Source organism: Ostrinia furnacalis, unplaced genomic scaffold, assembly GCF_004193835.3.
Source record: "Ostrinia furnacalis isolate ACB-3 unplaced genomic scaffold, ASM419383v2 OfSCF2357, whole genome shotgun sequence".
NCBI lineage: Eukaryota > Metazoa > Arthropoda > Insecta > Lepidoptera > Crambidae > Ostrinia > Ostrinia furnacalis.
Window position 1 is genome coordinate 609,967 of NW_021132596.1, and position 66,863 is coordinate 676,829.

Consider the following 66,863-nt stretch of genomic DNA (forward strand, 5'->3'; position numbering starts at 1 on the left):
CCTTATCTTGCATTCTTTTGCCCAATAAAAACTATAACTGTCAAACACTTTCCCGCGCAAATACCAACTTTACCGCTAAAACAATAGAGACTCGGCGCCAACTTGACAGATGAAAAAACAATGTTGCCAGCCTGCCTTTGTCAAATAAGCAGCCTGTGTATTCCACAACTTAAGGCCGTGAGACAGTTTTGTAATTAAAATAAAGAACTATCTGCTGATTGAAATTTACGAGTGATTCAAACTGTTTTTGCCCGTATTAACACATTTTACTTGTCGAATCGATATTGATACAGTTAGCAGAGAAAGTAGCGGCTAGTTTTGATCCTTTTTACAGCACACTAAAGGCGTTATTACAACTATTCGTACATTGTATCACCAACGTACGCAATGCTATTCGAAAGAACCATTCGCGGGATAAACAGTTCGCATTTATCGAGATAAATGTGTCTTTTACATATTTAACTACAATGTTGTTAACTTTGCTCTGAAAAAAGATCTGAATGATGATTATTTAAGAGCGTTGCGTACCATAATTTAGGCCATGGTTCTGAAATAGCCTGGCAATAACATTAATTTAGAAACAATGCTCGTTAACACTGTAAACGCACATCATTGCATTAACATGCACATTTTCAATTAGTTACACAAGTTATAATCAATTGGTATTTGTCTAGTGTAAAAAACCTTCTTCTTTTTCAGTCTTAACAAATGCTATAAATCCGTTAGTCATTTAATCAGTCATTCAATGAAGCTAGAAATCATTGGGGGATGCCTTAGTTCAGCAGTGGAAGTCCTGTAGCTGAAATGATGGTGATGATGGATGAACGTGTTTAAACGTAAATAACTATAGAGATAAGTATGTAGTAGAGATTTATACTCGTTCCTACCAATTAATTTCATTGCATTTATATTGTACTTAGCGCCAGGTGGTTTGACATACAATCAAATTCCAAAAAATGGCAAGATTAAGTAGACTCTTGGAAGTTTTTGTTTAAACATTGTTCAATTTGTCCATCAGAATATATGTTTAAGTTATAAACTTGGCCTCCTGAACAATCTCTTTGTCATTCCAAACCGTATTGCGAACAAATTAATTCAGAGTTTATTCCGAACTACAATTGTTTTACACGATTACACATACCAATGACTATATCTGGAAATAGTATTGCAACATGCCTATTATAAAGCGGAATTGTAAAGTTAAAAAATTGCTCTCTTCATGTCTCGAATAGCATTTAAGAATTATTTTTCTTGATCTCTTCTTAACCATTACTACCCTGAAAAAGCAATGCCCACTAACAAACTTAGTATCCATATTCTCCAATAAAAAAACAAGATTCAGAAAACTGTTTACATATTATGGAGCTAAAATTAGACCAAAAAGAATATGCAAAATTCTAGATGCATTCATTAATTAGTGACTACAATTACACGGTGTCACATTTCAACATATCAACAATTTTTCAGCCTTATCACATAGAAGAGCTCGAGTTATTTATTTCGTCCTTAATTCCACGTTAATGTAACAAAAAGTTTCGTTTTTGCTCGTCTGATGAACGGTTGAGTGACAAATAGGCAGTTTAAACGCGCGCCAAATTAAATTAGGCCCGGTGTGCGCGCACCTTTACGCAGGCGAATGCGCACGCGTCCAGTTTTTTGAGATAAAATGCCGCGGAAGTGACCGTGCCGGTATCGCACGTTTTTTAACGTAATTGGCCGATGATCTACTTGTAGAAGCAACAATGTTGTGAATACCTAAGCTCCAAAATAACTTTTAATTACTTTTAAAAATAGTCAACGTAAAAAATAGAGGCTTGCAGTAGAGGATCTGTACGAGCTCCTTCTCCTTTCTTAGGATTAATATAATTCCGGTTCAAATGATAGTTCAACTTTTTCCGTTCCGGTTCCTTTTAACCTTGACTGGTTAGGTTTGACGGTTAAACTACGTAAGAGTTAGGGCGGAAGAAAGGTAAAAAAAAGCTGCGTTGCAGTAGAAAAAAACTCGTTTTATGCAATTATTGTCTAAGTTTTATTAAGAGTTAACGGATACTTCGCACAAAACTTCTTTGGACTGGAGACCCTCGCCTTGTAGGTATCTTCCTTAAATTCTCGTGCTGTAACTTCCGATTATACAATTTACTGCAGCCTTCGTTTTTTGCTCGACCGGTTGGTTAAAAAGCGGTTAAAAATGTTATTAACTTCTCCTTCCGAACCTATCAGCAAACGAAGGACATTTCAAATTACGGATGTCTCAAATTAGTTATTATTTAACCCAGCTGTCTTTTCGCCTGACCAAAGTCGTCGGGGGCACCTGCACTGATTTTTTAGGCGGGCCATCTTAGCTTTTTTACTTTTTTCGTGAAACACCGCACTGACACCTGGTCATTTTGCCTAGCACACCTTTGAAGCACGCAGCCGGCAAAGTGATGCGATTCCTTTGTGCACGGTAATTAAAAAAACATCTTGAATATTGATATGAGAGTTGATATGTTGTAATAATGTAATTTATTTCTCTCTTTACGACATGGCGTCTCAAACGGCCATTCGCTTTATTCGCCCGAGTTAATTTAGCGAGGTATTTAGACGTGTTGTAACGTATCCAATCTATTAAAAGTGGGGTAATTTATCGGCAGTTGAAATGATCTGCAGATGCCTCGTAAGCTAGACCTTATTCTGAAAATAGCACAGGATTTATTACAGTAATTACGTTCATCAAATTATCAATGCCTTTGGCGCTTTCTTCGTGTCTTTAAAAAAGGAAAAGAATTACGCTCTCAAGTAAGTACATACAATGATTAAATCGACTGACCATCAAAACTTTATACTCTTCTTAGGGTTCCGTGGCTTAATAGGAAGCCAATAAGGAATGCACGTAGAATTAGTAAAAAATTCGTCCAATAATCATAAGACGTGTCGGGACTTCGGCGGGGAGGTGAGACTTTTAACTAAGTAAATAATATTATGTTCTAATCGGGCTTTATAATACGAGTGTCTTCGTCACAGCATTGTTCGTTCATCAACTCTAGGTAAAAGGTTTAAAAAGGATAAATGAAAGAGGTGTAGAGTCAGGCTACAGGCCCTCAGCGTCGACCAATTTGCAATTCACCGTATTTTATTGTTGGTACATTTTAATTCCAATTGTACAAAGCCTATAAACCAATGATAAAACCAATTATTTTGGAATCAATTAAAAATACAATAATGGCACTTTAACGTTTTGATTTCTAAGAAGATCTGACCTGCAACGAAGTGGTGCCAGTTGTGAGTCGCAGGGATTGTGAATGATAGGTCTTTTTAAAAATTACTGAAAGCGTGTCCTACTCAACTCAAGAATATTTTAAAGTACTCGTAGGTATATTACACAACGTACTTCACTCTGAAGTGTGATAGAGCGAATGCTGTTTTTTTTTATTCTGCTGAATTATTTATTACGTAAGTATAAGAGCATGCTCATGTCGTAGAGTAATTTAAGTTTCAACTCTCAGGATCTACGTTCTGTTTCAATTGCCGTACACATAAGTTCTTCTTAGCCTACCTATATCTCTTTTACCTTCCTCTTTATCTTCCAGAAATTCCGAAATCACTTCACTTTGTGTTACTACTTCGAAATAGAATCTATCACGAATGTCACTTTGTTTAGGGAGCCTGGATAAAGGTAGACATTCAATATTCGCGCAAACGTTATCCTAAAAAGGTTTTTTGCAGGCATTTCTCTCATCTACCGACTCGCGAAGTGCCTACAACGTGCACAGATTGCAGCGCAAACACACACGACGCATTCTGCGCGGCGCCACTGCGGCGCCCATTCGCATTGCTGCACTCGTGCTGACCAGGATTGGCCGTTGATTCGTCTATCAAGTCTGTCATCTTCATCATTCGATTTCCCTTTTTCTGGGGTGTCATGTTTCAGGGCGGTGTTATCATGTTTTCCGACAAAACATTCAGAAGGAATTATAGACGTTGGATGGAAGCTTTTAAGAAGAGCGCCTGAAGTTGAACTTGTATGTGTCAATTTATGAAAAATATTGATTAAGCAAGTCAAGTTTATACTCGTAGTAGCCATATTTAACAAGACGAGAGTCAGTAAACAAGTAAACGGCCCATTAATATTTACATTGGCAACTCAGCTATTAGGTAGCTATAAGAAAATAATATATGTACATGAATGATATGCTACTCATATTAATCATAGTACGAGTACGACTCATTAACGTCTCATCATAACAACTGAAGAAAAATCTAGAATGCCTTCCAAAAGCCAATCCACAGCAAGCGGACGAGCCGACGCGTGCTAATCGGTGACGAATCTGTGAAATTGGCTCGTCGCGGACGCGCGCCACTCGCGCCGCTCGCTGCCTCTCGCCCTGCACTCGCCATAAGCGAATAGCGTTTAGCAACCCAATCGCTATAAGCGGAATGCGATTTGCGGACAATCCGCGAGCAGTAGGTCCACTGAGGTCCACTAAAAGCCAAGGAATCAAGCGCAGCTAGCCATTTTGTAAAGTACCAAGCTGTATCGGTCGCTGCCTCTAGCCTCACGCTCGCTATAAGCGAATAGAATTTAGCGACCACATCGCCATAAGCGAAGACAAGCTTAGAACGTAGCTGAATGGGTATCACCTCACCACCCACATAGAAAAAACGGATCCTCGATACGAGCAATATACAAATATCAATCTTGATCACAAGCGGAAAGCGATTCGCGAGATACTTGCTTGCTACAAGTACTTCTTAGCCACAGAAAGAGTTTCATAGCTCATGAGTTAGTACTATCAACTACTTCGAATCGGTAGCCCAACATCCTGGGGCCACCATTCTGCCTCCCCGCTATACAGGGTGTTAGGTAAATGGGTATATGAGCCGACACTAGCCCATGTTAACATGGGCATATAAATGGTATGGTGAAGTCAGAAATTTGATATCATCATTTTATTTTTTTAAATTTTCATACAAAATAAATTTTATAAAATCTGATTTGTATGAAAATTAAAATGATTAAAATGAAGATATAAATTTTCNATGGTATGGTGAAGTCAGAAATTTGATATCATCATTTTATTTTTTTAAATTTTCATACAAAATAAATTTTATAAAATCTGATTTGTATGAAAATTAAAATGATTAAAATGAAGATATAAATTTTCTGACTTCACCATACCATTTATATGCCCATGTTAACATGGGCTAGTGTCGGCTCATATACCCATTTACCTAACACCCTGTATACGCGCATAAGCCTACCAGTAAAAGCCAAATTTGGCCATTATAGGCAAGTGAAACTTGACTACGAAAATGAGCCTACTTCGTCAGCTCATAACTTGGACTACCCTCAGGGCGCAGACGTGTCTCCACAGAATTAGCTCGCGACCAAAGTGCGGCCACAGACAGGCAATGTGATCTATTTGGCTGATGAAACCTAGTAATCGAAAATATTTTATTATCAACGTCAAATAACTTCTGAAATCACAGTGAAAAAATCAGTTCACTTGATTGTTGTTTAAAAGTTACAAATAAAGAGTTCTGGTACTTCTAATTAACACTGACAATCATTATCTTTGTTTTAGTATTGGACCTCGTAAAAACATTATTTCGTGAATCAAACCACAGATCAAACCTTGCTCTTCTTATGCAGAAATGTAAAGAAGTTATTAATTTACTCGTACTCGTATGTAGTAAATAAGATAGCTAATTGGTTACTGTGTTAACTGTATCGGGCAATATTTATGTACATACTTTTTTCATTGCAAGGTTTGCTTCGTTCATGACAGGAATTCCATTGTGCTTAAAAGCTGAACTACATAACGTAAAGACGCGATAATTAATTTTAACATTTCCCGGCCATTTTACCTTATGATAATTTATTACACTGAGCATCTGTTTCGAAATGTTGACACATATTTTTGTCTGCAGAGCAGTCGATCATAAAAAATGCTAACGACACAACACATTGCACATGTGTGTTCCCTGCCTCGACATGAACAATAAAAAAAAGTTCCAAGCAATTGACAGCAGAGTTGCCAAACCATAGAGCTGAAAATTCTAAATTTGAATTTTGAGTTTTTTCTCTGTCTCATGCCAGTTGTTAACTGTAAATTTTGTGTAAATATTTCTTGTCATTAGGATTCTGTTTTATTTTCTTTTGACTTTATCCATATTTTCTACATTTTATGCTCTATCTCTATGAACTTATGGCATATCCTCAGATGCCGCGAAAAATTATAAAGTTCTGCTGCGATCCCTCTAACCTTTGGCCTCTGAGCTATTTGTCTGTAGTTTATTTGGTGAAATGCCACCTTTTTTTTTAAGTGAAACGATTTAGTTGACTTGTCAACTGTTCCTGATGCTGAAACTAATTTTCTGAACAGATGTGTTGACTTAATGAATAGCCTTTAAATGTTTACTCTAATTAAATTACATTATGTAGGTAATTTCGTAATTTGGACAAAATGCAACGAGGATTTAAGACAAAAAGTGTACCTAATTAAATCATCTAAATATAGGTACCTATTTAGGTAGTATAATTTTATTGATTGATTGAATTGATTTCGTTAAGATGAAATTTTTAATTAAATAGATGAAAATATTAAACAATAGCACATGTCATTAAGAAGATAAACTCAACATGGCTTTTTATTTGTCTGATGTGCTGTGAACAGAAGATTAGTGAACAATTACAAAACATGAAGATCTTTTATTAAGTAAAGGGAATTTCAATCAGTATACTTAACCTTCATTAAAACGTGATATTTCCTAGGTTTGTGTGTGGCCTGCTTGCTCCATCATCTCTACATTTAAGACTATAGACCACACGAGGCGAAGCACTTAAAATGGCGGCCATCAAAAACGACACGATATCGTAAATGGTTTTATTGATGCATACAAATGATAATTGAACGAATTGACGAGGCAGTTTGGCGGTACAGCCACCTGTAACAGGTGTCGACAATAAGGCTTAAATTTTCGAAAGGACAAAGGGTTAGGTAAATATTCAGTTAGCACGTTTTCCGCGGGACCGAATTATTCCACTCATTAGCCTAAGCCTGATTTTTATGATAAGTTTTATTAACCGAAGTCTGGCTTCAACACAGAAAATAAGCGGCTTTTTAACAGACTTCAACAATAAGTGGAAGTTCTCATGTACAGTCAGCGTCAAATAGTTCGTGACACCCAAAGTTGCCAAAAAGTTGATAAACAACACCTTATTCCAATCATTGTAACGAAGACGTTTTGCGCACTTTTTGGCTAATTGTCTCACCTATATTTTTTTTCTTTGACGCTGACTATCGTTTATTGGCTCTATGTAGGTACAATCGACAGCACATTGGACTAAATGTTGCAAAATAGACCCATTTATGACTCATTACATGCCACAGAGTCTAATCCTTTGTTCTACGTCTAAAGTATGGACGACAGCACATCAAACTACACACGGTAGAGTCATAATCTCGTTGTAATACACCTTAAATAAGTAGCTCCTTTATTAAATACTCCATTATTTTTCCATGTCCCAACATAAGAACTCATAAGACAGTGTCTTGGTGTCTTAAAGTCACCATAGTGCTTAGCTAATCATCTGTTCTTACGTAGGTATAAAGCAAAAGGAAAGCTAAAGGCTAAGGTGAACTTGCGAATAGCTCCATTTCTCAATACTCCATCATTTATTGCATTTCCTTATCAGCTCATAAGACACCATGGTGCTTAGCTAATGATCCTTAGGTAAGCTCAAGCAAAAGGAAAGCCGAACATCTGGTGAGCTTTCGGATAGCTCGTTAAAGTTGGCAACACTGGCATCGCTGGCGCCCCTTCCCAGAAGTGACCTATTGAGTCGCCGGCGTGGTTCACGCGGCTGGAGACTCCACTCCATGACATGTAGGGATGGGATAAGGGAGGTGTATTAGCAAGAATGCATTATTGGGATGTTGAGCTTTTGGTAAGTTGCGGTGGATTTGTTACCGTCCCCTTAATCTTTGAGTTATAAAAATGAACCGTTTTGGCTGATTAAATTGCGCTATCTGAGAGAAGTCCTTAGAAACACGGATATCTAGGTAAATAAGTTAAGAAATTTTTAAGAAAAGAGTGAAACTATTCATTATTATATCAAGCTGACGAGCTAGGTGCATTTAGGTATCACGTCACCCAGCTTTAGATACTTGCTTGTTAGTCCAGGTGTTACAGTTATGATACAGATATTGGTTACAATTTCCCAACAAACTAATGATATTACTATCCCCTAGGACTTACGAGTACATCTTCACTGGCAGTTTAGGATTTTCTTCTTCTTCTTATTCGTTTCGCTCTTGGCAGAGCGGTCGTGGTTACGTTGAGGCGTTGTTCACATCGGTTATAGAGGCGGATACAACTCTCCGCACGATCTCCCGCCATCTTTCTCTGTTAGCAGACTGTCTGGTGCAGTCATATACGCCGTCTCCCACTGCCGTTTTCACTTGTCAGTCCAGCGCATAGGTGACCTGCCACGTGGTTTAGGATTTTACAGGTGGTCAAACTTCAGTTGTGACTATCGATACGTCCACTCAGTCCATTATCGACATCCCCGCCCTATCCAGTGAGGGTAGCCAGTAGTTCGGTATCGACCGCGGCGGGCGCCGCGCTGGCGGCAGGCGAGGGTAGCCGCGCACAGATGTGCCTGTTTGCTGCGCCGCAATAAACGGGATGTTACGCGTTATGGGGACAAGAAGGAAAACTTGTCAAGTGGAAAGCTTTTTGTTATGGCGTTTATGATTTGTTGGCTTTGGGAAGCTGGGAATTCGATAAGGATTCAAGCTCACATCGTAAATTGTTTCAATGTAGATCCCACAAAATTAGATGGCATTATGCATAGGTTCTTATTGCAGAGTACTTTTACTTTAGTATTGATGTTCTTAAAGGGTACTTAAAATAGTAAAACATGTAAGCTTAAATATTGTTAAAGTTCTTTGACGATCACCTTTTCTACTTAAATTAATATTCCTCTGCCGTTTTGCTAAGAACTGCTCGTACCTATACAAGTTCATTGACAGTTGCAGACAGTCTGTTGTGTTCACCTGATAATAATTTAGGTCTAGCCCTATTAACCTTTGAGTGGAAATTGGACAGTCATTCTTTAATTCTGGCTATTATGATTAGCTTCTCGTTTTTGGTCTGTCACCTGATCCCCATTTCATCACATTAACGTTATTTTTTGAAGTAACCTATGATGAGTTTTTTATGAGTTTTATCTCCTAGCCTAGATAAACCAATATTTATCAAAAATAATTCAGGACTTTAGGTGTTAAAAAGGAACAAACATAGCGGAACATAAATTGCCCTATGAAACTGAAAAAGCCGCCTATGGACTGGTACGGCAGCAGGACCTCTAAACTACTTACCACTGGAAGCCTTACAAAATTAGTAAAGATTTGGCTTTGCACCTCCAGTATTAACACTAAAATATCCATTATTTCATTGCCCCACTAATTAATTCGTGGCACCGACCTCTCAACAATTAACGTAGCCTGCGACATTGACAGATGCGTCCATTGTAGTGGTATTCAGGCACGTGCCTCCCTACTTTACAACCACCTGTAACGATTCGGCCGAACCAAAGCGTGCAGCCTGCGTGCGCGAGGGCGGTGGAGATTGAGGCCTCGACTGCGGTATAAAATTTTCAGTCGCGTTGACTGGACGACGAACGAAAATGTTCTTTAAACCTAAAATCAGTTGTTTAACAAATCCGTAACGCGGTGTCGTTTAGTTTTGACAGCTAGTCCAAGGCGCCGTTACCTGTAAACCTGACAAAAAGCAACTAATAGGTACTTATTATCTCAAACGCTTCACAAACCTTTGCTGCGTTTAGGAATAATAATGTGTAAATTATTTATTCAATTATTTCCCTATTAAAGGGACTTAACGGTTTAACCTCGATACTGAATTTCACATTGGCTGGAATGAAATTGACATTATAAATTAGCGCAATCGGGGCGTGACGTGCATGAATTTTTACGATGAGTTCTCAAAACGTCCTGTCATTGGTCGCGGCGATCTATGCACGCGCAGTGATCGCCATCGCCATTACCGACGCGAGCTGCACGCGTTGGTTTGGCCGAAGCTTAACGGGCATCAGATGGCGTCGGCTGCAGACTGACATTCAGGGGGCAATAGTGTAATGAAGTACATTTGAATTTGCTGCCGTTATCTACCTACAGTAATTATAGCTTTTTTACGATTCTAAAAGTGTCCAATATTCATTGTTGTTGGGAATAATTGAACGTTAAGCAACTGAAATTAATAACATTCAAGTGTAAAAGAAATGCTATAACCACCTTGGTATTGACCTTAATTTACAAATTAAAAACTACACTTTAGTGCTCTTTAATTTGTATGCCAAAAGGAAGGTTGTTTTTTGTTATGAACGTTGAAAATTGATTTTACGATAACTTGATTTTTTCTCTACATTTTGTTACGCTTGCGTTCTTTAGAGAACTCAGGACCTCGGGGTCGGAAATAATTTTCCATGATGAATTTAAAAAAGGAATCTCTTATTCTATTTTCAAATTTCAAATGGAACACCGTTGGCACCGGCTCGCGATTGGCCAGGATAGGCCTATTAACAAAATATTGACAGCGCTACTTGGCGCCCGCGCTGGTATTCAGGGCGAGTGATTATGACAGACACGTTAATCACCCCGGAGAGCCACTAACAATCGAATTAGCCAATCGTAATTAAATTCGCTTGATTAAATCTTTAGAACTTTCAACGTCATCCTTCACTGTGATGGTCATGGTTATGGTTATGGTCACTTATAATTGACGAATGTTGAAAAACATTATCTTCATTAAAAAGAAAAAAGAATATGAACCAATCGTCCACCAAGGTAGACTTCTTCTGTTTTTGAGCTGAACCGTGGAACGTGCCTGTAAAGTTGCTCAGTGACTACAGGTCACTCGGAGAACTATGGACACAACGATGCTTAAGGCTCTCGTTAGAGATGAACCTTGTAACCGTATCATTCGGCCGAAGAAGCTGTTAAACATCATAATGTATGAATGGTATGAGTGACATTAGGTCGTTTATATCTTGCGCAGAACCACATCTAAATGAAGATGAAAGGTGGAGAAAACCTGTTCTTAATTGGAGACTACGCTCCATAGGACCGTCGATGAAGAGATGGGCAGCAGAACTGTAATAAGTTTGTGATGTAGTTATGTGGTGTACCTTGGGTGTTCCAAATAACTAGGACAGCCATTGCTAAATTGATATCAATTAATAATAAATAAATTCCATATCCACCGCTCCCAAACCTGCGGCGCGCGCGCTTGTCAGCGTGCCAGCGCGACGCATCTGGGCTTCGACCAACGCGGGGCTGCCAAATAAATAACAATGGGATTAAAGCACGTGCAGTGATTTACCGTGCCCACTCAGGCACAGTTGTCTTTGGTTATACAATAGATTGCTGCAAACTGACAGTCTTATCAATTGATTGCGGTAATCAATACTTCGAACCCCTGATATTCTGCTGATTGAATTCGTTGCAGGTGTTAGTCTGCTATATCTACGACTCAATGTTCATTTGCTGTTGGACTTTATTTTTAACTTCTTTACAAACTTTTAGACTGGTTAAAAAGTACTTAGTTGCAGTGATGAGAACGAGAGGTGTAATCCTTAATCAATAGATAAATCTATTAATTGAGTATCCCTATTAACTTATTAGTTTGGTCGTCATAATCAACCTATTGGACTTGGATAGTCTGTTCTACGCCATGTCATCAAGTCTGATTCTCTTCTTTTTTACACAATCTGAACTATCATTATTCTACTCACCGACAGATGGCAATAGCGTCAAACTATTTGTCTACTACACACAAGATGGTGTTATCAGAGCACGTTAAAGAGATTTGACACGCTCTAACGCTCTTTGCACGCAACCACGGACACAACTCTACACTTTTTACTTAGTTGTAAAATATCCCTTCAGATGTCGCTTCTGTTCATTCATTCATTCAAATAAATTAATAACAATGGCCTTGATACACAGATATGTGTGGCCTTGATACACAGATAGAATGACGAAATGACATAACATACAATAAAGAGATCACCTGTTCGTGATGTCCAAATGAGCCTTTCATTAAATGCAACCCGACTACCTAATTACTACAAACTCTACAACAACTCCACTGAACTATTATCATCATACCAAAACTAATTCCACCAATTACGTTTAAGAATGACGTAATCAGACAATGTATAGCTGTGTTGTACCAGTAACACTTGTATCTGTGTAGGTATAGCGTTCGCGACGCACGGTCGAGGACGCACGCGTGTTTTTTTACACAATTTAAATATCTCACACGCCGCTGCTAAATTTAGTTCAAAGTAGACAGAAGTTACTAGTTATCTCATTAAATAATAAGTGAAACTGACTTTGAAAACGCTTATAAATCAATATGTCGTTAAAAAGAGTTATTGTTGTAAACAAAACTTTCCCGCAGGTTGGTTTGGATTTTCTGAAAAAGGAGTAAGTTTTTAACTATTTAATTAAGCGTAGTTTAATTAACAAAACATGGAAATAATATATTTTCAATGCTGCGTTTTAAATCTTACTTAGTTTCGAACTTAGAGTCGAAATAAAGTTTGAAAGTACCCGTTTTAAAGTTATTCTTCTCTTAATAATGTTACTGTAATGTAATGTATTAGTTTGGATTTTCTGAAAAAGGAGTAAGTTTTTAACTATTTAATTAAGCGTAGTTTAATTAACAAAACATGGAAATAATATATTTTCAATGCTGCGTTTTAAATCCTACTTAGTTTCGAACATAGAGTCGAAATAAAGTTTGAAAGTACCCGTTTTAAAGTTATTCTTCTCTTAATAATGTTACTCTAATGTAATGTACTAAGTGCTGCAGCTACAGTATTTAAAAGACTTTTATGTAATAATATCTATTAAACAAATACATTATCTGTCTACCTACATAAGTAGAGCGTGCAAGGAAGAGGTGCGGTTTTTACCGGATACAGGCATTATGAATCCTATCCTCATTAAAATAAATCTAGTTAACAATCCACTCAAAAGGAGCTCCACAAAATGATTATTTATTGCATTAACCATATTTTTTACCTACACATAACTTTAGTAAATAAACAATTTTCGTAATTCCAGAGGAGTTAAAACGACCGTAATACCTTACATGGACCACGAACCTGAAAGCTTACCTGAAATAAAGAAGAACATCAACGGCTACGATGGCATTATTTGGAACACAAGACACAGGTTCGACGCCGAGATTATGGATTTGGCAGGTCAGAAAAGAACCTATAATGTTATCCTCTAAAACTCTACTTAGCTTCGAAGTGGTTCTGGACGAAAAACTGGGGGTTTTCCCCAATATTTTCAGTTACTTTGAATTTTAGTGAAGTTATTATATGTATATTATTACTCTCCATAAATTAATAAACTCTTAGACTAGGCGCAGACCGCCGATTTTTAGTTGGCCGATAGTTGGGCCCGATTTTAATTTGTATGAAGAATCGGCCCAATCAAATCGTTGTAATGTGCGCACTTCCATACATGACTGCCCGACTAAACTATCGGCCGTCGAAAAATCGATGGTCTGCGCCTAGGCTTAATTTATTCATGTACTCACTTAGTACCTACTTATCGGTATGATATCTGGGTCTGTACCTACCCTGTAGGTACGAGTAGTACGCCGAGCCCGATACAACAAAAGCTCTGGTTACCATTGTTTCTGTTAAAAACTACATACTTAACTGGAGTCGGTTTAATGGTAAACAGCATTCATATCAATCTCAATGCTTGTAGACAATGTAGCTCATTTAAAACATTTCCAACAGATACAGTTTCCCGATTACTTTACCGATTAATTAACAACAAAAAAGGGAGAGACGAATCTGTAACTGACGTTACTTTCTCTCAGTTCTATTGTTGGATACTCACGCAGAATATTAAAGCATTTTAGACAAATATCAAATTATTCATAAACGAAAACAATGTTTCATTCAAAGGTCCCCAACTGAAAGCCGTAACAACGATGTCGTCGGGCGTGGAAAACATGGATGTAAAAGAAATACAAAAGCGGGGCATCCCCCTGGGCAATGTTCTTCAAGTCCTGGATAACGCCGTGGCTGACATCGCGTTGGGGCTCATCATAGCCGCAGCCAGGAGATTCAAGGAAGGAATTGAAGAACTAAACAGGTTTGCACAATGCAACGTGCATTTATCACTCATCTCTCATTTTAATGACAAGAGCCAACGCTGATTACAGAAAAGCGCTCTTAGTTTTGCACGGACGAAATCAGCTACCTATAAAAGCATGGAAAAAAATCGTTGTAAAAAATCGTTATTCTATCTTGTCAAAAAACGCGATGTGTAGATAATATCGATATACCGATAGATAAGAAAGCGGGAGATAGGAGTGAACTGCCATTAGCAGAAATAATGATGATGTCAAATAAAAAATTCCTATTGACCTTGACTGTCTGGGGTGTATAAAATCATATGTCCATCAAAAACTCCGCGTTGCGATAAGCACTATAAAATATGTAATAAAGGCTTAAAAGAATACATCATTATGTATTTATGAAATGATACGCTAAGATAAACAAGTATGTCACGTACGTATCTCTATGACGCAAAATTGTCTTGATCCGAATTGGTGCTATCGTAATAAACCAATTTTATTATAAATCTTTTAAAATTAACACAATTCAGATGCTGTCGATTATTACCTTAGAATGAAAAGATGTAGAGTTACATGAAGATAGATGGACCTTCATAAATCAGAGAACTCTAAAGCCTGGTCTGTGAGCACGTAGAATTTTGTCCAATGACCCCAAGCTACCCATCCTTACCGCTCGCGAGTAAATATTATGTTGCTGTCGCGCTCGAACACTCACTGCGGGCGCCCGTCGCACAGTCGCGACAGCAATATAATTACGCGCGAGTGATAAGGATGGGAAGCTTGGGGTCATTGGACAAAATTCTACGTGCTCACAGCCCAGACTTTATACTAAGGAGCTATTTTTATTTCTTTTACATCCATGTTTTAGTCGGCCGTTTGGTGTAGTGGTTCAGAACGTGCTACTATGCCAAGAGGTCCCGGGTTCGATTCCCGGCCGGGCAGAAATTGAAATGATGAATTTTAATTTCTGTGACGGGTCTGGGTGTTACTATGTATAATATGTATGTATTAAAAAAAAAAAAAGTATATGTAAGTAGTATATCCGTTAAGCTAGCACCCATAACACAAGCATTAAGTTGCTTACTTTGGGGCTAGCTGGCGATGTGTGAAATTGTCCAAAGATTTATTTATTTATTTATTATTTTGCACAAGACAAGGCTATAGCATAGTAACCAACCAAAGAACAGGAAAAGCAGAAGAGGTCTGTATCACATCTCAATAATAACATCTTAACATCTAACATGTAGCTGACTTCTTTTTCTGCAGAAATGAATGGAAGTATGGTGTCCAGTGGATGCTGGGCACTGACATAGCCAACAGCACCGTGGGCATCGTGGGCCTCGGGGGCGTCGGGCAGGCCATCGTCAGGAGGCTCAAGGGCTTCGACGTCGGCAAGTTCCTTTATTGCGGGAGAACTGACAAACCCGAAGGTAAATATTCTTCATGAACCATTCCAAAATAGAGCACTTAAACATTGGAGAAACTGTGGGAATGGACGAATCGTTTCTGTACATTTCTTGAAAAAGCAAAAACTGCTTAAAGCAGTGGCAAGTAAGTCTTTCTCATAAGAAAACAGTGACCTGATCTCACCCTGACCTGACCTGATCAGGATGATCTGATTGTACATTTTATGTTGGTGAAATCTTCTCTGAAAATTACCCTCATGCTAAATTAACTAGGATTTAATATATTTTATAGCGAAGGCCCTAGGAGCCGAAAGAGTGCCCCAAGAACAACTGCTGAGAGAAAGTGACTTCGTAATCCTGGCTTGTCCACTGACGCCCGAGACTAAGAACATGATCAATGCTGACTGTTTAAAGACGATGAAGAAAAACGCGGTGCTTATCAACATTGGCAGAGGAGGTAAGACTTCGTTTCGTTTCAGCCAAATGACGTCCACTGCTGGACAAAGCCTTTAGTAGCTTAATGGGGATTTCTCAAAAAGTGGACTTCTCAGAACGGGGATGTCTCATAATGTGGAGTTCGCAAAATGGGGACCTCCCCCAAGGCTTTCCATAACGACCGGTAAGGTAAGACTAAGGCCCAGAACAGACGGTGAAACGCAACTGCAACTTTCTGATAATTCTGATGAATAAAACTGAAACTGAAAGTTTCAAACTGGTCGCGTCATGTGTGGTCTCTCAACGGACGCTATGGCAGAAACTTAGATGCAACTCAAAAGTAACTAGCAGTTGCAGTTTCATTGCAGTTGCGTTTCACCGTCTGTTCTGGGCCTTACAATGACGTTACAAAACTTACAACTTAGTTACAATGGTTACAAGATGTTACCGGATTAAGAATAATGTAAGTAATTACAGAATTGGAATCAATGAACATCATACTAGCAGTTAGTTTTTGAACGATTTTGCATAATCCCGATTGAAATGCCTCTCATCCTCCCACTCTCGAAAGTTTGCAATTGCATATTGTTATAGAAATTATTATATATTGGGTATTTCCTACTAACTTATAACAAGAAATATTATCTGTTAAAATCTTTGTTTACAGGCTTAGTTGACCAGGAAGCGCTGTATGTAGCGTTGAAAGAGAAGCAAATCTTCGGTGCAGGACTGGACGTCGTCCAACCAGAGCCGCTACCAAACGACCATCCTTTACTTTCTTTGCCAAACTGCTGTAAGTGTTGTTCTTTTTATGAGTTATGTTACTTTTGTCGTAACTCTAGCTTGGCAACCTTACAAAATTTTTGGACAAGTGAGTTTATTTAATCTTACTTGTTCCCACACCCACCATTGCAACTCCGGTATATCCAGAATCTTTAACTAGACTTCTAAACTCTTTGCCAACTTATTATCTTGGGGTAGACTAATTGCCTGATGCACAATCTGACGACTCATAGGTCTTACATCAGTCAGACAGAGCCGAACATACTTAATTCTCATATTAAAAAGTTTTTCCTTTCTTGTTTCAGTTATCATCCCACACTTGGGCAGCTCAACCACTGAAACTAGGAACCAAATGGCCATCGTTTCGGCCGAAAACATCCTCAATGCCTTCAATGGCAAACCAATGAAGTACCCGTGCTTCTGAATATCCACGTGCTACTAATAGGATAATTAAAATAATACAAAGGTATTGAGGTACCGTATTGGTACTATTTTGTGATAATTGTAATAATTCCAAGGTGTTGTTCTCAATACTTATTGAAAGTGACCTTTGTCCTCAAAATTAGTTCAAAATCATCCTGTATTATGAATATCACGTAATGTAGTCGTGTCGTAAATTATTATACAAATTATATTTACCTCGTGTTATTTAATCTACCTACTTAGGTACTACATACACACTTGTTAAGTATCTAAATATAATTAACTACCTAACTACTTTTTTATAATATTTTTCTACGCGTGTTTTCCCAGCAGTTAGGTTAGGTTAAATACCTATATCCAAAAAGATTCTTAATAGTTAATGACTGTCTAGCTTAAATATAGACCACTGTGCCAGGTGTCAGGAGCCGAGGTGTCTCGAGAAAAATCTACAGTATACTTAATGTAGAGATTCACATTATATTTATCACTGACTGACCTTGAGCACAGTAAAACGTTATCAAATAATTCGTAATATGACCGTAGTATTGGGTTTTGATATGATAAAATGATATATTTTTCAGATAGACATAATCTACGGAAAATCGTCTACTTAATTGCTACTTCTTTACCAATTTTGGTATCGAGTAACCTAGATATAATCCAAAATCTGTACAAACCACTCTATGGAAGAACTAATAGTGATTAATAAGTCCAGTTAAATTGATTGAACCTCATTACCTACTCTATTTTAATCTTGTTCCAGTATCGAATCGAACGTAAGTCAGGTTCAAGGCAAATAGGTAATAATTATTAAAGAACCGCTACCGATAAGAATGTTGTAGTAACCCGTTTACATTTAGTTTAAGTAACTGGACGTGGCTAGTTAGTTTCGCTCGCCAATTTCGAGACGGTTAAGTCTCAGTTAACTTTAGATTTTAGTTGTGACTTGTAGTACAATAGAGTTTTATCAGTCGATTGTAGATAAACACGACCGATATGTTACGTAATTCGTTTATCGCGACACTGACGTTCGCGGTTATTCATGTTTTGCCGGCCCTCGGCGAGAACACAACCATGACGAACAATCTCAAGGTTCTGGTGTCTTCCAACGATTTCCCTGAAAGTGGACTGGAAGTTTTACGCAAACAGTAAGTGGGATTTATTATAGTTTATTATTTAATCATTTAACATCAGTACGGCTTCTAAAAACATGATTTTGGATTCTTTGTAGATTATTGTCGAATGCACAGATAAGACAGACAAATCAAATCCTTTGTTTTATTATAATGTTGCTACCTACAATAAATGATTTACAGCGATTACGGCAATTTTGATATCTAAAACAGGACTTCTTTGATGCTTTCGACTTAGAAAATTATCAAAATAAATAATTTTAACGAAAATAAAAAAATTCAGTAAATTAAAGAAAATAAATGTTTTGTTTAGCAAATTATGATGAATGTTACAACTGCTCCACTGTTTGTCTAGTTTCACAGTTCTTCAAAGCCGCTTCATACACTTCGGGGAAGAGGGCATCACCGAGAACAAAGAGGAACTCCTGAACCTCATCCCAGGATGCTCCGGACTCGTGTGGGTGTCACATCACCCCATCACCAAGGAGTTGCTGGATAAAGCTGGTAAATAGTAATAGCATAGGTTTAGGTGCCACAACGTCCATAATGTAGACGTAGATCTAAGGTCTACACCATCTTACTAGCAACCCCTCGTGAGTCTTGTTAGGTGCTCACCAAGTATCGCTTCATTTTTTTTTATCCACAAAGAGTAAGCTCTTCGCATGTATCTCACCTGATGGTAAGTGATGATCAGAAAGTGGAAGCGAGCTTCTGCTTTTAATTCGTTATTACCGAATAGGAAGCAATAAACGTATATTATTGAGTATTGAGTACGTTAATGTTGCTCGCCCTGTCTTTTATGTCGGACTTTTTTAGAAAGTAGGCCATAGACTGGGTTTTTTTTAAAATGACGTCATCAGTCTCATGCGCCAAGAACACTCGCTATATCCTCCACTTTCTCAGGTTGCTATTAGGAAGAAGACAGAGGGTCGATTTTCACGTGATCCGTCTCAGTCACCTAGGACCTACTCATGACGTCACTGGCCCATCATCATCATGCTTTTCGACCTCTTCAGGTCCATCCCTCAAAGTGGTCGCTACTGCATCAGCCGGCTACAACCATTGCAACCTAGACGAGCTGAAGGCACGTGGTATCAAGCTCGCGAACACACCGAATGTTCTGAGCCCTGCTGTCGCTGAGATCGCTGTCGGACTCATCCTGGGTGCGGCTCGCCGGTTCACTGAAAACCTGGATCAAGTGCGCAGGTAAGACTGGTTTATTTTTAACTTGCTTATAAGTTTGATCATCTTAATTAAGTTACATAGAATCCTTTTTTCCTAACGTTTGCAATTTTCCCAGTTTCTTCTCGTCTTTTGCCTATTTCCGGTACTGTTATGCCTAGTACTAACTTGGCCTAGTGGAGGACACAGAAATACCACCACCACACCTACACCACCTACAACTTCCACCGATTACTTACCTACAGAATCAGATCATAGTGGGCTACAATCAACATAGATGCTTTATGCCACTTATGCGATGACACTTAACCCCTAAAATTAGCAGACTACCCTCAATCTCTATAAATCCTTAATAACTTTTCAGGGGCGAATGGGAGATCGGCTTCAACAAAGTGCTAGGACAGGATGTGCGTGGGAGCACCGTGGGCATCGTCGGGCTGGGAGGCATCGGGCAGGCGGTGGTCAAGCGGCTGGCCGGCTTCGAGGTCGGCAAGTTCGTCTACACAGGACATAGGGAGAAGCCTGAAGGTATTGGCTGACAAATACGTAGTGTTACGTAGTTTAATTCCTTATAACTTTATTATTTATAGCTTTCCGCCCGCGGCTTCGCGCGCGTGGGCACCTGAACCCTATTTTTATCCAAAATAAAATTTAGCCTATGTTACTCGTGGATAATGTAGCTTTCGAATGGTGGAAGAATTTTTAAAAACGGTCCAGTAGTTTTTGAGCCTATTCATTACAACCAAACAAACAAACAAAGTTTTCCTCTTTATAATATTAGTATAGAAAACAATAAAAGCTATTGAAATCTTTAAGAAAGACAGAAACTCAGTAGGTCTAAATTAGCCTTACTTATCTGAAGCGACAATTCTGACGCATAAAGTGCATGGTCTTATAAAATGTTTCTTTTTCCCCTCTTTTTCACTGTCGAACGTAGGGTAACTAAGTTAGTGAAAATTATTAATTAGGGATGACGTTCAGAGGTAAAATCAGAACTAATTAAGTAAGTACAACGTCAAATTACAGGCAAAGCACTAGGAGCAGAGTTCGTATCACTTGACCAGCTGCTGGCACAGAGTGACTTCATAGTGCTGGCGGTACCACTCACCAGTGAGACCAAGCACATGATCAACAGCACCACCCTGGCCAAGATGAAGAAGAACGCCATCCTCGTCAACGTTGGCAGAGGGGGTAAGTTCCACTTTTTGTAAGCATGGGGTTACACATTTCATAAGTAGAAAATAATGCAATGCAGAAACAACTCGGCTGTTCATTTGGTGTTGTCAACAATGAAAATAAATCTTTCCTATGTGTAATGTGATTTTCTCTTTTTATTTTCCTGTGTTCTACCTACTTCTTTGTTTCCCATTGAACAACACTGGTTGTTTTGGGACTCGGACTGAGTAGAACATGGTAGAACTGAGGGGGCGGCGTTTCGACACACTTTCTCTTTTTATTTTTCCAATTTTTGCTTCTTCAGCCTTGGCGAAAAGGATTCTTAATTGCGAAAAGACTCCCATTGAAAACCAGTGTCGGGAATCACATTAAGATGTCTCAACTTGAACCTATTGGGCTTCCTTTCGAAACGTCTTTCTCTTTAGTTCTAGCTTTATTTTTTTTACTAACTAAGGTTACTTCATGATGATGGGTATGCTTTACAGACTTGGTTGACCAAGACGCGTTGTACGACGCTCTGAAGAATCACCAGATCTACGCCGCCGGCCTCGACGTGACCACTCCCGAGCCTCTGCCGAAGGACCACAAGCTGCTCACACTTCCCAACATTTGTAAGTGCTTTTAGCTATCCCCTGGGACTAAGACTCAATATTCATTAATTGGATTGAAACTGGTGATCCCTTCGATCAACCAAATAATGTCCACTGCTGGACAAAGACTTATCCCAAGGTTTTCCACAAAGACCGGTCCTGCGCTACCCGCATCCAGATACCTACCTGCCGCGACCTTCACCAGATCGTCGGTCCACCTAGTGGGAAACCTAGTGGATAAGTTCCCGATCCAAACCTAATACAATGTTGCCTCATTCTACGAGTAAGTATATTGAAAAATAATGGCATGCTGAAAAAGTTGCCTTTCTTCTTCACCATAGGCCTATTCTAATGTTTTTGGCCAGTACCATCTACTCTTTTAAAAGAAGTAACTATTTATTTATATTTATTCCACCAGTCATCCTCCCGCACATCGGCAGCGCGACTGTGCGCACACGCAGCGACATGGGCGTATTGGCGGCAAACAACGTAGTCAACGCGCTCTCCGGCAAGCCTCTTATCACGCCTGTACTCGAATAGAACTCTTAAATTAACTACTTTAAAGTACATTGTCGCTTGAATATTTTTATTGATTAGAAATTGATACTCTTGCGCACGTCGCGCCGTGTTCAACGAATATTTTATGCCCAAAGTTGCTTGCACTACAAAAAATGGTTTGATGTCCATTGATTCTTTCCATTGCTTTTGCTACTACAAGATTAATATTTGATTGCTTAATAATTACGTAGTAATTAAATATTATAGCATCTCCTACCACCTAAACTAATACATAAATGAAAGATAATAAATTATCTCTATCACTAGGTATCGAGTTGTTGGTGTTAAGTGTTTTTTAAACTTTACTACTTTACAATGAGTTGAAAAAGACACCTAATGATAAATATTGAGAGTACTTTGAATATGATAAGATAGAAAACTTGACACTTTAGATTGTATTATTACTCTTGATTTCAGTTTATAATAAACAATACCTACTCATTAAGATAGTATTGTTTTAAACTTATCTTTTATGGATGAACCAAAAGAATGTTCAAAAGATAGAGTAATCAATAAAATACACAGCAAATATAAATTGGTTTTTAATTATGTTACATTTATTTAATCCCATTTTATAATAACATTATTAATATCTTGTGTGTATTTACAAGTTACATGGGGGTATTTATTATATGGACAGTTTAAAATCAATATTATCTATAAATTTTTCGTTACGTTCAAACAACTTATCTTTTAAGAAACTAACATTTCACTAAGAATTTTCAAGTGTTTATAAATCAACTTTACAGTTGAATCTAGTTAATGACACACTAAAGATTCTGAGCTCTCAATATACTGTAGAGATTTTGCAGAATATTTCAATAGAAGGCCACAAAAGTGTTATTTTACACTTAACACCTTCGCTGCCAGCCTAAAAATGGCACTATTCCGTTCGGGCCGCGTCGGACAATGATGACCGCGAGTCAGACCTATGTTCAAACCTCTGTATTGAGCCGATGGACAGCATTTCTTCAATAATTCTCATATAAGCTGACCCGCGCGGCTCCCAAGATTAGTGTACCTCCTTTATTTATGTTTATAATGTAACGATTTAACAAAAAAAAAACAATGGACGAAAATTGAAAAAAATTGAAATTTTTACTTGGCCTGGTAGGAAAGTGCAGTGTCGGACAACATTGACCGCGTTGGCGTTCAATGTGTTAATACAAGTTTCAAAATAATTATATCATAAATTAATGAGCTGGGGAATTACTTAATCTAATTCAAGTATGTCTTTGCATCCTGGATTTAGCATACTAAATTTACAATTAACTTCAGTGTTATATTGGCATATGATCCAAATAATATTTTAGTTATTTCTATTAATAGATTAAGGCCCAATTCGACCAAACTTTTATCCGAGAATAACTCTTGGTATAACTGGCACACTGACAGTTTCAGTATGGGAAATATGTCAAAAGTGACGATTTATTCTGTGATTGAGTTATTCTTGGATAAAAGTTTGGTCGAATCGGGCCTTAATGAGACAATATTGTAATGTATTTTTATACTAGAATCCTCCTTAAACCTAGCATTATTTACATCTTGAAAACATACAAAAAACAGATATAAAAATATAAACAAATTCTAGGTTTATGGTGTCTCAGCCACAATGGCTGCTAAGTCCTTCAGGAACGGTTCTATTTGGCTCTCGAGGGATAGTATATGGCCAGTGTTGCAGTTGTCACTACCAATAAAGGTTATTACTAAAGGCAGTTTGTTCATTTGTATCACCTGGAAAAAATCATTACTAGTTAAATAATAAGCTAAGTAAAATGTAAAATTTGGAAATCCATTTGATTTCTTGGAATAAAGGATGTAATAAAAACAAAAAATAAGGAAACGGATCAACCAAAACTCATCGATAATCTACAAATACGCCCACATATCAAGATTATGGATGAGAATTCCAAGTAAGATGTCCACTGTGACATACAAATGCTGTAATCACCTGATAACTCGAATACATTGATATGATAGTCTTGTTGCGGCCCAGTCCCAGTTTGCTAGCTTGGTCGGTCGCCATGCCGAAGGTGGAGATGAAGTTCGGTCGCAAGGCAAGCTGTGGCGCGCGCTCCGTCACCGACCTCACCAGCGGCACCCCATCACGGTCAGTAATCAAAATACAGTGAAGTCCATTTACCCTGAAATAACACCAACTTTGAACAACTTGTTTTTGCATCAACGCAGGTATTAGACTGGATAGAGGTGCATACTTTTCAAGTAGATGGTTCAAATATTTCCTCAAGTCGTCTACCATGTTTACAGAATTAACTAATTCAGCCTTTTTCCTTTTCGAAAATACAAGAGAAGAGAAAAACAAAGACTCGATCCAATAGAAATTGACAGCTGACTGGTTGACTGACATTGACAGTGACAACCGGAAATGTGGTGAGAACCATAAACTACGAAGTCTTTAAATCATTCAAATTCAAATCTTAATTATTACAATTTACAGCAATTTTCTAATGAAACTCCTAACAATAAAGTACCTATTGTATTCTTTATTTTCAGGTTTTCGACTGTTTGAAGATCTTTCTGTAAGTATAACATTAATCAACCAAAATACTTTACACAATATGCCAAGCTCCAATCAATAAAATAAAAAAACATCCTCTCACTCTATGACTAACCAAAATGGCAGAATTGGTTTGACAAGTATTGCGATTTATTAATTTATTTTTGGGCACAATAATTATTGCCTTTGTACTTTAAAACTGTTTAGTAAGTTACTCTAAAAAGTGTTAAAATAATTTCTTTGAGTTGGTAAATTGTTATTGGGACATAGCTTCAGTTCGTTGTATTTTGCAACACATCGAAATATTGCTTTGGTATGATAACAAAAGATACAAAAATGCAACTTTCCGTCGCTAAATGTCCTTCTTCGTCACATGTGTACTTTTTGTATTAACAAGACATGAACGCTAGTAATCGCAGAAGTCGGGGTACGTATACGTAACTGTGTAGAATTGTGGTTTTTAGGTTTGTGACGTCACGACGACTGCGGGACGTTATTTACAGTGTAAAGTTGGGTAGTAAAATGTTTGATTGTTTTTGCCAATGAGTGGGAAGAGATTCGCCGCATAGTGGTGAAGGTACGATTCGCGGCGGAGCGGTTTGGTCCCGCTAGGATGGGCGGCGATGTCTGCCCCCTCCGACAGCGCGACGAGCCCCTCGCCGTGTGCCTGCACTAATATATCGCTTATGCAATTGTTCCATGAGCTAAAGCAGAAGTTCCCCGGCGTACCCGACCATGTTGTGTCCAACACTATCGAGTTATACTGTCACGACAAGCAAGCCTGCGAGACTCACCTCCACAGCGAAGTCAAGGCCTCCCTAACGCACGCCTACCATGCCTCTTCGTCTGCCGCGGCGCGCCAGCTTAACGAGCTCAAGCTCAACCCGCCATCTAAGTGTCGTAATCAACCCATAGTCAAGCATGAGATTGCCAAGTCGACGCCAATTCAGTCCATCACTTGCCAAGGGCCACAGACTGCGATCATTAGCTCCAATGATTTCGATGACGGTGACAAGAAGGTAAACACTGATGCCAACCAGAATGTTGTGGAAACAGTAGAAGAAACCCCAAGGAGCAACAACAACACATCTCCTATTACCATCAACCTTGACAACTGCTTTGCCAAGTATAGTGTTGAGTCTCCAAGTGACTTGGAATTAACAAATGAAAATGTAAAGGAGGAAAGACCTACAACTGATAGTGCACCTCTTGATAAGAACTTGGAACAACCAGAGAGCACAAATTACAGAATACTTAAAAGCAACAAGATAAAAAGCAATCTACATGAGAGATTAGAGAAAGGAAAGGAGAAGAAGACAATAAAAAAGGAGGAGCCCGAAGACAAAAAGGAGCCTGAACCGAAACCGGAACATCAAGAAAAACCGAAACGTCCAAACACACTTGACTTTATCAAACCAAACCCAGATATTGCATTTAAACAGACACTAAAAGAGCCAGAACCTGACGTGAGCCATACAGTTTCCCCCGTTCCTTCACTGAAACATGAAAGTCAAAGTGCGAAACCCAGCCCGCTGTACCGACAAGAGCGAGTGTATCCGCTGAATTTATCAGTGAACGTGAATTGTCATATGGACTTGAGTCGCGCGTATGACGATCCATGGTTAGAGGATTACGATAGTCCGAGAGCTATAACATCAGTGAATTTGACCGTTTGTACGCCGACTTCCAGCATGGCGAGTCCGGTTCGTGATTCCCGCGGGGGTGAGGACGAGGGGGGTTTCGAGGGGCACGTGACGGTGACGGTGAGTCCGAGCACGGCGCGGCCGCCGAGACGCCGCGCGCCCCCGCCGCCGTCGCAGCCGTCCCGGATTGAGACTCCTCGGCCGGCCAGATCAGCGCCTGAGCCCCCAGGATCTACACCAGGTATGATTTTCTTTTGTTGTTGTGATTCTTTTGGCCCACAATTATAAAAGAAAGTCGTGTTAGTTACTCCACTTATAACTCAAGAACGGCTTAACCGATTTAGCTGAAAATTGTCAGGGAGGTAGTTTAGAGCCAGGAGAAGGACATAGGATACTTTTTATCCCGTTCGAAATAAAAAAAAAGTCTGCTTATTTATTGCCATTAAGGCGGAACAAAGTTCGCCGGGTCAGCTAGTTAATTATATAAGCCTTTATTCAGACATACAGAGTTTAAAATTGATTGAGTTTAATATTATTCTAATTGACACTTCCTCTGCTTCCCTGCCTTTTTTGGCAAAGGCCTCCTCCAACTGTTTCCACTCTCCTCTATCTCCTGCATCTGTTGCCCATCCACCTCCACACAATTCTTTTACTTGCAATTTATTTCAGTAAATTATACATTTTATTATATTCATTATCTATCACAAAATTACATCCTCTCATCCATATCAGCAGAGCCATATAAATGGCGACAGACAGGACTTCCCCTGTTGGCAATTTTGTTTCAAGGTGAATAAAACCTTCACCGGTCACCCAGTGTCTGCATTCTGATCAAGGGCACATAGTCATACACACACCAGGAAAACTTTTTTAAAATCACTGTTGTTGTTCACAAAACAAAACAATGGATCAAATTGTATTCATTAAACTTTAAGAGATTTGTTTACTCATTTTGAATTTGTACAGAAGTCCATGATTAATATACACATTATCTCACATTTCTAAAGAGTTCAGCATAGGTAGTGTAAGCCAAATCCACCATTTGCCTCTAGTAAATTAGAGAGGGTCATCCACCTGCAGTAGACCAAATGACCTGATGATATTCAAGCGTTATCCTAATAATAAATAAATAAAAAGCTTTTATTTCCACAAGTTTACAATTTTATAAATTAAGTTAGAAGCATTTGTCTTCACTCTTGTGGCACCCCTGTATGGGCAAAAGCCTCCTCCATTCCGCTCCATTTCTTCCTGTCCTGGGCTAGGTCGAGCCAATTTTCTCCCGCTACTCTCATTATATCATCAGCCCACCTTTCCTTGGGTCTCCCAACATTCCTCTTCCCCTTCGGTCCCTTCCATTCTGTTGATGTTATAGTCCATCTTCTATCTTTGTACCTTGCTAGGTGTCCAGCCCACTGTCATTTTAGTTTGAAGCTTTATCCTAATACAGCCACAAATCTTCCAGATCGTTCCCTCATCGAACGCCAGAAGCAGCGGCTCGATTGTCTAGTCAAAGCACTATCCCAGGAGAAGGGCCATCTGGCGCAGCTGAAGCGGGAAACTCAGATCTTGGCCGCGCCGCTCCCGCCGCCGTCTGCCACGCAGAAGTTGAGAGAATACGTCGAACTGCTGCGAGACCAGTGCGATACCATGGCTAAGAGGCTAGAAATGACCGGGAACGGTAAGCTTTTGTCGAAAACATTCATCATTTCAGCCTTCTGAACATAGGCCTCTCCCAATGATTTCCATATCGCGCGATTGGTAGAAGCCTGCTTTCAGCGCCTTTCTGCTACCGGTCTGTATGATCTGTATGAGGTCGTCGGTCCACCTTGTGGGTGGACGTCGCACGCTGCGAGGCTTCCACTTCAGAACTTTGCTGCCCCATCGACCGTCGATAACATTATTACGTCCCAAATATTTGCTTAAAAACCAGTATTGTTGCTTTCGTCACCGTGATTTACGACATAATATGTTGAATGGGGACCCAATGCAATGGGGATCTAACTTTGTATGATTCTGTTCCTACATATCTTTTGTAATACATACTTGTAGAAATTATATTTTATACATTCCGCTTTGAGCAAATAACTCATTTATGTTTTACTGCTAAAATTGGCAATATGACGTGTTTATCTTGTTTACATAACAATGAAATGTATTTTTCCCATAACCGGTTGTTTGACCACAAAGAGGCTGGCTTGGCTCAGTGATCAAATTCTTTGTGGTTTTGTATATGGATGTAGGCATGTAATGCAATATCAATGTAGATTGTAGACTTATAGCCTGACCAGGAACATAAAAACCCTGGCATAGAGGCGCGTCAATTGCATTTGATAGTGCAACACTGAGTACAGTCGTACCTGTGTTAAATTATTAGGCTAACTTTATGTATCAGGATTCAGGATTACGGGCTAATTTGATATTTTCATGAATTAACGAAAAAATATTATTATAGGTATAGCCTNATGTTCCTGGTCAGGCTATACATAATAATGTTCAAGAACATAATATTATTACTTTATTGTCTTTTGTTTGTTATTATAACAGAGTAGGAAAACAAGTCAATTTTTAAACTTCATCAAAACAAAGAGGCAATATTCAGCAGTGTTCTGCACTGCATGTTAGGCTATTAGGATTTACAAAATCACAACAAGTCTGACTTGACTGGCGTACTCTTCCTGACTACAGTGGGCGTCGGTAGTGTGAGTTTAAGTCAAACGCATTCGATTTCGGCTGCGTAAAAAAGACATAAAATATGACGGATTGTACAGCGCCCCTAGTAGAAACTTTCAAGACTTAAATCTTCATATATTTTTTATCGCGCTCGCTAGTGACAACGACGTTTGATGTTAACTCACACTAAGGCCCAGAACAGACGGTGTAACGCAACTGCAACGAAACTGCAACTTTCTGATGATTCTTATGAATGAAACTGAAACTTTCAAACTGGTCGCGTCATGTGTAGTCTCTCAACGGACGCTATGGCAGAAACTTAGATGCAACTCAAAAGTAACTAGCAGTTGCAGTTTCTTTGCAGTTGCGTTTCACCGTCTGTTCTGGGCCTAACCTCAGATGAGGTTCTACTAAATGTTCTTTGTATTTACAAATGTTTATTTAACACAATTCCAGTGCGAGAACGGGAGAGGGAGCGAGACGACTCCGGCAATTTCTACAGCAACATCTACACCGGGCAGCAGCCGTCGGCCTCCTGGCAGTGCCACCTCTGCACCTTCCGCAACCACCCGCTACTCAACAAGTGCGAGCAATGCGAGATGCCCCGGATCGTAGGTACGCCCCCACCCAGAACGCAGGACTCGGGATTCGGGTCCTTCCGAGACTCCTCCCGATCCATCCGCTCCAACAAACAACTAACCAACACAGACACCGACCTCGAAGACTTTCTCAGTGCCTTACCAAAACTCAACTGCTAAACCCGAGTTCCTCTATGCCTATGTGTTAAGTGTTCAGTGATTTTTCAGTGTTTACCGAGTGCCTGACTTTTAAACTTTTAAACTTTCAAGTGTCCGATTGAGGCTAATTTTGAAGACTTTGAAACATGCTTAGCGTTGTAACCCTGGCATGTTTGTGAATGCATTAACTTTCTAAGGAAATGCCAACGGAAACGGACTATTATTGTTGGATTTTCTTTGTATAAGTTATTTATAGTTTTATATGTCAATGTAACCTGTTTGAGTACTTGTTGAGTGTTCAAGCTGGATCTTTGCATGTGTGTTGTTATATTTGACTTCATTAACAATCTTTATTTCTGAGTTAAGAGTTACTACAGGCAGCATTCCAAATAAGTATAGGTGATAAAGGTCGCCACTTGACGCGAGTGTTGTTGAAGATATATTTACAAAGGCTTTTACATCGCAACTAACGAGTAGCATATAAGGTTATATGAAATCATATTATTGGAATGCTGCTTTGTGCCTTTTGTACATAAATCTTTATAGTAGGCATAAATTACTTTATTCCTTTTATTTTATTCATAGGCTAGGTTGAAATTATTTTGTGAAATTATTAGCTACATAAATGGAAATAACTATTTATTGTTTATATTCTTAATATTATAAGAGGAAATTAAAACATCACTTGTTGACTGGTCAAATTGTGGGACATCACACGATCTCATCTAAAAGACTACTATCGCGCCTTGCCAAAAATCTTGTATAAATTATTTAATTGCCTGTTAAAATTTTAATCTGCTCAACAAGACCGTTTTGCTCACGATAAAGTATTTTCAAAATATTTATTTTACAATAATATTCAGGTTAACGTGTATCTGGCAATACTTCGTTTGTCTCGTATTTATTAACGGCGATGAATTTTCGTTTTTCGCCACCGTAAACACACTTGTTTCGCCAATGTCACGTGCGAGGCTTTTTTACACGGTAGCAAGTGAGAAAATTAATTAAAATGAAACTATGCGATTCAACACTTAAACTTGTTTCAGATTCGATTATTCTTTTTTTTTATGAAGTAATTACAATAAGATACTATTTTATCAAAATATTTTCAATTCTCAAAGATTTCTTACAATCATTTTATAACTATAATAATTTCAAGCATTCTTCACAAGTGTACTTATCAAAGTTAACTTCATGGGATTAGAGGTATTCTATTTAAGAATTATTCTAAAGACTTTGTGGTTTTCATACAGGTGTAATAATTGCTCTATTTTATCGAATTTAACTGTGATAGGCAAGGCAATTTGTCTTTCCATCTTTTAAACTTCTAGATACATAAATTATTGTTTAAATTTTGTTTTATTTAAGGTTTTGTAGATTTACAATTAAGTATAATAAGGATGGAATTATTCCGCAATATTGTTAAAATTAAATGTCCTGAGTTTTAAATATTTATTAAAAGTTAAAGCTTATAGGAAAAAGTATTTTCGTTAGTAATTTCGTCTTCCGCACAATGAAATCAATACGTTTGTGTGCACAAATGAAACATTTTGAAATTTTACGGTAGCTATTTTATAGAAAAATAACAGTCATACACATGATTTTAAATTCTTTGTAAAATTTAAATAGGTAGGGTAAACCAGAGAGTGATTGCCCACTGGTAGTGATTGCCCGCTTTAAGAATAATATTGTCAGGTGCTGACTTTGAAGCACTCTAGTTAGATTTGAATTTACTAAGTAGATGGCTCCGAGATCAATGTACAGTAGATTTAAAATTTACAATAGGAAACACTAACAAAAAACAGTTATGGCGGATTTTGTCAAGACGGGTGAAAATGTTACTCAAACAGGTAAAGACTTTAACAATTTTACTAAGGAATTACTTGCTTAGAGGTTAAATTTTTTTTGCAAGTTATTTAATATTCAACTAATGGTGTATAGTCATAATGAAATTATAAGTGTTTTCTCCATAATCAATGAAAATAACTGATAAAATTTGATTTCTAACGGTCATTTTAACGGTGGGTAATCACTGCACGTAAATCTGTACATTTTTAGTTATTGCCCACCATCATTTCAGTTATTGCCATATGTTAATGTATAGTTATTGCCCAGGGCAATTATTATTAGAATGTTGCCACCATGCAGTAGCAGTGTTTAAGTTGCTCATTGCTAGACTTGTTTTGCAATTTACAGGCATAAATATTGAAATGGCTTTTAATGTTTCATTTTCAGTATGCCAAAGACTCCAAAAGTTCAATATAGCATAGAAAATTTGCAAAAAGCAATCGAAGCTGTACAAGATGTATCCAACAATTTATCTACAAGATGAATTGCTGGAAAAATATGGTTTGGCTTAAAAAAATTGATAAAAATTCAAACGCAAATACAAAAAATTAAAATCCTACGTTAAATCTATTAATGAAAATGTTAATTGTAAGGAAATAGATACAACTTTAGGGAAGAATAACCAACAGCTAATTGAACATTCTGAGTAACCACTTGAACTGATATCAAAGAAGATAAAAAAATAAATACATATGAAATTTACATATAAAATTCAAATTTTTGCGTCATCTATGTTTTGAAGTAGATGATTCTGTCTCTACCGTTTTGAGTCATCAACATCAGCTCAAGAAATATTTGATAATATGTTAATAAGGCCAAACGCAATTTATTTTGAAATTTTGAAGACTGTACTACTAGAATTTAAGTTTAATGTTTTGTTTTGTTTATTTAAAGCCTATTTTGTCATTTTAAAATTGATTATTTTGTTTTAAGATACTGGGTAATTACTGTGCTTTGATGTGGGCAATTAGTGTATGTAATGGGCAATGACTGTACTTTTTGGAGGATTTTAAATTTATTTCAATATTTTCTAAGTTACGTAAGTTTTAACTAAAAAGTGTTAATATTCTGTTTAACAGTTTATTGAGTTATAAGAAAAAAGTCATAAATGGTCGATAATTAAAATACTTTCTTTAATTTTTCATCTCAATGTGTTTGAAATCTTTAAGTGGGCAATAGCTATACGGTTTACCCTACCTACATCTTATAAAGTATTCAGTACAACTGTACTTAGAGCCTTGTGTAGTGTTATTGTAAATTGTGATGAATTTTATGTATATCAGGGAATAAATAAATTTATTAGCAAGCAAACTTATTTTAATTTCGCTTCTTATCCTCGTGCAAGGTGAGTTGTTTTTGCTCCTATTAATCCTTAACACGTTGTCGTCTGTGGAATGATTTAACATGACTTAACCAGGAATCTCCATTCGAGCAATAATAGATTTTTGTTTGTACAGTTCGAGCGCCCGACGGAATTACAGTTCGCCTAATGCCAGGACGGCGGAGTAAGTTCATCAATATTAATTAGGAAAACGCATTTTATATAAGCTTACTTTAAATACACGGACTACATCACAAATTAATATTTCTGGCGCTACCATTAAAAATACTAATCGACTTGTTATTATTGGAAACTGGCAACACAATTGGCTTATTGATTCGAAATTGTCTTTTTCAGAAATTGTTCGCTCATGGGTATTATGAATGCTGGCGACCGGATGATACGTAGCCTATCTTAAGTGCAGTAGTACAAATTGATGAACGAATCTGTGATATTCGCATTTGGTAGTTAGTTACGCGGAAAAGTCTGATTTTGTTATACAATTTTGATTTAACACATTCCAAAACCTGCACGAATAAATATTTATTACGTTGATTGTTTCCTATTCTCTCTGAGTGCTTTGTTGTGCCAAATGCGGATAACGGCTGGTTATTTACATTTCTACACTGCACTTAAGGTGGATAGGACTCGAATTACATATAAGTTTATATACAGTTACCTTTAGAAAGTTAAGGAAATTGTACCCCGATGTTGACTTACATGCAACGTGTATACAGCATGTAAAAAACCGTCCGATGCGAAAGGAGTGATTCTAGTGCTGAAATACTAAAAATTTTTGTAGGTAATAATATTTTATTTTCATCAAATTGAACCAACTAATAAATTACGGATGTAGGAAGTATTTTACACATTTTGATGTTTCAACATTGTTCGCGTTCGAAAATTTATTGTCTGAGCACAAGAATCACTGGCCTTTCGGATAGGATTGTTTACGCTTTTTAAACACGTTACTATACAATACATTGTATTGTAAATTATATACGTTATTTTCAAAAATGTTAAAAGCGATTACTGTCGCTAAACTGCTTCCGCCATTTAGCTTCTTTTTATTGCCAATTATTTAGGTAAAATAATATTACGTAAACACAAAGTTGTATCGGAATTCAATTTAGGAACTAAATTAAATTACAGATTAATTTTATTGTATTCGGAGATATTATGAAATTTATCATTATCTACAAAATGTATCATTTGGGTGTAAGCCTTACCCATACATTTTAACAATAATACAAATAAATATGGCTTTTTAATAGTGCAGACTGTGTAAGTAATACCTACGTAGAAAAACAGTCAAGGATTGGATAAATTTATGATATTTCTTATCCACTATCTATTATAGTTATACACATATAAATGGAAAGTCTCTCTATATTTTAATAACGGAAATATTGTGATCTAACGTCATAAATATGCATAATCTCTCACATTTAATCTGTTTCTCAAATATTTCGCATTGGGATTGATTTAATTTATTCACCAAACTGTTAGGTCGAGAAAGAGTCAAGATTTGCCCGTGAAAATGGTTTATTTTCTTTACATAATTGGTAAGACTACAGTTATTAGAGTATTTCAATACCTCTCGAATCACTCGACCACCCATTTAGGTATATTAATATTTCAGAATCATACAGATCAGAATAGTAGCATTCTCCCCCGCTATGTTGATCGTAGAGCATTCTGATATTTTTCACAGAAAAGTCTATTACACGGTAGTAGATAGGTACAACTTATATGTACATTTTTATATTTATTTGGTATTTGAAATGCAATTTAACTGTCCACTTCCGCACAAAATAAGAATGATTCAGAATCAAACGAAGTGGTTTGGTAAAACGCTCAGCCGTGGCTAGCCGTAGTGTTAGTTACGTATGATATAGTAGTCACCTGGCGCTATGGTTTGCCATGTCAGAAGTTCAGAACAAACAGTCCCCAACTTCAAGAAAAAAACGCTGATGGGTCTATCTAATGATGATGAAGTAAAAACAAGGCAGGATGGCAAAGAGCAATAGCTATGGGCAGAGATTCTCGGACGAAATCAAGCATTATCAAATTAGAAACAGACGACCACCCCAGCATACACAGATGGTGCAATAGCTACCAAGACTCTTGGTCCAAGAACCATCACCAAATTAGTAATATCAGCGTCTATAGGTTTTAATTATAGGGCCTAGAGTAAATTTTTACTGTCACCTTTATTTCAGCCTATACTTACATTAGGGCTTAGGGATAAAAGGAACCGTTTCAGGTTCCACTTAGTGCCTAGGCCTACCTACCTAGTCTGCGGGTAGGTAATGAATTGTAGGTACTGGTCATAAAATACTTACCTACTGAGCATCACGATGACGCAATGCATTAGTTTTTGTTTCTATTCTGCAATAGGCAATAGGGTATTATCTCCACATTTTAAGAGCTTCTTAAGTAAAATAACGCAGAAAATAACTAAATAATATTATAGCATCAGCAACTTCCCGCGACTCCACTCCTTTGTTGGAACAAACTGATAAAACTTTTGACTGAAGAATCGAACTCTGAAAACATTATAAGTACTTTTGGAGTTTTATGAGCTCAAAAAGTATCTAAGTATAGAACATTTCGCAATATTTGTACATCACATTAGGGTAATGCCTAATAAATTTGAGATTACGGCAATAAAGTTATAATAATTAATTAAAACAAACACTGTGATTTCTAGTCGAAGCTCCAAACTTCAAATTTTATTATGATATGTAAACATTATTACCTAAGCATTTCTTTCTGTATAAAACTTGTGCTCATTTTATATAAATACGTAATTATATTATTTTAATATGTAGGTATAGCATCAACTATAAATATAGAATGCTTTACATTATAATATTGAAAAAACAGTCAGGCTAGGGCATTTTACTGTTCTTCAAAGGTTTCATATTAATAAAAATCGAAAGTAATACCTTTGTCTATAATAATAATTCATTTTACATAATACAAACTCTCTTATCTTTATTACAAAATCTGGTTTAGATAATCAAATGTCCTAACTTAAATTATTTTCCAGACTTCTGAGTATCCTACATGAAATAATATTAAATTTACTATTTGTTAGAAAAATACATTTTAAGTGTTAATTTTAACACTTCAATTTTAAATAACAATAAGTTATTGTAAAAAGTATACACAATTTATTAGATAGGGCTATAAATGAAAAACTTATAAAATATTTAATAGGAAAATGTAATCAATGAAAACAGTAATCAAGTATTAATTAGTCAATTACTTGAGTCAAGCAGAAAAAAATGTACATCATGGAAATAAGTGAACTTGTCACACACTGTTTACAAGTATACATTGCTTTTATAGTTTATTTACATTATGTAAAATATGTATTTGATATTATGTACTATTTTTTTTATTTAATCAGCACATTTATCAAAATAAACTTGTTATTGAAATTGTTTATATTTTGAATTTCATTATTTCCCAAGAGATTATCTTACAAAATACTATTTACAGTAAATATTACTCCAAAAACATGACAGTTAAGGTCCTAATTTGAATAGATAGGCCGGTGCCCTGGTCGAACAACTTTTCCAGAGTATGAGAAAAGAAACGACAACATTTTTAGAAAGTAATATTAGCCTTTACAATATAAAGTACTTAAAACTTATAATAAAACACTGCAGATGCACAAGAACTATATGGCTGTACCACGTTCCAAATTCTGTTTAATCTCCGCTGTGTGCTCCCCATAGAATCGTTCCAACTTTTTGTTGAACTTAGCGTTCCTCTCGTTGATGTAATCAATGTCAGCGTCGTCATTATGAGTACGCCTTCTGGAGTATTTAGCTCTCTTGGCAATCTGCCCTTCCAGATCATTCACCATCCTGTCCACTGCATCTTTGCGATCTTCATGCATTCCATGCAATATCACATTGGGACCACCATAGAATGCATCGCCATACTTTTGTTTTTGTTTTTCATACTGCTCCATGTCAGCTGATGGCATATTTTTAACGAGCCTGTTATACTGCCGAACTGTAGCCTGTTCGTAACTGGAAAAGCCCTGATCAGGATTCTTTTTCTTCCTCTTACGTTCCAAACGCTCTGCCTCCACTGCAGAAATGTTCAAGAGCTTCACTCTGTCGTAACTTTTCCCTTCACTCTCTGCCTCCTCCCGCTTCTTCTGGTCTTCCATCAACCACTCTGCTTGGCGACGTTTCGCTTCGTAATTAGGTGGCAACTTATTCCTGGCTTCCTCAGCAACAACTTCTTGATGGTTGTGCGACCTCGCTTCGTTTCTCGCTGTGTGGAGAGAGCGAAGTCTCTTCATTCTTTCGGCTTGTTTTTCAGCAAAAGTCATTTCTTTAGGAATAGATGATTCTTCAGCGGTAGAACTCATAGCTGATAGAGAATAAAATTTACAAAATACACAAAAACGCAATAAAATTATTTATTGCAATCATTTGACAAGTTTTTTTTTTTTTTTTTTTTTTTTTTTTTTGCATTATAGAGAAGTTTTAGTGAAAACGGATGAGCTCCCCACCATACTCCCCGCAGACATCTTAGAATATTAAGTAAGCGTTCGCATTTTGCACTAATATAATAGAAATGTGAAAGTCCTGTCAACTTTGAATCTAAAATAACACCCAAGAATTTGGCTTCGTTACTTATCGGTATTTGAATATTATCATAAAAAATTGTAATTGGTGGTGGGCATCTCATTCGTGAGAAAAGAACAACCGAACTTTTGGGCACGGATAGAGTCATGCCATTATTATCTAACCACAATTTTAGGACAGTAAGATTATAGTTCAATGTATTACATAAGATTTCAGTATTCTTTCCAGATACATACAAAAGTAAATCGTCAGCGTATTGGAGTACGTTAATGCCATTACCAAAGGAAGATTCCAGATCATGAGAGTAAATATTAAAAAGAAGAGGACTAAGAACGGAACCTTGAGGGAGCCCATTCCATAATAACCTCGTTCTCTTTTCCAAGTCTTCATTAAAAATATGTACACTTCTACCGACTAAGATATTTACAATAAAATTTATTAAAATCACGGGAACCTCTAATTTGTACAATTTTTCTACAAGTAGGGACAACACTACGTTATCGTACGCGGCGGAAATATCTAGAAAAGCTGCTAACAAATGTTCATTAATCGAAAACGCTAGTCTTATGTCAGTGGTGAATATTGCAATGCTGTCTGACGTGCTCCTACCTTTTCGAAATCCAAACTGACTATTGCTTAAAAATCCTTTACTCTCCACATACCACTCAAGTCGATTTTTAACTAAGTGCTCCGCAATTTTAGCCATAACCGAAGAAAGAGCTATAGGGCGATATGATTCTGCCTCTGAGGGGGATTTATTTGGTTTTAGTATAGGTAAAACTTCTTGAACTTTCCATGAAGGTGGTATATTTCCATTAAAAATTATCGAGTTAATTAAATTCAAAAAATAATTCAAAGAGGAATCCGAAAGCTGAGCAAGAAAAGAGTAAGGGATTCCATCAGGACCAGGTGATGAGTCCTTGACGTAAGTAAGAACACCTTTAAGTTCAGTTAAAGTGAAAGGAGCATTTAATCCGGATTGTACGTTTTCTGACATGGACATGAGCAAGGGAGTAATTAATTCCGGGACAGACGATGGAGCCAGTCTGTCTAAAAAATTATCAGTTAATGATGTAGGGAGAACTTTTGGGGTGGATTCCTTAAAAGCTGACCTAAATCGTCTAATGTTCGACCAAATTGCAGATGAAGGAGTATCCGGAGAGATGGAAAAGCAAAAATTCTTCCAACTTTCCCATTTCTTTTGCTTAAAGAGTTTTCTAGTACTAGCGGTAACTTGCGAAAGATATTCAAAATTTTCTTCGGTCGAGTCCGAAACATACTTTTTCTCAGCTGCCTTTCTTTCTTTGATAGCGTCAGAGCATTCAGAGTCCCACCAAGGGGGAGCAGGTAATTTATTACGAGCAGGATTTTTCGAGGGGAAAGTTTCGTCAGCTGTCTCTAATAATAACGAAGCTAAGGCCTCTGCACATTCGTTATGATTGGAATTTATTATAGAAGGCAAAGACGAAATCTTTTCTTGAACTCTTTCTTTAAATAAATTCCAATCAGCGTTTTGCAATTTATGCTTTAGTCGAGGAGGGCGAGTGGGAGATATTTTTTGGTCAGTTGGAAAGGTAATTGTTATCGGATAGTGATCGCTTCCGTATGTAGAAGGTAAGGTCGACCACGTTAGAGAGGACGCAAGGCTGGGATTGCAGATTGTGAGGTCAGGAGCACTTACCCCCTCGTCAGGAAGGGTGCGCCGTGTAGGATTTCCAGTATTCAAGAAACATAAATTATTTCTATCCAAAAAGTCAAGAATGCGATTTCCATAGTGGTTAGAAGTAGTGCTTCCCCAAGATTGGTGTTGAGCGTTAAAATCCCCCATTATTACAACAGGTTTAGGTATTACACTCAAAATTGGTTCGATTTCATCATAAATAGAAGTTGAGGGATGTGGAACATATATAGAAACAAAAGATATATTATTTACAGAAGCAGCGATAATCGAAAAATCATTACTATGCTGCGGAATAGGAATATGTACAAATGGCATTGGGTGCCTTATAAGTAAGGCAACCCCACCGTAGTTATCAAAGCGGTCTTCTCGAATACAAGAGAAACCGGAAATTTTAAAAATAGAGTCAGGCCGAAGCCAAGTTTCTTGTAGAGCTATTATAAACGGATTTAAAGAATTTATTATATAATTTAGGTCGCTTTTCTTATGATTAATGCTCCTGCAATTCCACTGCACTATTAGGGACTTTTTCCCCATAAACAGTAGAAATATTATTAACTAGTACATCATTTTTCGGTATGGCAACGTTGGACGGTAATATGTTGTTGTTATGTGTCAAAGATGTGATAAGCGCAATGATAAGGTCTCGAATAGAGAGGTTAGAAAGTGAACTATTTGAATCATGAGTTGAATCATTATCATTATTAAGAATGCTTCTACTGGGGGAGATAGGAGTACTGTAGTCTTTAGTTAGTGTTTCGTGTTCATGACGATCATAACCTTTACCAGGCCTATGCGGTGTTCTAGGCTTTATGAGAACTGTTTTTTTATATGAGGTGTTTAAAGTGTTTTGTTTATTAGTATGCGGTTGCTGTGGGCTGAGAGGAATCAAGGAATTTTGTTGGCCAGAACGCCCCGATACCAAAACATCAGCAAATGACTTTGATATCGGAGGATGTAATTTTAGTGCCTCTGAATAAGTTATGCAGCTTTTAGCCATGGATTCTTTGATACTTCTTTGCCTAACATATTCAGGACATTTCCTGCTCGTGGCCATATGAAGACCAGAGCACAAGAAGCAGGTTATGTTTTCTTCGTCAACATCACAAGTGTCACCAGTGTGTCCCATTCCGCATTTAAAACACCTCGCTAACGAACGGCATTGACTCCTAACATGTCCATATCGGCAGCACTGAAAACATTGTATTGTGGGGTAAATATACAGGTCCACAGGAAGAGAGTTGTAGCAAAGGAATATTCTTTTTGGCAAAATTTGTCCATCAAATGTCACTACGACAGTTTCAATTGGCAAAAATTCAGTTTTGCCAATAGAAGTTGTCTTTTTCTTTAAGCGCCTTACCTTGATTATATTTCCACATCCTGTAGGAACACTAATATTATTCATAATATCCTCATCACTCCAGCTAACAGGTACACCTCTGATGACTCCCATCCGTGTCACATTAAATGTGGGTATGAATGCTTTGTAAGTATTTGATTTCAGCAAGTTACTGTTAAGGAAAGCGTTGGCATCCTCAAATTTAGAGAATGCAATTGAAATTCTGTTCCTACCTATCCTTTTAAGACTGCCATTGACAATGTTTTTAATATTGTTTCTTTTGAGAAAATGCCCAAATGATACGGGGTGTAAGGTGCAATTTTCGTTTGGAGAGGATTGTTCTTTTTGCACATGAACTGTGTAAGGGGCTAAGTCAGTAGCTACATAAAGGTCTCTTCCTACAGGAGTACGTGTTTCACTAGCACCTAAAATTTCACTAGTCTTTTGACCTGGTACAAGTGTATCACCTACTTGCGAAGAATCAATAGGAGTTGAAGCGGTTTGCGTTAGAGTAGTAAGTTCATTAATACATTGGCATTCAAATTCACTAGCAGTGCCGCCTAAATTAGATTTTCGATTCCTTCTCCGTTTTTTGTTGCAGTGTTTACAAACTTTATGCACAGAGGAACGTTTACGTTTATTCTTTGAATTTACATTCTTTCCAGACCCATCCGTGTCAAATAATGATCCATCGGTTTCCATATCGGTTAAATTATTAGAAATCGTAACAAAATTGGACGCCTGGGGGACTACGCCTCCCCCAGGGTCGTCAGGTTCACACATCACGAAAAAATCAAAATGCAATGACTTACCGAATAACTGATGAAATTACACAAAAACTACGTAAATACAGATAAAAAGTAACAAAATATATACAATACACCACTTATTTGATCCTTAATTCAAATTAATTTTACAAAAGCCAAAAAAAGACGCCTACTCAGTTCGCCGTTTCCCGCGCTTTTTCATTTGACAAGTTGACATTTGACTTAATGTCATGTCATTAGTGTCATAATGACAAAAGAAATAATCAAAGATTTGGTAAGAGAAGACTGAGCTCTCAAGTGAGCGCATCATTTTAATCTTCGCTTAAAAGTTGATCGCCTCAACCATCAACACTCGCTGTGCGATTATACATAATCCCTATTTATCACGATTAGCGCTATTTGTTTATCTTCCTTAGTTTTTGTGGTTTTTGTCAGATTCTACACTTAGTGCGCAATACACCTTGTACAAAGTCAATGAACCGACCTGAAATTAGCTGCAGTAGCCATTTGACGTAAATCGAATGACGAACGAAATGACTGGTCTGAAGTCAGTCTGTCGGTGTTTTGGAAAGGTGTCGGTTGTGTGTAAATTGAGTGCGAAAAGTATTTTTTTCAACAAATCAAGTGTTTCTGGAGTTCACAATGTCGGATGAAATTGCCGAGAATGGAACAGCGAACGGAGACGTCCCGGAGATCGAGTTGATTATAAAGGTAGAGTTTGATTTACACGTGTTTTGTAAGATTAGTCGGTAACATCGGTCAACTCGGCACGCGTACTAGTCGTTGGCCTTCGGTGTAAGAAGATTGTGAAGAGGTGGCAGATGTAATAAAATCTTGTATGAGTAGTGTAAATAAGTTGAGGATAGTAATATGGTGGCGTCAGGTGATGTGTAGGAATCGTATGGCGATGGTGCCCCGTATGTACCCCGTCTCGCACGGTGATAACGTGCTCGACTCGTATGCTTGAAAGTATATTATTACTGCACTTTGTAATGCGCGTTATGTAGGTCACTTGCAACTCTGTTTTGTTGTAGACTGTTGATACATTTGCCATGCCTCTATCCCAGTTGTTTGACGACTTCTGAAGTAAAAATCACATTCTATTTTCTAGACACTTCTATAGATCGCATGAGCAACCCGTTTAAAAGCTTAACTGATTACTTTTATCAGTTTACAATTACTTTTTTATCAAGATCTATTAACATAAATCAATATGTTCCGCTTAATAATAAAAATACTTTTTTTTTGCTAAATCCTCTTGCCATGGTAGTTCGGTAGTTTACTTCTTATTTTAATAACTTTATTTTCATTTCATTGCCCCGAAGCATACCTATTGCAAAAAATAATTCTATGCTAGCATAACCATAATTAATTTTTTTAACCTGTAATTTCATTTCATCATTATGAATGCATCTAATAATGTTAAGTCCAATTATAACAACAATCAGAAACGAAGCAATCAACTTTTCTAAGTATTCGCTGAGACTGAAATAATGACTGTCTATTTACGCTTATCAAATAATTATTATTCACCGCTATTGATCACTTAATAGTTATGTATCTATTTTAAGTAATTCTTCTGTTCTACATAAAATACAAGCCAGGGTATGCTATTCAGTTTCTATCCTTCTGCTCCCAATTTTAATCTACATCTTGAATTTGATTTCATTCCGTTTGTAAAAAAATGTGTGTTCAAGCTAATTTATGGTACGGACGACAGCACATCAAGCTAAACACAGTTGTTTCTTATCTCGTTGTAAGACAGACTAACAACAGTTGCAACAAAAATGTAAGTCTGACATGCTGTCGACTATTCCTGTTTGTTTTAATTTTTAACAATGTATATAGGTTTTGTCTCACAATCATTTTTACAATCCTGACAATAGCTTACTAAATACATACTACTTACTATCAAATATTAACATTTTTAGTTAACAGGTAATTTTTTTATTTATTTTATTTTGACTGTTATTGAAATTAAATTAGTGTGTGTTTGTTGGTATTTATTTAACAAACCATTGCTTCTTGCAAGATTCAAATCCACTACACATTGAGAAGCAAATATAGTCCAAGTTTTGATATAAATGCAATCTTGTGGTGTTTGAATAACATAATATCATTTTTATTAGTCTTTTCATTATAACACCATCTGATCATGCATCTATTAAACTTTAAATAAAAATAGCATTTTAATAAGGAGGTACTTAATATTGTAATCGAGCGAGCAATGGTTAAACATATTTTTATATTAAATTGCATTTTTTCAAACTTTATTTATGGTATTTTAAATTCTTTTGAATCAACATTTATGGAAAGGAAACACTAAGCTCACTATAATGTATTATTAACTTTGACTAGCCCTAAAAGCCTAAAAACATGTTTAAAATATTAATAGAAAAATGCATTTGAGCATTTTATTTATTGCTCTCCTATTATAAAAGAGCATGGTAATTATTTTGAACTCAACACATAAAGGCACACTATAAATTACTCAGCCACCGCTGGCACCTGCGTAGTAAATGCATAATTATGGCAAAAAACACATGGTTCTTGTGGAAATAAAATGCGAGCTTGAATTATTATTGGATAGAAGAAACAGCATGTTTGTATGTTAGTATCATACGAAATATATTAAACAAACCTTATTTCATTAAATTATTATGTATCAATCAATCATATTAGACCTTGAACTTGATTCCTCATAACTGTTACCAGACAGTTTAAATCCTCATTTTTAGGTTCAAATGTAATAATAAAACCGCAACATCGTCGTACGTCATGATTTATGGGATTCAGAGTCGAAAAAGTTCCTTTTTGTAGTAGACCCAATTTATATTTACGTAAGTTAAGAAATCTTTTACGAAAAACACGTGCGATAAATTTTTCAACAAAATCTACTCTTCTTTGACTGGACTGTATGTCTCATGGCACAAAATTAAAAAGATTTGCGAATATAAAAACCAATTTCATCATTATAACCACGGAAACGACCACATTTCGTGCTCTCCGCTAGTAAAAGAACAAGTTGTTTTGATCATTTATCTTCACCTATATTGACTTGGAATTATATAATTTTAATTGGCATCACGCGGATTACGAGCTATGAAGAAATATGCTTTAAGAAAAATGCGACTGCTTTTGCAATGCAATATTCTATCTTTTCTATTTCAAAACTTTACCTAATTTGTTAGTCAGTGTCTTGAGTGGACAAGCAATTTATTAGGGAATCATGAACCGTGTGGTCATAAACAAAGTCGATTTTAGTTTGAAAATTATGGACAAATGTATTCTTTCTCGTATGTCGGCAGGACATGTATTTTAGAGTTGCGTAAAAAGCATCCCAGGTGGTTAAGTAAGTAGGGTGGGGAGAAATTCCGCGCGAGAGAGCGCTTGCGCCTTTGAAACAGAAACTAGGGTTGCCAGCCCAAGCTAGAAGTCCTGCCCCAACAAATTAAATAATAGCAAATTAATTGTATGTCAAAAATCTGTCTCTATCATCAAGGTTTGTTGTTTTGAAAGGTTAAAGTAACAATTCAACGCATTCGAAGACATATCCAACTCTTAAGCGGAGCGTAGATCGTCAATTTACCAAAGGGAAAACATTCGTTGTTACTTTGCCGCGTCTTTTAGAAAGTAAAGTCAAAGGTTCGTCTCGACCTAACGCAAGCGCAGCGTATTAATTTCCATATTTGGTGTTTACCAAAGCAGCTGCGAGTTTTCGACTGCTGCGTTTTCGAGGCTTAGGACCAAAAAAACTATAAAATGCTTTAAAATTTCCTGTAAGATGAACATTTTCAATCAAATTATAATCAATTTCAGTGGGAAGACTTGCAAAATATTAAACCTGGCTGTAACTAACGCAATAAAATTCATATCAAAGCAACCTGGACTTGTGCAAGCATTAGGTTTAGAATCTGTCAGCCCTGTCAAACCTGCGCGGACGCAGCCCAGAGGGAAAGTGACACCACTTACGCACGCGACAGATTGCGCCCGGGAGACTTAACTGACACGCCATTAGCATGCCGCCTAATGTATTCATGTTCACATGCTGAAATAGAGGGTTTTCACTTACGGCCTTATACGGGAGCATCGAGTAATTAAATCGCTCATGCGTGGTGAATGTGACGACTGACGGACCTCATTATTATAAATGAATGGAAAGATGCAAGACGAGATACGTGAACTTGTGCGGTCGTAGATAAGTCACCTACTTTTATTTACTTGAGAATGAGAATTATACGAAAAGTCGAAAATTCGGGATTGAAGACCCAACTAGTCTTGTCGCAAACATCCAAAACGTGGAAGAACTCTTTGGTTAAGTCATAATATTAATTAATTTACCTGCAAAATAAACTCGAATGTAATGTTTGAATATTACACAGACGTCTCTAGAACTATTCTCATAATAATGCTGACGGACCGATAAATCTAATTCTGGAAAATATTCAATGTCAATATGAAGCGTAAACTCTCTCTTAACTGGAAACGCTAACCGCTCGTTAACAACTTTTAATAAATTCTAATGTTACGCCTTTATCCATAAGTTAGGATGACAAGTACTGACATTGTAGTAATTGTTCGCTAAACAATTAATATCAGCAAATATCAGTAATCGGTGGTGTCGTAAGTGAATTGATAAATACTTGATAGGACGATAAAATGATAGCACAGCAGGGACCTAAACAGTGGCGGATTAACGTATAAGCACTACAAGCACGTGCTTGGGGCCCCAGTTCTCCAGGGGCCTCCATCCTCTGCTGGCGCGCCAGCAGAGGATGGAGGCGTTTCATTTCATACCTACATTTTATAGAGATTTAGCCTATGTTACTCGTAAGTAATGTAGCTTTCAAATGGTGAAAGAATATTTAAAAACGGTCCAGTAGTTTTTGAGCCTATTCATTACAACCAAACAAAGTTTTCCTCTTTATAATATTATAGTGTAGCTAAAGTAAAGTGCGTTTTCACAAATATACAAGTGGCGTTTAAAGAAAGAAAGAAAGAAAAATTTATTACGATGAACATCACTTATACATGACAGAGAAAAAGACAGAAAAGGCACATAAATATTACAAGGAAATAAAAAGTGAACTGAACAGTGCTATCCTGTCGCAACAGCGATGCCCATCGCAATGGGATTCCACTCAGCATATGCCGTGGCCCACGGTGGGGAAGGCCACGACGCTGGTTTTCAGTGGGCCCCATGCCGAGTGGAAGTCACGGACACTAACCTAAACTGCATATCAACAAGGCCGTTTAGATATAAATATATAACAATAATAATAATGTGCAAACATTTGTTGAATAAACATAATTATAGTAAATTAAAGATACTACATATTAAAATAATACCCGTATTAAAATAATAATAATAGTGTATACAGGGTGTCCCGTAATGCAACGTCAAGCCGGAACTGGGTGTTGAGGCAAGTTATAAATTGTTATCAAAATTACGAAACCAGCTGCTCCAGCTTGGATGAAAAAAATACATTATTCCCAAAAAAAATTTCAAAATAAAAATTTTGCCTAGTTTAAACTGACTGTACTGAAAAAAAAAAGTACTACGCGAGTATGGCAAGTGACGTCATAATTTGGCGCATTTAGTAAGGATTCCAAAATGGTATAACACTTGGTAAATTCTTGCTGTGATTGTCGACAATTTTTGTTTTTTTGGAAATAATCCCGTTTTTAACTTTATCTACCTTGGTTAATTATTATTATTCTAATGTGCCCAAAATTCAAGTTTCTGGCTTAAGTAAGGTGGAGAAGCCATTTTAAAAGGTATGAGCGGAACGGAGAGGGCCATCTTACCAAACAGGGATGTTATGGATATCCGTAACCGTAACCGATACTATCGGATATCCGAAATAAAAAAATATCCATAACCGTAACCGAAACAGATTCAAAAGTTACGGATAGTTTCGGATAAAGGTGGAGTCTTAAGGGTACAATAAATTCCAAACAGAAGCATTATTCAGGGTTACATAACAAAAAAAAATTTAGAAAAAGTGAAGATTTGTAGCAACACGAGTAAAAAGACCGTCACCGGGAGTAGATTTTTTTTTAATGCCTATTATTTTGACAAAATGACACATAGATTTTTTTTTTGATAACCAGCATAACTTGCCTCAACACCCAGTTCCGGCTTGACGTTGCATTACGGGACACCCTGTATGTGTATATGTATATTTATAAATGTATATATATATTTATATTAAAATAAACATGCGATGTGAAAAAAGAAGAGAAACAAAAGAAGTGTGCTAGTGTAAGACTAATATCATTGTGGTTGCGTTTAGAATCTTTCACAGCTTAATGATTACTAACTGCTTTGCTGAACGATCCTTCTCACAACTAAAAAGGTTAAAAAACCCGCAAAGAACAAAAATCCGTCCAGACAAGCTTAATTATTTAGCATTAATGTGTATTGAGGCAGACATACTTCGTCGGATAAATTTCGACGATGTAATCTCGGAGTTTGCTCTGATTAAGGCAAGGAAAATAATGTTTTAAGTTTTACATTTTACCTACTACACTTTCTATTTTGATGAACTTACATTTTATACTTTATACCTTCCATTCCATTCCTTCCATTTCCATTTAAGCAATAGAGGGCCTACACAGGCTCTGTGCTTAAGGCCTCGGATACTCTTAATCCGCCACTGAACCTAAAAGTGGATTTATTCATCAATAAAAACATGATCATGTTACAATTATTGTATTTTTTGTCCAGAGATGCTTTCAATCAATACTCATTCGGCCACAGCTGTAATAATTGAATTAACTATTTATCAGATCTAACTGATCTGATACTAGGGCACTATTTAAGTTGTGAGCCTCGACAACATAACGTGTTGTTAGACGACATCTGATACTTTTAATGAAAAGTTTGACATTTTTGACTACAACCTTATTCAAAACTTTTTATCATTTGAGCACGTTTTGTATTATTAACATTGAATTGAAAATTATCTTGACTACAAAAACATGGAATTGACTTGCGGAAATTTTCGCGCGAAGATTTATTATGACTTTCGACGTGGTTAATCAATACAAAACTGAAGCGGTCAGCTAAATTTCACTTTTGGTGATAAAGATCTATCCTTTACCATTGTAAAACGCTAGTTTAAGAAGTATAATATTTTATGTCATTGGCTCACCAGTGAACTTTGCGAAAGTCGTCCAAAATGACTAATTGTGGCGGAAAACATTGATGTTGTCAGAAAAATGGAAGAAAAACCTCGTCATGTGATATATCGTAGGATTGAGATAACCCTAGGCATTAATTCCACTAGCAGTAATAAAATATTGTATGACCATATTATGGTTAATACGTTTTTTTCTCACTGGATGTCACAAAATTTTTCAAACGCTCAATAGGACACTTGTGTCGTTTAGTCCTTGGAATAGTTTGATAAATACGTTTAAAAAGCTTTAAAAGCCGTTTTTAAAATTGCGACAGTTGACGAATTAAGGATCTATGCATAATAATCCTGAAAATAAACAGCTATCGACTATGGAGGTGTTTTAAGATGAACCAATTCCAACAAAAGTCCCATGCGGTCGGAACACTTTGAAACTTACGGTCGCCTATTTTTCCGAAATATCCGATTATTTGACTAAAACGTCACTAGAGAAATTTAGAATGGTTAATTCTTAATAGTAAACAGCCACTTTTTTTCCACAAGTCTTCAGTTTAATAAGGGAAACTGACCAGCATAGTCGAATCGCCATTCGTGACAAAAATGTGAGCTTTTACACGTCTCGTCAAACAACTGACTATTTGAACACTCAAAATATGAAATAAACAGGTCCAACGCTACAAAATTCTTGCTTGGAATCTAAACACTTCTTTTGGTACCCGTATATTAAAATGGGACAATATTATTTGATCCTCTAAAAACTAATTGATCTTTTTTGTATGTGCACCTTTAAAAATAAATGATATTTTTTATTATATTTTATCTTTATATTAATTGTTGGGTCTATATTAGTTGATCTACGGATAAATCATGAATGATCTTCATTAAAGGTAACATAATATTTATGTTTAATATACTCTTTTAATATTTGGTAAACAAAAATAATATTTGATCCTCTTTTTTAGTTATTGATCTTTAATTTTGTTAAAATGATGATTTTTATATCAAGTTTGCCTTTTAATATTGATCACCTAATAAATACATTTCGATCTATGTATAACTTAACTTTAAAATATATTTGATCTAACAAAAAATATTATTGGTTAATATTTTTAATTAAAAAATATCTTTTAATTTACGCGGTACTTTGTGGTTGAGTGACAATCGTCCGTCATTGGTTACTGAGTTGGCCAAGGGCTTAGCGGCCAATAAGCAAGCAGAATGGTACCATGTTTGTTTAAATTACAAGCTTTGCTTAGTTTGGGATTAGAGGCGCTATGTAAAATAATTTCTTACTTCTGACATCCCTGAACCCGACATCATAATTTTTACCTCTTTATTTTTGTCAAATCGCAAGGTTGATTTTCTCTAAGTATACCGATCTCGACCGTGATCAGTGACCATAAAGTCATCTGTCAATGGGTCGATTAGACACGATAAAAGCACTAAACGATATTTGATTACTTTTAGTGCGACATCGGGTCGTAAGGACCTGATAAGTTTTTTTTCCAAATATTTACTGTGTTGACGAAACAATTGCAAAACAATATTTATCTTTCGTACTACTGAAAAAACCGAATATATCCATCCCGCACCAACGCATCCAGCACCTAAGGTCAATTCGACCCGATAACGCAGTGTGAACGTGTTAAAAGTATGCTTTTTTAATAAAAAAAATCTATGAACATCAAGTGCCTTTAAATAGTTTCCATCCTTTGAATACAACTTAATAAAAATAAGTACCATAACATAATTATTTTGAAGATTATTTAATATAGACAAAAAATAATTTATACAAATCGAATTACTTAAAAAAGTATCACAATGTTGAATATTTGGTGCTCATTTCTTTTATTTTTGAGGACCAACAAGTAACGATCAGATATAATTTTTACATCTCAACTTTTTTTGCGTAGTTCAAAAGAGGTTATTATATCGATCGATTTTATTTATTTTATGTCTCAAAGAAAGAGGATCAATAATTAAAATAGATGACCATTTAGATTTTTTTATTTGCCGTTTTTGATAATTTAAAAAGATCATTTAAATACATGCCTATTAAAATTAAATGCGTGAACAGCGATTTATGTAGCCAGAAGCAACTGTCGGTGCGGTCGAAAACCATGCTTTGGAGGTGCCTCAAGCTGAGTGGAAAAAATGCTATGAAAAGTATTTCGAACACATTAAAAAGTACATAAATCATGAAAGACAATACCAATAAACGCAATCAATACAATTTTAATAATAAACTACTTTGTTTTCATAGTTAGGCGCACAACTTAAATAGTGTCCCACGTAAATAGTTAATACAACTACGAGTAATTTTATTTATTACAACGAATTTAATATTTAAAAAAATATCGCTAGATCTTCAATTTCACAGGTAATTCTCCAATCTTCGCTGATGCGTTATTATTTCTTCACAATAACTATTTTTTGTGATGACTTGAAAAAGTTATATTACAGCACTAGCTTTCCGCCAGACTACATTATCTACATATTTTACGGAACCCTATTTTTTTCCAAAATAAAATTTAGCCTATGTTACTCGTGGATAATGTAGCTTTCGAATGGTGAAAGAATTTTTAAAAACGGTCCAGTAGTTTTTGAGCCTATTCATTACAACCAAACAAACAAACAAAGTTTTCCTCTTTATAATATTAGTGTAGACAAACAATATCCGAAATTATGTGTATGATGAATTCCCAATAGATACAATACTGATCTATGCTCCACATGTCGTTGCATTGTTCGACTCCACAACCACATCTGAAGGACACTTCACCACATCTTCGCTAGACGAATGCTCGCGCCACTGTTCGGATACATTGAAAACCCTTGTACCGACAGTACGAGACACAAATGACATATTGGAGAGCTAAGTAAAGTTAGAACAAGTTAAAGTCACCGACAGCATTGTATTCCCCACGAACATTGTATTTACAATGACGCACATAAATCCTAAAATACAGCCTTCCCATGGCACAAGAAAGCGCAGACAACTGCGTGAAAGATGTTCGAAGTTTAGAACATTTCTAACAGTGAAGACATTGTCTCCGAAAGGCGTCTGACCGGAGTAACAGTAATTGTTAGTTGAGTCGTTTCAATTTACATGACGGCTTCCTCATTGGCTGATATCGATGAACGATGGATCGGCATCGGTGAGCATCGCGCACGACTCCGCCGAGGTAGATCTCAATGTGAATTACAGCAGTTTTTATAGACGCCGTCATTTAATGAAGCAAATTCGTAAGCCAATTACAACGTGTATTTTTGTAAATGCCGCATGTGGTAATTGCGATCGCTTACGCGATTTGGGCTGCCGTGATGATGTCCAATTATAAAACTGCACTGGATAGGATTCTTTGCTCTCGGCGGCTTGATTGATATGTTTCTCGTGTGCTGGAGAATTATCTGCGCGTTCTGTTTGTTTACCGCCTTCAATATCACTTAGGTAACGAAATAACGCTTTATTAGCGCACGCACGGTTATCTATCATTAGCGGTTTGTTAAGAAGTTTATTGATTTGCTTAAATGGCTCATGCATTTTTTATTTTCCTCATTTACTTTATCTATTTATTACTTTTACTTATCAGTTTATGTATTGGTTAAATTAACGTTCATTTGTGGTCTGCCGATCGTGTTAGTTCGCATTTTCCTTGCTGCATTGACGTGATACTAATTTCGTCATAGAGCTAGTTGAACGTGGCACCGTTCACCATTTTCCGTGAACTGATAACCTCCTTATTTCTCCATTATTCATGTCCTCTCGCTGTGTTTGCTTTGCATCACCGCTTTGCCGTGATGTGATGTGCCTGATTTGTAAAACAAATAGCTAGACTTATTTTTGGTGGTCATGTCCAGCAACAATTACGTAAAGCATGTGCTAATGAGATTCTAACGTCTCCCTCATGTTTATTTGGTCCGTAAGTTAGTATGATATTGGCACTTCTTACTTACTTTGCTTTTCGAATGCGCACTACATTTAATTGATATTTCAAACATTGTTTATGCAAATCTAGTGCGCTCAATTTAGATTATTAGTGGCGTAAAATTTCCAGTTATGTTTTTATCACATGTTAATCTTCTTCATTATCCTGTAGAAATAATGTGGCATATTATAAAAACGAAATAATAACCGTGCGTTTAGGATTAAAATTTCAGCATTAATCTCGATTAAATATTTTTTTCCTGATGTTATCAGTAATTTAATTTAACCGTTGAAGTTTTTATGAAAACGTTATATCGCTATTCGTTTTGCGCACAAAATAGTCATTTCTATTTTGTGCTTTGCATTTGATTATGAATCGGTGTTGTAAATTCGTCGAAGGTCAAGCTGTTACTAGTTTATTATTTATTGAAATTTTCAAACGGCTTGAAAGTGAGAGGATCCATTTTTGATTCACTTCTAACGAATCGATGTTCACGGTCTTCGATAGATGTTTCGGATTGCGATGCTCCGAGGTTTCGAAATCGGCATCGGTCGAGACATTTGCATAGAACGCAATGGCATTTTAACCGAGACGAGAGACTTTATGCTCTGGATCTCGTAATTTATCGTTATTGAAATATTTTCAGAGATGCGAGAATAATATGCGCGTTTACAAAACAGCCTTTAAATTCATTACTAAATATTACTCAATTCTTAATGAATCTAGATTGATAACGCCTTATCACACTGCCTTGGAAACAGCAATTTGAAATACGGTGACCTAGTAGATAACGGTAAACGAAAATCTATTACTTCAAAGTACTTTTTATCACAACCTGAAAGATTAAACTACATTTAATAATCGGTTTCAGAATGCAATTAAAATATTTATTAAAATAGTCATTCAATAAATTAACGGATGCTATATGAAAAGTGAAATAAATAATTATATTAATTGCAAATACAATCCATTACTTACCTGATTCAACACTTAACGCAATGGCACTGAATGTGTCGGTAAGTAGTAGTATCATCGGTCCCCGCTGTGCTTATAAACATTTTAATTACTTTTTCTTCATCAATAATTGCAGCTGCAGATCTGCCTGTGTGGTCGATAATTTTTCACCAATAATGGCGTTGATTGCTATATCACTTTCGTTCAAGTTTTCTTTTTATTCCACATACGAACGGTAATAAACATCAGAATTTGTAATTTATACTTCTGAAAGAGCAATTAATAAGATGTCTGTCAAGTGTGTTTCTCAGGTGTATGAGAACTTTATATATATACGGTTTTGTTTGCACTGGTTAATATTCTTCCGTTACAATTCTCACTCTTTTCTTCTTTTTAACAGAGAATTTGTTAAACTGTTTATGACATTTACAATCATTTTATTTCTGTACCCCGAGGAATGTTGTTCGTCTCCGTGCGCCTGCGCATGGCTCTTAATTAGTCTTTCATAATGAGCTATATTAATGGTGCGACTCTACCGCTTTGTTAGGCTATCATTTTTATGAGCATCTTTAAAATTCTTACCACCTCCATATTGGGCATTAAACCATTTTTTTATTACACTCGTTTTAATGAAAATTTCTTGCAAAGCTTAAGCTTAATATATTTTTGAAATGGGTGTAAATTATCTATTCGTTCGTTCTATGATGAACTTTGAAAATAACTAGTCGATTTCATTGCTAAAGGTTTCGTAAAAATACAATAAGTATAGCATTTAAACTTTTTCAAAGACAGGTGCGCCGCGCGACGCGTGCGTAACAGCCAGGGAGGGGCCACGCCTGCGCGCCTTTTTTGCGCTATCCTGTCTTGTTTGTTCGATTGCTGTTCAATAAACTCTTGTTATTGGCTTTGACGAATGTAGCCACATTTATTTCAATCCATTTTATTCTCTGTACAATTTCAAGCTCACATTTTAATAAATTTACCCAGCGAAGTTACTTCTAATCTCCTTATGATTAGGCATCTGCGTTTAGTCCACCTAAATGAGGTTCTTATAACTGAAATATCATCCTCATCATATTTTAATTTACAAAGTAATGATCGTAAATATCATACTAGACTGGCGTTATATCATCGCTGTCCATCTACGAGGGCGCAGGCAGCTTGTCCACACATGGCATGGCAGCTGTCTTAGCCGTTACGTCACAACCCGACGGTTTCCATTCGAATTTGACACATTTTCAAAGCACTTAATCGTCTGTATGCAACTGCGTTACATGTTTGGACAACTTGAATTTATTACCTCAATCAATAGAGTTGACTTTACTGTGAAAACAGAACTTCATTAGAGGTTAAAAAGTAAAACATTTGTAACTCTTAACTAATACTTCATTGCTATTTTCTAACTGAACGTTGAACATAAATTGGTGAATGATTGGGCAATAAATCATCTTCGAAATTTGACAATATTACTGGTATTACAATATGATATCCAATATTCACTAGCAACTGTTGTATTTTGGATTTCGTTTAAGCTTTTCACCAAATTAACTTTGGACGTGATAAAATCTACATCTATTGTATGTTCGCTTCGTTGTTAAATATAAGCTGACAACGTGATGCCATTACGGATTAAAAGAGTTGTTATATTACAGAATTTAATAGTGTAATGCTTGGAAAGAATTCTTATTAGGTTATAATGGTATCTAGATGACCGTCACACCTTTTCATGTAATTTCTCGCCAGGAGACGGTTGTGTCTTAATTAGACAATCGCGTGTTTGTTGCGCTAAAATCCATTAATTTTGTTACGACAAACATCAATTTGATATTCATCATTCATTAGCAAGTCTAAATGACAATTGTAGGGGTATGTTCTACAGTAATTTTATAGATAAGTCGTACGTATTATACAGTAAGCGGTATGTGTAAATGGGGCAAATTATAGTTTAAAGTTCTAAATGCCAATTACATCAACATGCCACTGTTGTCCTAAGCCTTTACAAAATTCTTTTCCGATTGTTCTATCTACTTCATCAGTTACTTTATTATAACCTTTATTATGTGCAATTAACTACAAATGTTTACACTTATCAAAATTATGTTGACATATTGCTGGAATTTCCCGAAAAGCATCGATTAGATCATCGTCCATACATTCAGTTGTCGGCAGATAAGCAAGTACAGTATCTATAAGCAAATACGTTGGGCTGTGAAAATATTATCATTACTGTTCCTAAGTCTACCTACCAACATATTTAAATTATACTGTCGTCATTAGTGTTTACACTCTGCTCAGATTAGTGTACACGTCACAGGTTGGCACCATTGTGTGACTAATTTGCTGTTTTCAATTCATGAATACTGAGCGACTTCGTGCTTGTTTGTTTCTCGCCATATTCTGTAATTGGTTATTTTATTTATTGCTTTTCCATTTTCATTAATATCTTTCTCATTTCACACCATCCACAGAAATCCTCTTTTGGTATGTTTGTTATAACCGCTTGCATTTCTCTTGCAAAATTGGCATTAATTTTAATCTAACAACCAATCATAACAGTAGTGATAGATCCCAACTAATATTATAAATGCGAAAGTAACTCTGTCTGTCTGTCTGTCTGTCTGTCTGTCTGTCTGTTACGCTTTCCCGCTTAAACCTCGCAACCGATTTTGATGAAATTTGGCATAGAGATAGTTTGAGTCCCGGGAAAGAACATAGGATAGTTTTTATCCCGGTTTTTGAAACAGGGACGCGCGCGATAAAGTTTTTCTGTGACAGACAAAATTCCACGCGGGCGAAGCCGCGGGCGGAAAGCTAGTATGATATAAATTGCTATTTAAGCACTGTTATTACTGTACCGAGAATGGTGAGTATGAATGTCGTAAAAATATTGCTAAAACATATTACGGCATAGAGCGAAGACATTCGGCTAGCGAGGAGAGGTCGGCGTGAGGTCGTGTGAGTCACCGCAAACCGGATCCGCAACCAGTATCGGACGCTGTTAGGGATGCCTGACGAGCCTGGCCTGTTCCATGTCCTAAAACTCCATCGGTTTAGTAATTTAAAATCATTAGCATTCAAAGATCTCCCGTGTACCCTTTGTAGAAAATTCTCATCTTTTAAATCTTATTCATTCATCAGGATCTGATGAGTCAGATATTTAAATTGAATACTAAAATTACCATAATAATATGATGCTGGTATGAAAGATAGTCGAATGAATGGAATATAATAATTTATAGAAAAACCCTTATTTTCACTCACCATAATGGTTGAATGTAGGTACAAACAAAAACATTTGTAACCATACATGCATGTTAGTCTGAACCTTTTAATGTTCCCTTTTAGATTTTCTGATGATGATGATTATTGCGACTACGGAATACATTTTTAACTTTCTTAAGTGATATTTCTATCCTAGCAACCCTAAGTGCCTCTCTGCTCGCTGTAAACTCCCACTACCAAACAACTGTTATTGCAGGATTAGAGCCTGGCAAATGGCAATTTAGCTGGGTAGAAAACTTGTGGACGAGCTGCATATACATCCAAGAAAGAACCTTGAAATATTTAGAATATTTTTATAGATCATTTTGAAATTGATTTGATTAAGTGCTTTAGGCATTTAACTTATAGTTTCCAGATATTCTTTATTTTGCAATTTTGATTTGATTTACTTGTTTGCCTTTTCAATATTCATGACTATTTACCCGTGGGCGCTTTGGTTTATTCCATGGAATATTCTATAGCTGTCTTTAAAACTTCGTGAGATGAGCCTAGAAAATTGTAGCTGAAAATGTAATCTGGATTCATTCAGGTCACTGAATTGCGAATCAATGGCCGTTCCACCCAATTTGTCGGTCTAATTTCTAGTTGTATCACTGCATTTCGCCATTGTTCCGGTGCATGCCCGCCTTCCGATAACCGACGATTAGATTATTTCTTATTTGTAACACTCCAGATGGCGTCATGATCGCCGGCTTCTATTTGAAAACACTTATCTTTTATATCCCTAACGATAATTGAATCGTACAATCTAGATTTACCACACTCCCACCGCTCCTTCTCAGTACAGTAGCCTTTGAATTCCTTTGTAGCAAGGAATCACGGGTTGATTGCCAATAAAAACTTAACCAATGAAAGATGAGTTACTCTAAGAATTTCTAGACAAAAATTGAACGAAAATAGAATTAATGAAGCCAAAGGTCGACACTCATTCAGTGTAAAGGATATGACAGATGATGACTACATGCACACCCTGTGCGATTGTATCTTGAATTTAAATAAATTCTTCGCATTACCGCATATAATTAACTGTATCTTTTGCAAGCATCTCTTGAGAAATCCCTTTGAATATTTTATCATTCATGTCTTATTGGATAGGCTAACCAGAGAAATTGTTTTATTGTAAGGCTTATAACTGCGCAGAATCTTGAAGAGGCATGACATGTTTCATCACATTGTGCTCCAAGTACATATTACTTTAATACGACCGACCTTCTCTCGTTTTCACACGCATGTCTGTCTCCATTTAGCATCTCTATCACATAGCTTGCTTGCATGCATCACGCATTCCCATTTATGCAAACTCCATGTACGTAATGTCATGAAAGTATATTTTAATGTATGAATTCTTGGAAAAGAAGCCAAGTTGATTAGATGGCATATCTGCAGAACCTTATCGAGTACGTACTTCTTTATCTGTAATAATCTACAGTGAAAATTTAAATGTGGATCACTGGAATATGTTACGGGGCTAATTTTGTGTTTGTTTATTGCTTTCAAATTGTCTACTTCGTTTGTAAAATTTTCTCCGTCCATTTTTTACCCCTAATCGTTGTACAGTTCATCACTAATGATCAATGAAACAGAAGTGAAATTTACCACAAACAAAGCCGCATTGGACACTTGTGGTCGCATTATTTCCAAGGGTCCATGATCATCTAGTTTCCCATTGATTTCATTTTTGTCACGAGATCCACCACTCTTGTTCCACACAATTATTACCCGTCCGTTGCTCCGCAGCTAATTGCCCAAATTCAACTAAAGTGGTCCGCATCGTAAAGACATATATCTCCAGCGTGTTTCACACGGAAACTTATTGTTACAGCTGATGTTAAAATGCAATAAAAACATTAATCAATTGTACTTGATCACGCAATAACATATAAAAGTAAAATCTTCGGATTAATTTAGAAAGACGGAACAATTACACTATTCAACGCAAACAGCGTGGTGTAACAGCTATTTTATTAAAATTGTATTCTTTTGTAAATTCTAGATTATTCATTTAATTGGAACAGACGCAACTGAATATTACTTTTTAGTTGAAAATTACTTAATTTCGATTGCCGATTTGAACACAACCTTATTTGAGTCATGCTCATGAGCAAGCGTGTGAACTGTTCAATGACGTAACGTCTTATACTTCATTCTTTTTTATCCTAATCATTCAACATTATCTATTTGGAAGTGTCTATTCATGCTTGTTATATTGGTTTGAACTTGCATTGTAATATGACATTTATCAGACATACTTGGTCTTAGAAGTTTCTAGTATTAATATCATGGTTAAACTTAGCATTACCTTTATGAATGACATTATTGCATTATTGTAATTCTACACACGAAGGTCTGCAACTATCCTCAAATAGCATAGTATCATTGAAGCAAATAAATAATTGCAGTTTTACATTAAACGCCAATATACTTGCATGACTATACAGAGTTCGAGAGACGTCTACGTCTGAACGTTACATAATCGTGTAAACGTGTTAGACATAAAATTCCCGAAATACGCAAAAAGTTGCATGTGGCTGATGTCGAATGGAGCAATGTAAGAAGTATTACATCACGCCTAATCCAGGTCTTGGCTCGGTAGAGTCTGTCTCTAGTATTTATACAGCCATTGTTCTTCGCCGTCGCCTCGATGTCAACATATTGCAGAACAATGTTTTTTTATCTCTAGCTACCTTTTCTACAGTTCATTTGAACGAAAAGTTTGCTTATGACCATCATTTTGAAAGAACTATTCATGAATGTGACTTTTCAAGTGTATATGAGCATGTTTAAAATCATCTCTACGATCTTAATTAGTTGGGCACTCCGTTAAATGATTAGTCGTCAAAGCCATTTCAATTATAGCAGCACACAACAAGTCCCAAGTGCTAACTTAAGTTACGTATCACGTGTGAATATCTGGATGACGTCATGCTTTTTGACACTCGCTGTGAGCTTGTGACTATTGTTAGTCCACAGTGTGAAATAATTTTACTTTTATTAGCCATTATTGTTAATTTTATGCTATCATTTGGGCGGATTTATCGTCAAAATAATTGACTTGTAGCTGTAATCAATTATTTCGATGAAAAAACACGTTGCGCAAAGCTTGTAACCAGCCATTGAAAGCTTCCTATGACAGAAATATAATATACAACGGTCATTCAACGGACAGAAAGGGAAATGTTTACTATTTTTTAACCAAACTGTGTATATTTAGGAATTTAGCTAATACAGAATCTTATGAAATTTAACAACTATTATCAGGATATTAGTTCAAAGTATTATCCGTATCAGCTTCAGGTTCTAAGGTTTATTTTAGACCTACATCAGTTTAACTCACTCTTCAAACGGCGATGAATATAAAACATATGCCATAAGCATCGGATTATCCATCTCAAATTCTTAGTATCAGGCAGGCGGTTTGCAAAATGTCGGTTAAGATGACGTCACCTTCTCATCATCGCGAGGGCAGCTGCCCGGTTTCATTTTCAACTTATTGTTAACTTCAAATTCCATGTATCCTAAGGCATGTGGTCCACATATCTGACTTAATACTTTATTAGTGTGTCTTACAAAATCTTCATTAGTGAGGTGTGAAGGTCAAACAACCACAAATGGCCTGTCTCAGACTAAGATACGTTCTCATGTTTGTAATATAATCGTATTGTCTAGGACGCTTGGTTTCTTTTGCCATTAACAAACTAACATGCTCTCCTCATCTACAAAATATTGTTCCTCTGATTAAAAGCTGTAACTGTAACATGGAAGAATCAGAAAAGTTCCAAACCATTGAATCTTTTCAAAGATGGGCGTAACGGCAATAGCCGTCGTACTTCATAAACGTAATGCTACGTTTGTTGATAAGTAACACTCATAATGAATTTGTAGTCTTAAAGCAATATCGATTAAACTCACGTATGGATTACAGTTTTACAACTCAACCTTGAGCTAAATATATTTCTGTAAGTCAAGTGCAAGTACTATTATCTATATTGTATACAGCATTACCTACATTCATTTACGTGCTTTTTAGAGAGTCTCTCTAATCTGCAGTTGGCGAATTGTCGGTTTGTAGGCTGACGTCATCAGTCTCCCGGCGAGGACAGCCGGCCCCCGATAAGCGTGCGTCGAGTACTAACGCCGCGATTGTTTACATTCGCAACGCTACTTTTGAATGTTTCTAAAGAACCGTGTTGCCCTTTTATGTTCATTTAGCTCAGTATTATAAACTCCTTGTGGCGACGCATAGCCTTTAAGATAATAAAGAATGTAGGTCTAGGACTATTTTCTGTAGCTGATTCGGCGTGCATTTATACTTCAGTGTCTCTAGCTAAAATGTAGTAATAACTTTTGTTCTTTCTTTCATAACTTTGTATAGATTCACAGAATTCAGACATTTGTAATCGGTATTTAAATCTACAATTTATAAATTCGGAAATGAGTGATTGACACTCGCATAGAGGAGAAACCACGAATGATATTGACAGAAAAAATAAGGCACTAGAAAATATCAGAAAGCCAAAGAATGCATTGATATAAGAAGGAAACATAAATTAGCGTGCTCAAATAAAGGCTTTGATTCATGTCTAGTCGTACCTCTTACCAAAAATCATGTAACGGATATAAAATATGAGTAATTCAGTCTCGGTTTTTAACTCTTCCGCGTGAAACTTCAACAGTTTGAAGATTAATTTCTTGTAAAATCGGGAGTCAGGAAATAGAAATTAATTACCTTCGAGCATGATTTGTTTTTGTGCAACAATGCAAGTCAAATGTTTCAAAAATATTTCTTCAGACTCGTATTATTTGAAGGTTTTTGTGAATAAAAAAGATAAAAGATTATAACTATTTACAGCATTGTTTCATTGTTGACATTATTGTGATTTGATCTAAGAGTATAAAGCTGCAATAAGGTCAAGTGTCTTCTGAAGGTTTGTGATAAAACCTACTCTGCTAAAGTCGTTATTGCGACTCCATCTACCATCGTCATATACCTACATTCCTACATAGATGATGTTTCTGTAATGGGTCCATATTGGCTCACCTAAAGTTATTTACCCGAAATTGTTCTTCCTAACGATTTTAAATCCGAATGATCACTCTTCCTAAAATTTTTCATCCTAAAGTTTTCATTCATACTATTTGTAGTGCTACCGGCGAGGTTCATAACACTCATGTTTCCGAAAATTTTAATTAATAATATCATTTATGTAAATATATTTAAACTCCTACTGTTTTTTATCATAACACTTTTATCCCTAAACATTACCATAATATTTTCAATAATTATGAATAGGACCGATTCGTTTCTGGAACTTGACTGAATGAATGGAGCGGGACTCAAGTATACGTGCTAATGCCAAAAAACTTGAACTTTAATAATTATATCGTTAAAGAAAGAAATCTAAACAAAAAAGATATGACTTTGAATAATAGTGTAAAATATGGTTATGTTTAGAAAATCTAGGAGAACAAATAGAAGTGTAATAGATGTTTATTGCTAATGACATTATAAAGTTGAATGATTCGGAATTATGAACATTAGAGACAGAGTAGTTAGGAATTGTGATTGTTAGGATGAAAAATTTTAGGAAGAACATTTTCGGACTTCCAATTTTCGGAGTTGAAAATTTAGGTGAACTTTGGCGCACCCTTCTGTAATCCAGCATCAGATTCTTAAGGTTTGAAAATATGCAAGCATGAGCTATATCGTCTCCAATCTCCACAACAAATTCTAAACTTATAATGAACTGAACAACCAACAATGTCTCGTCATCGGATCGCGCCAAATATTCACCAATTCACGATGATATTGATATCTCCGTAATGATCTTTGTCAACGTGATTGGTTCCAAAGACCACAATGGGGGAAAGTGACGGTGATTGGGACCACCACGGTCCATCGCTTCATCTCATCCAGTCGGCGAAAGTCGACCATTAGACACGCCGCTCGATTAACTGCTCAGACGAAATTTTATACCTATTGAGAATTTTGTAACTCTATGAAATGAATTTGTAGTTTTCTTTTTCTTGTTTTTTTGCCTTTTACCAATTGGAAGCGACGCGTTGGCTTGGAAAAGAAATAAATTGTAATGGAAGATTCATCGACTGACTCGAAGTCTTTCGTTTCGTTCGTCGCATTTGTGCAAGAATTTCGTTCATTACTAATAATTTCTTGTTTTGTTGCAGGTAAAATTCAAGTTCACATCCTACAAACCTAATCTCCATACTCCATCATGGAAGCCGACAACAAACTACTAATTGGTAAGACAATGAGTCAAATCGGCCTTTAGATAATGATGGTCATTCATTGTACTGCGAATCTGTGATTTACTGATAACTGCTAGAAGTCCGTCTTCCTCATTTACTTTGTGTTTAGGAAACCTTCTTATGGCACCGTTTAGATTAGTGTCTTATCCAGGACTTCCAGGAGTAACGTAACTGTTTTCATGTAACTCCTCTTCATCCAGAAAACTGGCACTTAAATTCAAATTCAACTCTTTATTGCACACATTTTTAGCCTGTTTGATCTTTTTGCTTCTTCTGTTTTTATAATATTTCTCATGTAGACTTTATCATCGTACATAAAGTGTCTAACTAACACTAAATGTGTTTGGCCCTTAATTTAATTTTGAACTACTTCTTGTTCTACGATCCCTAACTTAGTATTTATAAAGGCTTGATGGTTACTAATTTTATAGCTAACTCGTTGATGTCCAATTAATGTATTTCGTCAGTCTTTGTGCAATCGTGTAGTCTTTAAACGATTGCACAATCTTGCGCTAACAGCAATTTCTATGTATGGTCATCTGACATTTAGATTTTTAATCGATCGCCTAATAGCAGAGGGATCTAGAAACTAGTTAATAGAGATCTCAAAGTACGAGTCGCGGGGACATGTGCTCGGAATGTCACCACTGCATAACTGCACATAATTACAATGGTAATTATTGTAATTAACAGCGTCGTGGCGCGAACCACAGATCCGATTACGGTTTTATTCTTGGAACACTTAGAAATTAACACTAGAAAGTTTTCTTTTGTTTTAACGTAAATGGTAATTTAGTGGACAAAAGGTATTGTTAGTGATGACAAGTCCATACTTTTGTTGTTCGTTCACTTCGTTCTGATTGTTGGGTTGGAGAATGTAATAGACAGGCGTGATCCGAAATGATTGGCAGATCAACGCAGATGTGTGTCGGATAAAATGTGTTTATTCTGTTGATTATACATTGTTATCGTATAAAAACAACGCTTGCTGTGTACATTTACGTTGCATAATAAAATAATAAATTGCATTGCACAAACAATAAGTATCTTTCTTTACTTCAGATAAAAAAGCAAATAGAAAAACACTAAATTAAATAGGTTTTTACACATTGTAAATTTCCTGTCGATTTAATAATTTTATGCAGTTTCTCTCTTGTAATTAGATATATTTTTTTACCACCGTTATTAACTGTTAAAAACATAACCCTCCTTCTGGCGAAGTCGGGCACAATTTGAATTTTCTTGTAACTCAATTTTCGTAATTTATTATTAATTTCATTAGGGTAATTTAATAAAAAACTAATGCAAGAAAAACTGGAACATGTAATGATCATGTATTTTATGCACCTGCGTGAATTATATCAAAGATAAGGGTTATTAAAAAGGATGTAGCGTAGGGGAGTGGTGTCAGTAAGTAGAGGTAGAAAGAGACAAAAAGCATGTCAAAGCGCCGAACGATTAGTATGCTGGCAGCACGCGACACACTGCCCTCAGGCTGGTTAGAAACTACTATAAAAGGCTCCTCAAACCCACCAGCATTTGATATTAACCTGTGTATTAACTAGCATCAATTATGCAATTTTCCTTCTATGGCTCGAGCTTTAGAACCTTCTCGGCCCTTAACAAACCTATTTATATTTACTAGTGTATATCCGATCATTACCGCCACCTTAGGCCTTATATCAAAATGCACCTGCATTAAAAATACAACCATAATATCTGTTGATAAATGGCTACAACTATCACAACTATTATTTACCTAGTCTCCATTAAGGCAGAATTTGTTACAGCTATTCAGTCCAGTTGCAGCACTCATAAGTTTTTCGCCAAAAGAAAATATTTTAATATTAAGTCCACAAAAAGCAATGGAGTATTTTCTGTTTGGCCTCGCGATTACAGAATAAAGTTGAATAATTATGTAATTGTATGTGATATCTCTATTTAATTTTATCGTGACAGCCACTCAGGTGTTATGTTACTGTTTTTTGGGTCGTTTCTTTGTTCTAAAAAGTTAAAATATAGCAATTTAACTTACAAAAATATTTGAAACTGCTCTCTTTTCATTCGGGACTTTTCACTCAACAATGACAATGACGGTCATTATTTGTAGAAATTACTAACGTTTGGTCTTGATGGTAAAAAAAATCCAGTAGCTGCATAGGTGAAATAGAAACCACGAAATTAGCTTTCTGATTCGCGACGCACCAGATCAGTCCAAAAATCCGTAAGCATCGACATTCTTGCACTACGATACTTATCCAAATACGGATATAATGTCATAGTCTGCAGGAACGGCCTCATTTCAAACATTTGTGCAAGCCGTCTGCACTTTACCTTCCTTTCCCCAAACGCGGCGCGCGCGCACGCCAGTCTCGGTCGATTACGTGAGGTCGCGATCCTTTCTATTCCTAAATCTGGTACGATCCGGTGACATTTCATAAACAAAAATCTAGAGCAAGTGACAGTATATTTTTTAGCAAAATAGTCTGTTTAAAATGATGTAATAAATGGTCATTTTGATTTCCGTTAGGCAGAAAAGGACTTAATTAATAGACAAATCATTACTTCATCCAAAAACATACACCTTTCTAACTACATACTTCCTTCAATTAGTTGGTACAGATTTAGAAGATATAAATAAGGCGAAAGGATGATGCACCTGACGAAAAGCAACTTATCGTCGACGTCGTAAAATAACGTTTCAACTTTTCAAGCAAAACTTGCAATATTTGCCAATGTATTCCCTAACTGTAGGAAGCTCGCTACATTTATTTGATGGTATAAAAAACTAAAGTAAGAACTCTCTTCTTCAACAAACAAACATGACAATGGATGGCTTATTATAGCATGATGGCACCAATAAAATAATATGAGGAAAATACGAGTAATCGTAAATTAAGTTTTAACTTAAAACCATCATGCTACGAGGACGATTGCTTGAGGCCATGATGTCATTGTCATCGCTGACGTACGACCATATTTACTTTATTATAAAGCAGCGAGATGAGATCATCTTAAAATATTGAACACTTGACTAAAGGGGGAAGGATTCGTTGAGGAAATATTTTAAAGGCCTGTAGGAAAATAAACATTATCCACTTGAGTCATAATGAATTCATGAACTGATAAGAGTATGTACAAGACCCTGTATTTTGAATGCCAGATTTTACCTCCTTTCAATCTAGTTTTTTACTATAGGTATTACGTTAAAATTGTACGCACGTATTTATTTTGTTTTATCGTAAGTGATTCATTAGGAACTTTATCGTTAGCGAGGATTAATGTAATTTTATCATTATAAATCTTACCGTGATTTATTATAATAATTAGGTTTTCTAAATACGTATTCGTTTAGGTTGATTTGACAATTACACTATATATTTTTAAAAGATAAAAGAAATACATTTACTTTTCTATCAATGTCTAATTGGATCTAACTGAATCCCATTTTTCTTTCTCAGGTTAATTGTACTCTATAATAAAGTCGTTATCTAAATCTCTCACGTGTATTAAATTTCGCCACAAAAAGCCATTTATATCATCTCATTAACCATAAACGATTTCTTGTTTACAAGATTTACAAGTTCGATCACACGCATGGGATTGTATTACCAGTATACGTGAAAGTAATCTAGCAGAACATCTTCATCCCTGTCTTACATCGTTTATGGTGCTGAATCTCGATGTCCTAGAAAAAGAAATACCAGCTTAAGCTATTTATGAAGCTATTGTGGATTCCTGCAGGCTTCGGAATACATACAGTAAAAATTCCAATTCTTGGAGCACACTTAGGCATTCGGACCGTAAAGAAATCGTACACTGACGGAGCTAGGAAGATGATATAGCAGTATAAATAGCTACTGACAAAATAGAAGTCGCTTCAAGTAAAATGATTAATAAAATGATTGTAAATACAAACCGAACAATTTTATAGGAAGTATCCAAAATATTTTATCTGCTTTCAGTAATATCCCACAAACTATTTTATACGTGTAGACTCTAAAAAGCTCCACTTTTCTTGAAGCAACGTAAAACTTGTTCGAAGAATATCCGAAGATCTTAGTTACGCTTATCAATAACAAAAGTTAAATTCGCTTTACTTTGTATTGTGTTAAAATCCTTATTCCTGGCTGGACAGTCCCCCTAATATTCTGAATCTCTTCTTCATTGCATACCACCGTTAGGCAAGAAGCGCCATGCCCTGCCACTCACGATCAGAATTTAAACTGCCCATTCATTCCTTATTCGACGTGAATCTGTCTTAATGAGATTCCTCGTGTAACGGTCTGAAAAA

At 36.4% G+C, this 66,863-nt stretch overlaps 5 protein-coding genes and 1 long non-coding RNA gene across 9 annotated transcripts; 4 read left to right on the forward strand and 2 right to left on the reverse strand.

Annotated features, from left to right (window-relative positions):
- Positions 1–12,252: 12,252 nt before the first annotated feature.
- On the forward strand, positions 12,253–17,255 carry LOC114355184 (glyoxylate reductase/hydroxypyruvate reductase). Of its 3 annotated transcripts, none has more exons than XM_028307887.1 (7): positions 12,253–12,494; positions 13,137–13,276; positions 14,000–14,189; positions 15,442–15,605; positions 15,874–16,038; positions 16,684–16,809; positions 17,105–17,255. In XM_028307887.1, the coding sequence occupies exons 1-7, from the start codon at positions 12,424–12,426 to the stop codon at positions 17,221–17,223; spliced, it is 975 nt and encodes a 324-aa protein (XP_028163688.1). In that variant the 5' UTR covers positions 12,253–12,423; the 3' UTR covers positions 17,224–17,255. The 3 variants fall into 3 exon arrangements, with proteins under 3 accessions (XP_028163688.1, XP_028163689.1, XP_028163690.1); XM_028307888.1 differs by having other exon boundaries at positions 12,369–12,468; XM_028307889.1 differs by lacking the exon at positions 12,253–12,494 and adding an exon at positions 12,679–12,694.
- A 770-nt stretch (positions 17,256–18,025) lies between these two features.
- LOC114355150 (glyoxylate reductase/hydroxypyruvate reductase) lies at positions 18,026–22,523 on the forward strand. Its single transcript, XM_028307836.1, has 7 exons — positions 18,026–18,370; positions 18,711–18,859; positions 19,372–19,561; positions 19,902–20,065; positions 20,564–20,728; positions 21,199–21,324; positions 21,722–22,523. The coding sequence occupies exons 1-7, from the start codon at positions 18,219–18,221 to the stop codon at positions 21,841–21,843; spliced, it is 1,068 nt and encodes a 355-aa protein (XP_028163637.1). The 5' UTR covers positions 18,026–18,218; the 3' UTR covers positions 21,844–22,523.
- A 595-nt stretch (positions 22,524–23,118) lies between these two features.
- On the reverse strand, positions 23,119–24,228 carry Lamtor3 (Late endosomal/lysosomal adaptor, MAPK and MTOR activator 3). The gene is made up of 3 exons (XM_028307838.1): positions 24,078–24,228; positions 23,813–24,005; positions 23,119–23,595 (listed from the first exon to the last, which is right to left on the reverse strand). The coding sequence occupies exons 1-3, from the start codon at positions 24,119–24,121 to the stop codon at positions 23,455–23,457; spliced, it is 378 nt and encodes a 125-aa protein (XP_028163639.1). The 5' UTR covers positions 24,122–24,228; the 3' UTR covers positions 23,119–23,454.
- Positions 24,229–24,487: 259 nt separating this feature from the next.
- Tab2 (TAK1-associated binding protein 2) lies at positions 24,488–31,042 on the forward strand. Of its 2 annotated transcripts, XM_028307834.1 has the most exons (4): positions 24,488–24,585; positions 24,844–26,263; positions 27,485–27,700; positions 29,149–31,042. In XM_028307834.1, exons 2-4 carry the CDS (start codon positions 25,003–25,005, stop codon positions 29,448–29,450), a joined length of 1,779 nt encoding a protein of 592 aa, XP_028163635.1. In that variant the 5' UTR covers positions 24,488–24,585; positions 24,844–25,002; the 3' UTR covers positions 29,451–31,042. The 2 variants fall into 2 exon arrangements, with proteins under 2 accessions (XP_028163635.1, XP_028163634.1); XM_028307833.1 differs by having other exon boundaries at positions 24,526–26,263.
- Positions 31,043–32,473: 1,431 nt separating this feature from the next.
- On the forward strand, positions 32,474–34,738 carry LOC114355153 (uncharacterized). The gene is made up of 2 exons (XR_003656088.1): positions 32,474–32,782; positions 32,956–34,738. It is a non-coding gene; the product is annotated as an uncharacterized LOC114355153 (long non-coding RNA).
- A 604-nt stretch (positions 34,739–35,342) lies between these two features.
- Positions 35,343–37,062, reverse strand: LOC114355151 (pre-mRNA-splicing factor Syf2). Its single transcript, XM_028307837.1, has one exon. It carries the CDS (start codon positions 36,992–36,994, stop codon positions 36,290–36,292), a length of 705 nt encoding a protein of 234 aa, XP_028163638.1. The 5' UTR covers positions 36,995–37,062; the 3' UTR covers positions 35,343–36,289.
- Positions 37,063–66,863: the final 29,801 nt, after the last annotated feature.

Excerpts from the sequence above, each read along its gene's own strand:
- Tab2 (XM_028307834.1), top strand. The coding sequence starts at position 25,003 with ATGTCTGCCCCCTCCGACAGCGCGACGAGCCCCTCGCCGTGTGCCTGC. Across the intron at positions 26,264-27,484 it reads GCCCCCAGGATCTACACCAG|ATCGTTCCCTCATCGAACGC; the intron begins GTATGATTTTCT and ends CAAATCTTCCAG. Across the intron at positions 27,701-29,148 it reads GCTAGAAATGACCGGGAACG|TGCGAGAACGGGAGAGGGAG; the intron begins GTAAGCTTTTGT and ends ACACAATTCCAG.
- Lamtor3 (XM_028307838.1), bottom strand. The coding sequence starts at position 24,121 with ATGGTAGACGACTTGAGGAAATATTTGAACCATCTACTTGAAAA. Across the intron at positions 24,006-24,077 it reads TTGAACCATCTACTTGAAAA|GGTAAATGGACTTCACTGTA; the intron begins GTATGCACCTCT and ends GTGTTATTTCAG. Across the intron at positions 23,596-23,812 it reads CAATGTATTCGAGTTATCAG|GTGATACAAATGAACAAACT; the intron begins GTGATTACAGCA and ends GATTTTTTCCAG.
- LOC114355184 (XM_028307887.1), top strand. The coding sequence starts at position 12,424 with ATGTCGTTAAAAAGAGTTATTGTTGTAAACAAAACTTTCCCGCAGGTT. Across the intron at positions 16,039-16,683 it reads TATCAACATTGGCAGAGGAG|GCTTAGTTGACCAGGAAGCG; the intron begins GTAAGACTTCGT and ends CTTTGTTTACAG. Across the intron at positions 16,810-17,104 it reads ACTTTCTTTGCCAAACTGCT|TTATCATCCCACACTTGGGC; the intron begins GTAAGTGTTGTT and ends TTCTTGTTTCAG.
- LOC114355150 (XM_028307836.1), top strand. The coding sequence starts at position 18,219 with ATGTTACGTAATTCGTTTATCGCGACACTGACGTTCGCGGTTATTCAT. Across the intron at positions 18,371-18,710 it reads CTGGAAGTTTTACGCAAACA|TTTCACAGTTCTTCAAAGCC; the intron begins GTAAGTGGGATT and ends CTGTTTGTCTAG. Across the intron at positions 20,729-21,198 it reads CGTCAACGTTGGCAGAGGGG|ACTTGGTTGACCAAGACGCG; the intron begins GTAAGTTCCACT and ends TATGCTTTACAG.
- LOC114355151 (XM_028307837.1), bottom strand. The coding sequence starts at position 36,994 with ATGAGTTCTACCGCTGAAGAATCATCTATTCCTAAAGAAATGACTTTT.